Genomic DNA, 72,089 nt, shown 5'->3' on the forward strand with positions numbered 1-72,089 from the left:
ATACAAAAATCTGTATAATTTATGAGAAGATCACATATCTAATTGTGCAGAGAGATGCAAATATGTCACATCCTGAAATTCCTTATGTTGACAACACAAAATAAGAATATTTTTATAAAAAACGCATTTTATAGGTTCCATATATATGTGATTTTAGTAAGGTATTTGCAAAGTTACGATTATAAGGAGGTTCGCAAGACTTGTTTTTGCTCACTTCGTAAAGACCACAAAAGAATATGTGTGAGCATACATTTAAGTGAGGGTTAAAGAAAGGAGAAAGGAAGTTTACACAAATTTTTCTGACTTTGGTATAAAATATATGTTTTTTACTAAGATATTTGTTGTTTTATGATTAGCAGAGAAGACCACATAAATAACATAATTTTTTGTGTGCTTCTTAAGATCCGCAAAAAAAATATGCAGAGACCTCATTTTAAGTGAGAGTTTGTGATACCCGATGAGTTAAGCGATATGTCGTGTGAACTTCATGAGTTTTGCACATGCCAAGGGTAAAAGGGTTCTAACAAAATTGGCTATTTGCAGTTTTGGTCATCAGTCTGATTTAGCAAATTATGGAGTTTTGAGGAAAATGTATCATTTTTACTATACATTATGGTCATTTTCTGTAAAAACAATTAGCCCCTCGAGCTCGCCCAGTTGGTTGAGGAAAGCATTAAGATGTTTGAAGGCCCTTGACATCATAGGTTTGATTCCCTCTTGTTTTAAACCCATTACCTGTATGGAGTAGTAAGCTAGCCATCAAGACTTTTAAGGTTTACCATTATAGGGTGTAGATTCAATTAGGGCTCCATCCAGGTGGGCTCCTCATCATAAAAAACAAGAGAAAAAAAAAACTATGAACTAATAATTAGACTAGAATGAGGATTATAAGCGTTGATATATCCCATTACAGAAATTCAAAATGGCATAAGATATTTTTATAAGCTATAAACAATTGTGTGCAAAGTAGTTCCAAATCCAAAAACTTATGCCACATGGACTATATATTGTGGGTGTTTTGAATTTTGGACCTGCTCTGATCCATGACTTGATCCAAAATATTTTGATGATCATTCAATATAGATTTTTTGGGGTATGAGGTGATAAGAGAGGGATTGGACCGTTAGGCCCAAGAATGGAGTTCACCACAAGCCCCTTCGGGGTGTGGGGGTGGAGCCCCCACGGTATGGACCTGTCTAGTTTTTTAATTCTTTTCTTTTGTACTGGCTAGGGTTTTATACCCTTCGATGTATTTATGGTCGCCTTCTTAATTTTTAAAGTTGGGTATGAGAATTTTGGGTGTATTGGAGATTAGCCTCACATTTGGTAGTAGATTTCTTGCTCTTCTTTCACCCATAGACGTAGGCCGGAGTGCCGAACCACGTAATCGAGTGTCTTCTATCATTCTTTTATTCTCTTTTATCTTCTGGTTTGCTTCATTTTCATTGTGGTATCTATAACAAAGACTCTAAATTACTCTCATAATAGTGTCCTCTCGTATGTTATTCGTAATGAAAATTTACACAATAATAACATGTCCCAGATCTTTTTTGCCATGTCATTGTGACTTCTATAGCTGAACACTTTTTTTTTTTTTAAAGTAAGATATCATTCATAACATATCAGAATAAAACCATTACTATACAATAGCAAGTGATGAGATATCACTTGCTGTTACCGAAAGACAGAGAACAAAAATAGATACAGTCTTAATTATTTAAATCTAGGAGTTGCAAAACTCCAAAAGAAAACCTCAGCAGAAAACCAGAGGCACAAACATAACCCCACTAATAAAGGCAGATGCAAACAACATTATGGCTGCAAAGAGAGAAAGGAACCACCAAATGCTATTCAAAATAGAGAGAAACCACCTATACTCAGTCCTCCCTAAGAATAGATAAAACTGAATATTCTGTGACCCATTGGCACAACGAACACAAGTTTGCAAGAATTGCAAGACAAGTCTTGTGTCAGAAAGCCTAACTGCAGTAGCCATGAAAACCTGAAAAAGTGATCAAATTGATTTGGTATTTCCCCCTCATTTATACGAAGACCCACAATTTCAAAAAAAAGCATCTTAGAATAACCCATAAGATCCACATGTTAGCCTCCGAGGCTTCTCCAAAGAACAATAAATTATTTGCAAACAGAAAGTGTAAAGGTTGAGATCGAATCTGACACTTTGTAGCCAATATACTTACCCTCCCTTTTCGCACTATCAATCATTACCGAAAGTGTCTCCATGGCAACAATGAAGAGAAGAGGAGAAAGATTATCACCTTGTCGCAACCCCCGATTAGGATTGAAATATTCTCCCTTTTCTCTGTTAATGGACACTACGATTGAAGTAGCAGACATCCCTTCAATCCATTTTCTCCGTTTATCCCCCCACATCTCATGTGATGCAAACAGCCCAATAAGAACCTCCAGTCAAGATAATCAAAAGCTTTCTCTAAATCAATATTTAAAATGAAAGACCTTGTACCTGTAAGCTTCATCGAATGGATGGTCTCATGTGCAATGAGGCATACGTTATGAAGCCTTGTCAGAATAAATGTACTTTGGGACATCGATATAAGCCTCCCAATAGTAGTCTTCATCCTTGATGCCAAATTGGTGCATATTCCTCATGTATAATTTGCGTGTAGTTTGAATCGTCAAGCCCAAGATTAATGGAGTTGAAGTCTCCACCAATAAATTGGGATCCGTAGGGCCCCGTAGGCCGAGGTTAAAAGGAAGTTTAATTGGGATCCTCCACCCGAAAAGAAAACCGAAATAGAGAAAGTTCCAATATGCACTACACCATCCAAACCATCCCTCGAAGCCACCAAGAAGCTAGTTGAACTGTTAGAGTGTACCGAAGCTAGTTAAAATGCCTTGCTGTGAGGACATTATTTCTGAAGTTGATGCATTTAGGCAACAACAACATCTAGTTGAACTGTTACAACATCCCTAATATTCCCATGCATTCTGAATTGAGGCTATATATAATCAAGAGTGGAGCTTGCACCCCCACCATCAGAATATACTGAACCGTTAGAGTGTACCGAACCATGAGAAAAGTGGATCTGGTGTACCGGATCCACACATATTGGCCCAAGATTGACCCATACATAGATTCAAAATTCGAATCCTGGACTAAAATACCTGTCTTTTTGGATCTGTCGGATTTGATTCCAATATTGGGTCTGGGTCGGGCACGTTAATTAGCAATGGCACAGGACCCGATTTACCTTTTTGAAAAACATCTTGGCATAAGACGTCTTCCAAAGTGAGAGAGACGATTGCCATTCCAAATTAAAAAAATGTTCCCTCTCTTTCCAAAAACAGAATCCTATTTCCAAGGGATTCTTTTGAATATTATTGGTTGCCCCAAAATCTGTTCAATTAGAGTTACTCATGATATCATTGTGCCTCAATCCACACACTACAAGTTAAGGCAAATTTCTTCATCCACTCGAACCAGATCCGACATGATGACTCCCATCCCATGCCCGGCACTAGACTGATTCGAAGCTGGAGTTGTTTAGCAGGACTGATCCGTGCATGATCCCCCGCGAGCAGACCCTCTCAGCGAAGCAGCCCTGACTGAGGAGTCTCGCACAGTCACTCGAGGACGACCTAGCTCTCTCCTGTATAAGAAGAATATTGTTCCAACAAACCAGGGGGATGAGAAGGACCAACAATCGTTCTCCTACTACAGCGACGACACAACCTTCTTCGCCTAAAATTGTGGTACTTGCAGTAGGAGCAAATCCAATTGCCTCTATCAGCCTGCACTTTATAGAAATGACTCTTCCTCCTTTCCAATCTTTTCCTTTGTTTTGATTTAACCCTTCTCCACCCCCCTCGGCTTTCGTAGAATCATCCTCTCTTTATCTTTTGCTACCATCACCCTTCACCATCGTGAAAAGGTGAGGGAGGGTCACTAGTGGTGACTTTTCTCACAGATATTACCCTATTTATTGGACAAAAAACAACCACCAAATTTTGGCCTCAGTTGAGTAATAATGGCGACATTTATAGGTCATCATTAATGTGTGACCCAAGGCGAAGAATATAGTTGAAATTGAGAACACCAATAGCGGCGACCAACCTATAACAACAAAAATTTTGTGTCACCTTTATAGCCTGTAACAGAGAAAATTAACTCATTGTTATAGTCGATAACGACGAGAAGTAAGTCACCGTTATAGGCTATGAAGGTGACATTTAAGTCATCATTATAGGTTGTAACGATGATGCAGGAATGTCATCGTTGTAGGCCTTAAACCTGCAAAAGTAAAGGTTTTATATTGGTTTTATTTTTTTTTACATTACATTAAACAAAATGCAAATACAATTCAAATATACACTTTAAACATCCTCAAATATACATCCATTTAAATAAAAACATATACTTCAACCATTAATTTAAATATATATTTGAAGTATATGTTTATATTTGAATATATGTTTCAGTATGTATAAACACTATTGTATGTTTGTATATAAACATACACTAGTGTTTATACATCCTAAAACATACATTCAAATATAAACATACACTAAGGTTTTATATTGGTTTTATTTTTTTTTACATTACATTAAACAAAATGCAAATACAATTCAAATATACACTTTAAACATCCTCAAATATACATCCATTTAAATAAAAACATATACTTCAACCATTAATTTAAATATATATTTGAAGTATATGTTTATATTTGAATATATGTTTCAGTATGTATAAACACTATTGTATGTTTGTATATAAACATACACTAGTGTTTATACATCCTAAAACATACATTCAAATATAAACATACACTAATGTTTATACATCCTAAAACATGCATTCAAATATAAACGTATATTTCTCCAACTTCCTCAAACATTCATCATCTCCAACCCCCTCAAACATTCAACTTTAAACATATATTAAAATATAAATATGCATTTCAAAACATACATTCTCTCCAACCCCCCTCTCCTATATCATGTCAAAACATGCAAAAAACATACTTCAAAAAACATATTTCATCTACAATCTCCTCTCCTACATCATCTTCAAACCTACAACAAACACACTTTAAAAAATAAACATACATCCTCGCCAACCCCCTCCTCTACATCCTCTTCAAATCTACAACAAACACACTTCAAGAATTAGTACAATCTGACTATTCATAAAAAAATTTATAAAATGAAACAATTATGACAATGTTAATGATAATAGTATAAAATTCAGTCTGATAAGTTACAAATATTTTAATCACATTATTATTGAAGGCTCGATAATACTTTTGCATTTTTCTTCACTTCCATAAGAATCTGAAAAAGTATAAAGATAACATTAACAAAAGATCTTTTCACATTCAAGAGGATGTCAACTTTAATTCAATATATATATATATATATATATATATATATATATATATATATATATATATATATATATATATATATATATATATATATATATATATATATCAGTTTATACATATATTTAAAATCAGTTTATACATATATAATCAGTTTTACACTAATTACAACATCTCATTATGAAAAAATTAATACAGGCCAAACAGAAAAAGAAGATATAAACAGACACGTGTCCTTAGAACATATCATGACGTAACAAACTATGACATGTTCACCCAATAAATAGATATTTGGTGATTTTATTTACGAGAAAATAAGAGAGATCTAGGATGAAAGGTTCTATCTGAGAGAATCTATGAAGGTCTGCATATGCTCTCTAAGATTTCTAGTTTCTTCTCTCTCTCGCTCTTGGTCTTCTCTCTCTTGCTCCAGTTGTTGAAGGAGTCGCTCTTATTCTTCTCTCTCTTGCTCTCGTTGAACTTGGTCCATCATTTGTTCTTCTCTTGATTGTTGGAGCTCTGACTGTGTTGACTCCAACTAAGAAATAGTGTTTAAACACGGTCTTTGACTTTGGATAGAATGGCAAATGCACCCATCCTTCTCACATGACCAGACCGCTCTCCGAGGACTTTGGCAAATACGTCTCGCTGCGACATTGATGAGCCTTCTTGTGAAGAATATGTTTCATTACTTTCAATCTCCATAGAGTGCAACTTGTTTTGCACGATGTTAATATTTTGTTATCAGTAACTAATGATAATGTGCAACATAGAATGAATGAATATGGTTTTTACTTCGCTGCTACAAAGTGTGAGTTACTTACAAATGTGTCTTATACTTTGTTGTAGATGAATATCGTGTGATCTGAATGAGTGTGTCTCTTTATAGAACACACTAGTTGTTGGTTCGCGCCCTTCTATTTCAGTCTGCAAATAACAAATTTAGAATATATTAAATCAAACATATTTCACACTATATTACTATATAAAAATAAATAAACTTAGAAAATTAGAAACTTACCCTCATATGAAAACTCTGGATGTACGAAAATGATCCACATGTATGTTAGATCGTCTGTTTTGCTCTATTCATAAAATGTTTTGCTGATGTCCACTCTTAACCAAAGATAGATCAATTAGTTCATGAAAATCTAAAAATTTAAAAATTTATTTACTTATGAATATATATCCAATATTTATCGTCCAATAGTCTTTGGTGAAAAGTTGCAAATTCCTTTACACACTTTAGAGTCGACTCCCTCAGAAGGATGTTTTGTTGTTTCGGCATGGTTTTCAAACCTCTTGTAATGCTTATAAAAAACTTCTTACACCCTTGAGTATGATAGTTGAAGCTACTTATCCACGATATCATGATGCTCAGCAATATCCTTGTCTAAATCAAACTTGGCATGCACCAAATTATCAAAATACAATAATACTTTTTTTATGGATTAATCTATTTATCAAAATATAGATTTTGTCCAAACGACATCACCATAAATTCATAATGCCCATACCTCATCTGAAACATCATCTTCGAAATGTCTTCATCCTTGATTTTTAGCTAATGGTATCCAAATCTCAGGTCAATCTTTGAAAAGACCTTGGCCTTCTGCACCTGGTTGAACAAGTCTTCTTTGTGGGGCAAATGATACTTGTTCTTTATCGTAGCCTGGTTAAACATTATGTAGTTGATGCATAACCTCATGAATTCATCCTTTTTGATGAATAATACAGGTGCTTCTTAAGGTGATACACTTAGTCACGTGAATCCATGTTTCATTAACTCTTGCAACTGCTTATTTAGTCCCTTCATCTTTGTTGGTGTCATACGATAAGGTGCCCTGGAAATCAATGTTGTTTTCGGTACCAACTCAATCCTGAATTTCACCTCATGGTGTGAAGGGAGTCCTAGAAAATCCTCTGAGAATACATCTAGAAAATTGCAAACGACATCCAGATCCTCAATTAGTATTAGTTTGGTTTTCATTCCCGTTACACTGCCTAGGAATATAATGTCTCCTCTCTACAAATACTTCTAAACTTTGATGGCAGAGATTACCAGGTATTTGAGAACTGGTCTCGAAAGTTTGAATTTGACATCAAATATACCAGGTTGGGACAAAATAACCTTTTCTTCTCTATAAAGAACCCTGGCATAATGTTTGAATAGCTAGTCCTTGCCCAATATGACATTATACTCAGTCATATCAAGTAGGACCAGATTAGCAGGTAAACTTTGTTCTCCGAATTTTTCATTTGCAATCATCATATAGTTCACACAGATTTTGTTAAAACCAATCAGATTATACACTACTAATTTTTGTTTCAGTGACTCGATAGGTACTCTTAATTGTTTAGCAAAATTTAAAGTTATAAACGAGTGTGTTGCACTGCAATCAAATAATACTAGAGCCGCCTGACCAGAGACAAATATTGTACCTTGTACTAAGTCATCCTTTTTCGGCTGCTCCACAGAGGTAGCATAAACTCTGTCGGCTACCTTCTTCTATGCTGCTTGTGACTGTTGTTGTTGTGGTTGCTGATGCGGTCCTCCGGTCGCATGCTTTGCTTTATCAACTTACTTTTTGTGACACTCCTTGATGTAGTGTCTAATCTTTTCACAGTAGAGACAAGCACCAGTCTCTCGAGGAAACTGTTGTTCTGGGTGAAAGCAATTGCACCTCTTGCATCGTTGATTCTATACTTGTCGTGGCTTGTTTCTCCCATTATGTTATTGCTTCTTTGTCATTGGAGTAAACTTCTTCCCGCCAAACCTCTTTTTGAAGGTTGGTTTCTGGACTCCAGTTATGTTCTTCTGAGCTTTTTGTCCTTTATTTCTGTCATCATTTAGAGGGTACCAACATGCTTAAAACTGACAACAGCCTCTAGAGTTAACTCAATAATTCCTATCAATTTGGAAACTTTCAAACTTAAATATATATTTATTACCTATATGGCCTCCTCCAGTGATTTAGGCCCTCGAGTGTACAGACGGTTTCTCAGACCCGCCTTCAAACTCTGAGCAAATTTCATCACCCTATCCTTCTCGATCGTGTAGACGTTTGGATAGTATCATTCTAGGCTATGGAACTTAGTGATGTACTCTGATATGGTCGAGTCACCCTACTGCAGGTCTAAGAACTCACACGGCTATAGGTCTAAGAACTCCTGCATCTTCTTGGTTTGCTCATGTTTAGGGAAATATGTAGCGTTAAATACCTCAACAAATTGAGTCCAGGTCATTGGGCCATTTTGAAATTAGACCTCATGAGTGGTCTTCCACCACTTCTCTGCATGTTCATTCAGTCTGTAGGTCCCAAAGTTAACCTGACGGTCCTCCGAAACCATGAGAACCAGAAAGATCCATTCGATCTCTCGTAACCAATTCTCTATCGCTTCTGGATCCATTTTTCTCATAAAGGCAGATGGATCCATATTCATAAATTTCTTATAGGACACACACTCCCTGCAGTAAGTCTGTCCTATGCCACTTGCTGCAAATTTGCTCACATTTGTTGCATTGTAGTGGCACGTTGTCCTACAACCTTGGCTAGGTTGTTCAAAGTGTTTATAATGTCGTTACACCTATTTGCCCAAGCCATCTATTTAAACTAAAGAAAATAAAACAATTTTGAAGTTTGTCTAACCACAAAATTGATAAATGGTAACCCTATTAATGTTTTTGTTCTAATTTCTCATGTACACCCAAAAGTTTATTTGATTTCCTTCGAGTAATAGTATGAATCTAATTACTATATACTTACAGAGCTATTGCAGGGTCACTGGAAGGGTCATGAACTATAAATTCTTGTCATGCTCTAATACTAAAGTTGTATGCCCCAAAATATTTAACTAAAAAATTTATGAAAATATTATTTTAAATCACAGCGGAATTGATTACTAAAATTTGGTTAAATATATCGGGCGATTTATAGGTGATTAATACAACTTCCATATTATTAGGCAAAATAATTAAAACATTGTCTAAAGTTATTACATGTCATATAAAATCATAAATGATAAATTAACAAGTTTCATCAGAGTTCCACAGGACAACATTTGAATTATAGTCTCATGGGGCCAGTTGTTGTGATACCTGCAATTGTTCCTAATGTTCATTTACTACCTGAAAAAGAATATAATTTGAGAGGGTCAGACTACACCCTGTCTGAGTAAGAAACATAATATCAATATGTGTGTGCACAATGTCATGTGTATAAGTATACATGCAAACCATCAGAATATTAATGTACGAAATAATAGAATTCATTTAAGTCAAATGAAATTTCCCAATACAAAAAAATTATTGTCTAGCAAATGAAAATATCAATTAGAGATATGAATCATATAGTCAAACCATAATCATATTACCACAGTTGCAATATCAAACATGCATGTATCTCTAAAACATAAAAGAAAAAATTTAGGTTTCTCTTATTAACTTTCTCTATGGGTACACACAGGCTTCGACATCGTAGCGGAGCAAGACCACCCAGGGGTTTGTTATGATTCTATTAAATAACCTGAGTGACTAGCTATATAAAAACCTAGACAGGATGATCTGTGACCAAGAGAGTACTCCACAATGACAAAAACTAAAATAGGATGCATCCCAATACTTCTTTAGAAGACATAGATCTACCACCTAGGATACATTGGTAGTCCTGACCCCTTAACTCCGAGGATTGAAGACCGGGAGAGACGCCTAGCTCTCACAAGAACAAAAATATCCTACGGAGCTTGTACCTTCTACCCTCTCCAAGGTAGACCATGGGTCCGGTAATATACACTATCTTTCAGGTATACCTAAAACTTAGGGAAACTAGCAACATATACCGTCTTTCAGGTATACCCAGAATCTTGTAACTTATGTTATGTGTGCATGTATTAATTTGTTTATTTCTTGGTGCGAGTCACAGCACCTCAATGTATTATTGTAACCCCAAACCCGCACTCAGGTGATATAAGTATATGCACATAAGACTTAGTGCACATAAGGCACCATGACAGTTTTTCACAGAATCATGGGCTCATGTTTGAGCTGAACACCCTTGTATTTAATACTAAATCTTTCTATAAGTTTAGATGTACGTATCATAATATAATTGTGGAATGTCATATAGAACTTCACAAGTGCTCATATGACACCATAAAGGTTCTGCAAAACCACATGTTCATTTCTGAGCTCTCGCATGACCGTGAAATTTCCATCAGAGTGCAATTTATTTAAAATAAACATTTAGAAAAAATTGTGGTCCGTGAATGAGATATGGTCATATCCTCTTTATGCGAGACATGCATCATTTACATGCAAACTAACAAGTACAATTATCATTTCATGTTTTTCACATAGTTCAGTAAAGATACTGTATTCATTTAGCGCACACATGATAAAGTATGAAACTTTTTTGCGAAAATCTGTCGGTGTACATTTATTCCCATGACATGATAGCCAAACCAATGCAATTTTTGCATTTCACTGATTTGCTGAATAGAACAAAACATTTTGGATAATTGTATCACTAGGAAGTGCAAATTTAAAACCTTCAGCATATAATCAATATTCAGAGCATTCGTATTTCATGTGCATACTCTTAACTTGAGAAGCGAATAGAGAGTTTATTCGTATTATATATATATATATATATATATATATATATATATATATATATATATATATATATATATATATATATATATATATATATATATATATATATATATATATATATATGGATCGGGCTGTGATAGACCTCCTTCAGTTTGTCCCCGCACCCATCACGAATGGGGGGGGGGGGGGTAAGCTGTCCCACTTATATATTTTTTTTGAGCTACAGTTGGGCTACAACAAGCTTGTGACAGGCCTGCAGCCCGTTGCAGCTATAACAAAGTGCACCAGGAGGGAGGTGCACCTTGCCAATCACTCCACTACAAGGAAGGGAAGCCAATTGTGGCATCGACAAACCCAACAGGCTTGCCAAGATATATATATTTTAATAAATTAGTGCATCATCAATTTTTTTTAGTCACTTTGGGGTTAGGCAGACCCCTACCAGTTATATAACTATATGATTAGGTTTTTTAATCTGCAATACACTAGCTTCTCCTACCAGACAAGTGGAGCACCCGATAGTTGTTGGGGTATTAGATAGGGGAAAACTGGGGTCAGGTTGACCCCAACCCACTGCAACCATGCATGGTGCAGCAGCTGCTGCCCCTGTTTAACACAACAAAAAAGGTCTGTTGTGATCAACAGGGCATGAAAGTAGGCTGCGTGCCAATATGGGCACACTACAAGAAATCTACGGATTAGCGACATGCGTAATTCATCGCTAATCTGTCACAAATCCATCGCTAAAAAGTTTAACGATGGACTAGCGATGGATAACTTTCATCGCAATTTCCTAGTCGCTAATTAGCGATGGAACATATCTTTTGCTACTTTCGTCGCTAATTTGTGATAGATTAGCAAATTCCATGATCCGTCGCGAGGCCGTCGCTAATCCACAGAGATTTGGTTTTGCGACAAATACACATCTGTCGCTATTATAGCGACGAATTTGCGATGGATTACAATCCGTTGCAAAATATCAACCGATTTAGTTTTGCGATAGATAAATATCCATTCTTAATCTGACGCTAAATTGGAGGCCAATACTAATTAGCGACGGATATTATCCGTCACTAATCCATCACAAAAAATTTAAAAAATTTTAAAAAAATGTTTGAAATATAAATATCGAGAAAAATTTTCTCGTTATACAATTTATATATCTTGTGTATAAAAAACAAAGTACACATAAACAATACATATACAAAGCAGCTGAAACAATTTATCAATCCACTATAATCCTCACCAAGTTTTAATTATTTACAAGTGAACATTTACAAAGAGTTTTTTTTGAAACAACAAGAAGGTACAACAAATTCAACACATGAATCTAATCATCGCCAAGATTCTGAGCATCATCTTCTTCATTGTCCCGATCTGCCCCTTCATCCATGCCTCCATCAACTCCTCTACATTGATTATCTCCAGCATCCTACAAGAGAAAAAAATGTTAGTATTGATAAAGAAAATATAATGAAATAATTTATATATAATGCACCTAATCTAAGGCAATCAAAGTAACATGAATGAATTACACATAGACTAGCTAGCAATAAAGTGAAGGACATTAATAGAATTTAGATATATGTTCTAAGGCTGACAGAAAAAAAGTTCATAGTAATTCAATCACGCAGATATGTGTTCTAAGGTTGTCAAAAAAATATCATAGTGATTCAATCATGCATATATGTGTTATAAGGATGTCAAATAAATGTCTTATGTATCACAATCATGCTTATATGTGTTCTAATGTTGTAAAAAAACTCTCATAGTGATTCAATTATGCATATATGTGTTCTAAGGTTGTCAAAAAACTTTTATAGTGATTCAAGCATGCATATATGTGTTCTAAGGCAGTCAAACAATTTTATAATGATGAAATCATGCTTATATATGTGTTATAAGGCAGTCAAAAAACTTTCATAGTGATGGAATCATACTTATATGTATTCTAATATTGTCAAAAAACTTTCATAGTGATTCAATCATGCATATATGTATTATAAGGCAGTCAAAAACTTTCATAGTGATGAAATCATGCTTATATGTGTTCTAATGTTGTCAAAAAACTCTCATAGTGCTTCAAGCATGCATATTTGTGTTCTAAGGTTGTCAAAAACTTTCATAGTGATGAAATCAAGCTTATATGTATTCTAATATTGTGAAAAAACTCTCATAGTGCTTCAAGCATGCATATATGTGTTCAAAAATTATGAAAAAACTTTCATAGTGATTCAATCATTAATATATGTGTCCTAATGTTGTCAAAAAACTTTCATAGTGATTCAATCATGTATATATGTGTTATAAGGCAGTCAAAAACTTTCATAGTGATGAAATCATGCTTATATGTGTTCTAATGTTGTCAAAAAACTCTTATAGTGCTTCAAGCATGAATATTTATGTTCTATGGTTGTCAAAAACTTTCATAGTGACGAAATCATGCTTATATGTGTTCTAATATTGTCAAAAAACTTTTATAGTGATTCAATCATGCATATATGTGTTCTAAGGCAGTCAAACAATTTCATAATGATGAAATCATGCTTATATGTATTCTAATATTGTCAAAAAACTTTCATAGTGATCCAATCATGCATATATATGTTATAAGGCAGTCAAAAACTTTCATAGTGATGAAATGATGCTCATATGTAATGAAATCATGCATATACTAGCTTGAAATTTAACGACATAAAACAAATGACATGAAACTTTCATACCTGACAGGCAGCTACAAATGAAGTTCCTTTGTCCCGAAAAAAACTATACTTTATTACAGACAACGTCAGAAATTGCTTCATGTAAATAGTCACGCATTGTGTCATTAACAAGCTGGCGGACACCATCTCAAGAATTAGCTGGGTCAATCCGATGCTTGGAGTTGACGCTGGCGGTTGAACTCTGAGAGCCCTGACTGGAGGAGGCAAAGACTGGTGTGGTGTTCATATTACTCTCAAACCCGAACACATGACCATTTTTGGGTTCACCGTTTGCAGTCACCCATGCTGCAAGATCAAAAGGCGGATGCTGAGTGGAGTCATTGTCATATGGCTCTACCATCTGCTGCTCGTATGACTCCTACAAAATAATGATTACAGTATGGATTAATAATTAAGAATTACATTGTTCATAGTAACTTGTATATTACAATGTTTATTAATATAATAAATACATATTGTTGTCATTCTCGCCTTCTCTGATACGAACTCTCCCATGCTCTTACGTTTATGTGTTTCAACAAACACATCCTTGTAAAGCACAATGCCTTCTTTTTCTACTTTCTGCGAGGTTAAATGATAAAAAAATCATTTAAAAAGTATGCAACAATATTTATAAATTTGACAATATATATATATATATATATATATATATATATATATATATATATATATATATATATATATATATATATATATATATTGATGAGTTACCATTTTTTTCAGGTGGCTCCCAAAAGTCCTAGATCCACTTGTGTGTAGCTGAGCATCGGACATCTTCACTCGATTTTGTGCAGCCTTTGCTGAGTAGTTTTAAAATTCATGCCCCGCCCATTTGTCGCACATTGCATTCAAAAAATCTAACCTGATAGTAGGAGGATCATGGCCCTTCCACTACAGTGGATCATCTATCCCACCAGATGCTTTTATTGCTACAGTCTTCATATTGTGTAGTATGTCTACAAATCGACTGATAGCCACCTTCTACCATACCTGCCTCGTATCCTACTCCTCTATCGCAGTCGCGAAGCGATTCAAAGCCTACAAATAATTTCAGACAGTTAGTAGACATGACTATAACAAAAAAATAAATATGAAACATATTAGTTATGATAAATAATTATATATCATAAATGAGGACTACAATCTGTCCAACACCTCCTTCAGGTACTCTTTTCATTGAGCGATCGGTCCTAGTAGATGTTGAACTAGTGATTGTTTAATCTCTCGTATTACTTCTTGTAGCTTGAACCTCGCGCTGCACATGAATTTATACACATTAACTATCGATATACATTATTTATAAGATAAGTATTGGATAAGTGAAAATAAAATACTTACGGTCGATTGTCGATATACAATATTTGAAAGAGTCATCGTGTGTCAGACTGAGAAGACCTTACATTCAGTGTTGTCTCATGACATGTATGAATAGCTGGTGTAGGTGGGTCATGTGCAGGCAAAACATCATCTATAGAAAAATGAGTTAGAAATTCACACAATGCGCATTTAAACTAATCAAGTATACAATAAGTTAAATGATATACCTATCGAAGCAGTCCGTGAAGATGAAGGTTGAGACTGACTACCACTGGGTGCTCGACCACTGTGACCTCTACGGACCATATTCTAACAAATAAAAATTTTATTTGGATCAGTTTACACAACTCTATATCTTCATGAATACATAATCAAATCGAAAATAACTTCATGCAATACATTCAAATCATTGCAATATATTGCAATATATTCAAATCATTCACATTAAACATTGTAATACATTAAAATATAAGATATGACATCATTTGCTAATCATGGATAATTTATCCTTAACTTGCAATACAATTGGATCAGTTACACAACTCTAAAAGATTGCAATATATTCAAACATAAGGTATGTATTACAAGATGTATTTCACTAGCTTGAGTATGCTTCATCATCACTTGTTTGACTTTTATATTCTTCTTCTTCCTCCTCCTCTTCTTTGTCCTCTTCTTCTTCTTCATTGGGTGCCATCCACTTGGTATATCATTTGGATCATATTCTTCCATACGTGTACCATCGAACAATGAAAATATGACATGCATACCATGTGCGACATCGTGACCATAGGAGAAGTCATACATATCATCTGATTGATGGTAATCACCCTCTTCAACAATCTTGTCTTCCTGTAAACTTCTTCTTGCAAACTGCCCACCATTCATTTCTATTTGACTTCCTTGTATTCATATATGAAGTATAATAAACTTGTTGAGCTTGCGAGGCTAATATGAATGATTCATATGTTCCAAACCTTGATTTATGATTCACCTCTACAATGTCTGAGGCTTTGTCGACTCTTGTTGTTGTGGGATCAAACCAATGATACTTGAATAAAGTTACCCTACTTTTTATGCCTAAGTAAGTCAACTCCATTATTTCTTCTATAATATCGTAGTAGTCATGTTCATTTTCACCGTAGCTGCTACCCTTGACACACACGCCACTATTCATCATTGACTTATTTACATCGTAGTCTTTTGTATGAAATCGATGACCATTTACGATGTACCCGTTGTAACATTACATAACTTTGGTCCGACAATTTTGTAAATCGCATATTCCTTGGTCATTAAAATCACCATGGAGGACCTACAAGCATAAACAATGATGGTGATCACGACCAATTAAGTAACTTATTGTTGTTTACAAGAAAAGAATGTATGTCATCGTCCTTACCAACTCTTTCAACCATGCCACAAACTTATTTTCACGTTCTTTCTATACTTTTGAATCAGTGAGATATGAAAGTTCTCTTTGCAACTCCAGATCAAATTGTCTGCACATAACAAATATTTATATTACTGAACCATGTACGCACATATAGAACTTAGTGTTACATATTAAGTATACTTACTCGATGTAGGGGTCGATCGTTAAACAATTAAAAAGGATATAGATTTGTGATGTGTCTTGCTCTTGATCTTCCAAGAGTCTTGACTGACAACTACCAAAGGCATGCCCAAGTGGTTGAAATATTGACAGTTTGTCAGCTACAGTAAATTATTCTCCATCATCATTATGAGGTGGGTAAGTGTAACGTGTTTGAATGTGAGGTTCAAAGTACATAGATGAGAAATTTAAAATTTCTTCTAAAGTGTACGCCTCACAAATAGAACCCTCCACTCTTGCTTTATTCTGAAGTTTTTTTTTAGGTCAAACATGCATCTGGCAACAATATACATCTCGTAATACAATAATTTTCCAATAGCATTGAAGAGAAAATTATAAAAAAAAATATACCTTTTAAATGGTTACATCCACCGATAGTGCACAGGACCACTAACCCTAAGTTCATATGGCAAATGTATGATCACATGTTTCATAAGATCAAAAAATCCTGGCGAAAATATCTTCTCTAACTGACAAATAGTAGTGACAACAAAATCCTCGAGATTCTTTACCTCAGTTACTACAACTTTCGATGCGGACAATGTTCTAAAAAATCTACTCAACTCTGATAATACCCCCCATATAGGTTTGTCTAACATATCATAGAATGCTAGGGGAATCAATCGTTGCATAATAACATGACAATCATGGCTCTTCAACCTATATAATTGTCCCTCATCTATCTTCACAGCCCGAGCAATGTTAGAGACGTATCCATTTGGAAATCTCAATTGTCTCAACCATTGACATACCTGTTTTACTTGATCTGGTCCAAGCACGTACCTTGCCTTTGGTTTCAGTATTTTGCCATTGTTCTCTTTGAGTTCCAATTCTGGTCTTTTACATATTACTTTTAAATCCATATGGGCCTTCGGATTATCTTTCATTTTCCCTTTGATATTCATTATCGTAGCAAACACATTTTTCTCTACATGCATCACATCCAAATTATGTCGTATCAATAAAGTTAGCCAATATGGTAGTTCTCAAAATATAGATTTCTTTATCCAATTATGATCCTTCCCAAATCCAAGGAAGAGCATTGGACTACGGGCATCTATCAGTCCATATGAAAAGTATCACAATCTGCTTAAAATCTCTATGTTGGACAACCTTGTAGGTGGACCTTCCATTTCAGTTGTATCTGCTCAGAACACATTCCTTTGTCCTCGGAACGAATGGTCGCTGGGTAGAAATCGACGGTGACAATCAAACCAGCATGGCTTCCTTTCATGCATCAATCTAAAAGATTTTGTATCCTCTATGCAGTACAGACATGCCAACCTCCCATGTGTGCTCCAACCAGATAACATACCATATGCAGAGAAGTCACTGATTGTCCATAGAACAACAACCTTCATATTGAAGTTTTATTTTTTGTGGGCATCGTACGTGAGAACACCATCATTCCACAGTATTTTTAGTTAATCAATCAATGGCCTTAAATATATATCAAGATTTTGGCCCGGAGATGTCGGACCAGGGATCAATAGAGACAAAAAAAGAATTTAACGCTTCATACACAAGCTTGGAGGAATGTTGTAAGGGATGAAAAATACTGGCCAATACAAGTATGGAGTTAATCTACCCCCAAATTGATTAAATTCATTTGTACATAAACGTAGCCTAACATTTCTCACTTCCATTGCGAAGGTCTGATGAGTACGATCAAAGTGCTTCCAAGCTTTCGCGTCAACAGGATGGGTGATCTTGTTTTCATTATGTCAAACTTTATTTGCATGCCATCTCATGTGTTTAGCTGTCCTCGAAGACATATACAATCATTGTAATCTAGGGGTGAGAGAAAAGTAGCAGAGTGACTTATATGACACTTCTTTTGACCTTGTGCTACCATTGCCTCTAATCTTTGGCTTGAACCGAGGATGCTCACAAGACGCACATGATCTGCTATTTTCTTGATCTTTGAAATACAACATGCAGTGATTTGGACAAGCATCTATCTTTTGATACCCTATACCTAAAGCGTTGACCATAACATTCGCACGATAGAAATTTTGTGGCAATTTCTCATCTTTGAGCAACATAGTCTTCACAATAAAGCACAGACGGTCAAAACATGATTGACTCAAATTATACTCGGACTTTAAATTCATTAGTTGAAGAATTGCATACAAGATAGTGTGACTCTCACAATCATTCTAAAGTGGTTCATCAACATCTCTAAGGAATTCATAAAATCTACTAGCTGCATCGTTTGTTGCTTCTTCCTCTACCCTAGTTGGTACATCTATAGGACCCATAGCAGAACCCAGTTCTGGTCCTACGACATCAAATATCAAATCCACATATAGATTATCGTGCACCACATCCACCCGTGCATCAAAATTATTCTGAAATTCTCCATCATAAAGCATCCAATTCTGATAATCACTCACAAAACCCTTCATGTATAGGTGATGTTTAATGCCATGAGGTTCTACAAATCGATTGTTCTTACACATCATGCAGAGACACCTGATTCGACATATGGGATCCAGTGTACTGACACTTGCCATTGCGAATTCAATAAAACTGTCAACACCATCCATATATTCAAGCGATACTTCATTGTCAATTATCCTACGGTACATCCATTCACGGTTTGCAGTCATTTTGGGTGATGAATGTTTCGGATCATATCCTAACCAGTTAAAAGAGAATCATAAAAATGCTATGATGAAAGAAATATTTAATTTATCATGCATTCATGATGAATGTAATGATTTGATATATCTCACACACACACACACACATACATATATATATATATATAATGTCATTCAATCACAAGAACTATGATGCATGCATTGATAACTTAATATTTTCATGTGCAAAACCATTCATTTGAAGTATGTTTGAAGCATTGATAACTTATCATTCATTTTCATGTGCAAACTCATTCATAACACGATACAGTCATTTGAAGCATGTTTTCATGATACAATTTCGCATGGAAGGCATAATCAAATTAAAAATAACTTCATACAAGTATGGATACCGTCATATCAAACATTGCAATACATTCAAATCATTCATATCAAAACAATGTCAAACATGTACCTGCATCAAACACACTCCAATATCCCGCTAACTACTACCATGACTAGTATGGAATCCGAACTCCGAAAATAAGAGCACTTCTATTTTCATACATTAAAATTGTGCTCAACATGATCTTCAAACTCTATCAAAGCAGTCCTAGATATCCACAACTAAGTGAGTGTGAACAAAAAAGTGTTGCATCCAAGAAAATAAATAACCTGTGATGTGCTTGCATCACTTACTCACCACGGGTATTTACCCGATTTGCATGTTATTGCCTTTGCATTTTTTTCTTATTTCTTTTTGCATTGCATTTTTAGCCACATGTGATGCTTAGAACTAAGCATCACACAATTAGCTCAGCTACACACCTGCAAAGACCATTTATATATGATCGTGGGTCAACTGCAGAGCGAGGCTACTAGAATAGGAGACGACAAGGTCACCGACGTGGGTCAAATGCCAGGCTGAGCCCAGCCCCAACCTCGACCAAGAGGGAGGTGGGCTCGACTACCTGGTTGAGCCTGACCCCATCAGAACAGAGAGAGAGAGCGGGGAGCAGGGAGGGCCCAAAGGAGAGGGGGAGGGCAGGACGGGGCCACCTGCCAGACCCTTCCCGCACAGAGAGAGGGAGAGAGGAAGGCGCGACAGGGGGATTGTCGACCTCCCATCGGCTCTCTGATAACCAACATAAGGGGAGGGTGTCGCAGGGGCCACCGGCCCCCTGTCGGCTACCCGACAAACCACAATAAAGAGAGGGAGACGATAGGGGGGGGGGGGGCGTTGGCCACCTGCCGACCCTACGATGGGCACAAAGGGCACGGCAGGGGCTGTCAGCCTCCTGTCGTCCTCTCAAAAACATAACAAAGGGAGCGAGAGGGCACGACAGGGGGCTGTCGGCCTTCTGCCGACCTCCCAGTGACATAACAGAGGGAGAGGCAGGGCACAACAGAGGGTCGTCGACCTTCTGCCAACCTCTTGATGAGCCCAAAGAGATAGGAGAGTGAGGGAGGGTGCAGCAAGGGTCGTGGGCCTTCTGTCGACCTCCCAACGAGCCAACAGAAAAAAAAAAAGAGGGGAAGAGGGAGGGCACGGTAGGGGCCATCGACTTCCTGCTGACCTCCCGTCGAGACAACAGAGAGAGGGAAGAGGGGGAGAAGAACCAGAAGACAGGGGAGAGGAGGAGAAGGGAGAGGCGCGGTAGGGGGCCAACGGCATCCTGTCGGCCTTCCGACAATAGAAGAAAAAGAAGAGAAGAGGGGAAAGAGTATATCTGGGAGGGGATGGGCGTTGGTCGATGTGGCCGAAGAGAGAGGCGGTCTCTTTAAGGGGGAGAAGGGAATGGAGGAGGTCGTCGAAGAGGGAGGTGGTGGCCGGAAGGGGGAGAAGGGAGGGCGAGCAACGGGGCGAGAGAAAAAGATGAATGAAACATAAAGGGAAAAGAAAGGAGGATTAGGGTTTTACGATAAATTTAGCGACGAATTAGTGACGGCCAAATTTCATTGCAAACGCTATCACAAATTTGCGACAGAGTAGCGACAAAAAAGCGATGTCGCTCATTCATCATGAAATAGCGACGGAGTGTGAGACGGAATTCTTCCATCGCAAATTCCGCAACTAATTCCAATTTTAGGGATGGATAGTTTTCTCTCGCTAATCCATCGCAACTTTGCGATGAAATATTTCTGTCATAAATTTTCGTCGCTAAATAATGTTTTTCTTGTAGTGGCAGTCGGCTGGGTGTTGACAAGTTCAGCCAGACTGCAATATATATTTAACTATTTTATTTTTATTTTTTTTAAATTACCTTTTGAAAGGCAAGCTCGGGTTGCAGCAGACCCAAAATCAAATAAACAAGGTAGTGTTGGTCGGGCCTATAACGCCCAGCCAGGGTGCCTTGCACTGGCCATGCATCAGCTGCTTGCAGCGCCCAACAAGGATGACTAGCAGTGGCGGTGCATTAGCTGTTTGCAGCACCCAACCCGTATAAGGGTCGACAGACCCTGGTCGGGTCGGGCCTGGCTGACTAGACAGGTCTCGCTTGACATACCACACTCCAAACACAATTAAAAGTGGGCTGGGGTCAAACAGTCCCATGTGCATTTCCATACACACCCACGCATATCATAGGCACAACCCTTTTTTTTTTACTCATTACAGGAAAATAAAACTAAAAGTGGATCACATGGCAGTCACTATATATATATATATATATATAAAATCTAACACAAACTGACTATGTTACCGAAATACATAGATCCACAACTATGTTCAACTTATTTTATTTTTTAATATGTAAATGAACACAGCAACAAAGTAGGGTCAAATGCATGAACATGGAATGAGAGAATTTAATTCGAATTTGACTTTATTGCTACCTAAGTTTTTTTCCAGAACTTAAATGGGAGCAACAAAAACACGGTAGTGCAAGTTGTGAAAAAATGTTTCTATTATCAAACATGTATACTACATAAAACTGGAATCATATATGCTTTTTTGTTTTTTTTAATCTGATACAATGAATGAATCATGTAAGATGCATATATATATATATATATATATATATATATATATATATATATATATATATATATATATATATATATATATATATATATATATATATATATGTATATATATATATTCTTTCTAACTCATAATCAAAATACCCTATATCCAAATAATACTATATATAAGATATATACTTTCTTTTCTTTAGAAAATCTAATTTAATCAAGCATACATGAATCATTCCTGAACAAAAATCATGTGCATCAACGTATTTATGACAAGCTAATATCTATATGCATCTATTTCTTTCTTTTTATTCTTTTTTGTAATACATGCATATTTGCATGAATCAGCTACATAATTTATGCTATCGATCGATCCCACCATTTAGGGTGGATCGATACACATAATAAACTCCATTCCAGCATAGTCCTATATGCTGCACATTCTTCACATACTAAGGATCAGTTTGATCCTTTATCCGCCATGGCTGAATATATGTATTTTCATACATATATTCAGATGGTATGCCGGATATGTGTGCTCCATGGCATTATCCATACCCATAAAGATATAATGTTCTTACCTCTATTGATGAACCAAACTACCAAATAAGACAGGGTATGGCTGGATCGATATTGATCGTCATCCTCTTTCTAGCTTGTCCGTCGTCCAGCACCTCCAAGGTCTGTAGATGAAAAGGGAGGAATGATGGAAAAGAGAAGAGAGCAAGAGGAAGATGAAAGAGATGAGAGCTTGAGAGAGATGAAAGGGCATGTAATGGGTATTCTCCAAGAATGGATGTATAAGGTGGGAATCAATTGTTTCTTGAAAAAATTTAGAAACTTCTATCTTTCCTTATTGCCTAAATTGTTAAGAATCCCATATAGGTGTGTGAGAGGGTTGGGCTCTCTTTTATTATTTTTAAAACTTACCTTATTTTTTTTTCAACTTACCTTATTTTCTTCTGCTTACATGGCATCCATTATACTAGCCGTGCTTCACAAAAAACGTGTGAGTGTGGAGAGGGAAAGAAAGGAAAATCAACTTACCTTAGCTCATTACGACCCCATACCATACTTAGTTGATTAAATTTTCTTTTTCTTTTTTTAATATGAGTCATCATCCAAAAATGTGTGGTTTACTTCCCACGTACCAACTGGAAGAACACGTCTCTCTCTCTCTCTCTCTCTCTCTCTCTCTCTCTCTCTCTCTCTCTATATATATATATATATATATATATATATATATATATATATATATATATATATATATATATATATATATATATATGTTGGACTGTTGTTATCTCACAGGGTGCACCTTGGACGTTGGGAGTGGTGGAGGGACAAACCGCCAGATTGGAATATTTTGTCCGTATAGCTGAACACTTTAACACAGCATTTTTGGATAGGTCGCGCTCATTTAGAGTATGTTTCAGAGTTCTCTGATTCTTTACACATAACATTCATTGCGTTCAATCTGTAGTATCAAAAGTTTATGTCCTCTAGGATCTTTAATGCATTAAGATAAGTATTAGGGGCTTATATATTCCAAGAAGTGGTTTCTTCATGATCTGTGAAGTAGCAAATCCCTGTACTTATAACTGATTCAAGGTTGGAAGACAGAAAGCAGTATGAATTAAGAGCTTATTCAAATTTGAGAGTTTATTCAAAGTTGAGATCTTCTCTTATGAAGCACCATAAACTTAAATCTATCAACAATCTATCAAAGTTCTAGATATTAGGAATGTAGATTTGTTTTCTCCAAGCTAACTCATTGGAGTAAATCTGCAGTCCTCTATTATCTAGAGATTGACCAAGTGACCAGCTTTTTGCACTTCAAAGTTAAGCTTCTTACGCATTGCCACGTGCAAAACCACCAAGTTGGGTACTGAGGTATCACTTGGTTCATGGCCCAAACAGTGTGGAACTTCATTTGAGCCACCAGTCATTTTAGTCTCTCACTTTGAGACTTTGCCAATTTGTTGGACTTCATCATTCATAAAAGGACCAATTTAACCTTTTGATTGTTGTGATATCCTTTGATTTCCCCAGTTGATTGTTGTAATATCATTTGCTTCAGGTCTCTTAGAACTTTTTTTATATTTACACGGATAAACTGCCCCTAGGATTAGAGACCTAGCTGTTCTGGTTCTGGTTCTGGTTCTGCCTGCCTTACGGTTACTGTCCTGACAGCGTAAAACTCGGTGAGCTACCCATTAGTCCCAAGGAGCCGCTACGCTTTGACTTGCGCAAGGGGTAACGCTCATGAGATTTGGACCTAGACTACCTGCCTAGCAGCCTAGGTCTCATCCCACTAAGCCAAACCCCTTTGGGACTGAGAACGTGAAATTTAACCTTTAGAGTTTCGCATTCACCAGTCCATGAGGAACACTTTTTCATGCCAAATCGATGCTAGCTATATTTTTAGTTGCTAATTTGCCTTTCAGCTTACACAAGCCAAATCTTGCAAATAGGGCTGGTAAATGAGCTGAATGAACCAAACAAAGGGTATTCAAGCTGAGAACGTTCTTATGGCCAACTGAGTTGAGCTCGAGCTCATGGTAAGCCTAAGAAAAATGAGCAGAGCTCAGACTGACTTGTTTGTAAAAAACATGCATTTTTAAAATTAAAAATAACAGAATTTGGACCTGAACCTACTCAGCCAAGCTCCATTGACTCGTTTACAAAATAAAATGCATTGCTTTAAAGCTGTAAGCAATAGGATTTGAACTTTAGACTTATTGCTTGGAGGCCAAACACTATAACCATATATACTAATATAAAATATATTTATAATGAGCCTGTATAAACAGAGTGTAGCCGGATACTTATTATTTTTACATAAAATGACCGTATTGTATGACAAAAATGATGTGTTTTAAAAAATGTCTTACAATTTACTAAATCCGCAAAATAGACAATTATGCAGGATCCCACCTTTTTGGATGCTTTTATCCCTCGCAACTGTGCATTTTCAATTTTTGCGGGTCACGACACTGAAAGTGGATTAACCCAAGAAACTCGTCAACAAAATCGCATATGAAGTTGTGATATTCCAAAAAAAGATTGTGAAATTCTACAACACTTGCGAAAATCGTGACGAGTATCACAAGGCACATTGCAAAAATCCTTTAAGTATTACGGAAGTCATTACCTTGCAAAATTTCAAACGAGTATAACAGGGGTATTGTAAATTTTTTTTTTTTTTTTTGCAAAATTTTGTTCTATATAAATGATGCTTCATTTCTCAACCCCGGATTTGCATTTGGATGCCTTATTTTTGCAACCCTAGGATTCTTTTGGTCCCCAACCGGTGGTCTCTAATCCTTTCGCCAATCTTTCAATGACATTTCGATGACATTCAAGCTTTTTGAAAATCCCTCATCGCCAGTGATTCATCACCAGCGGTTCACCAGTGGTGGTAAACCCCAAAAAGCATGGGCAACACTTCATCGATAGTGAGTTTTTTTAGTAAAAGCATGAGCGACACTTCATCGATGGTGAGTTATTTCAATAAAAGCATGACAAACACTTTATCGATGATGTTTTTGGTAAAAACATCGATGGTGAGAAGATCAATGACACTTCATCGATGGTGAGTTTTTTTGATAAAAGCATCAGTGGTGAAAAGATCTACAACACTTCATCGGCAATGAATTTTTTTGATAAAAACATCGGCAATAAGATCTTATGGTGTGGGTGAGATAGAAAAGTAAAAGTTTGTGACTTGTTCATGAGTGTTGCATTCTCATCGTAAAAAACATGAAGAATGATTATGCAGAAAGAATTCACTTTAACAAATTGTGATATTCGAAAAGATGTGTTGGACAATGATGATATAGAGTCAACGTATCTCACAGTCAGTATTTGTTCGATCACATGATATGGGTAGGATAAAAAAAAGTAGGAGAACAACATAGAATGTAGAATCAACGATGGCATATTATATTCTTTCTATAAAAATTATACAAGCAATATTCTTGTGAAAGAATGAAATGAATGCAACGTATGAGCGACTTTATTTTGTGAGAGAATGAAATGAATGCAAAGTATATGAGCAACTTCATTTTGTGAAAGAATGGAAGAAATGCATATGAGCGACTTTATTTTGAGAAATAATGGAATAAATGAAATATATAAGTAACTTAATTTTATGAAAAATGAAATAAATGCAATGCATCAACAACTTTATTTTAATGGAATGAATGCAAAATGTACGAGCGGCTTCATTTTATAAAATAATAGAATGAATGCAATGTATAAGTGACTTCATTTTATAAAAGAACATGTCTCATGTATACATACGGATTCTCTATACAAATTCACATGCATACATGCAAATTTCTTTCAAAATATGTGAATTTTCTACTTATGCCATATTTTGCTTTAAATTTTATTGTTACAGATCTATTTATTTAACAGTTTAATAATACATACAAACATAACTAAAATTCATCGACAAACGTAACAGAACAATTATAAATTCTATTAATCTTACATGCAATATTACAACCAAGTTTTTATTAATTCTGTTAAAATTACATCCACATAGGGCATCTAGATGAAAATACAGGGTTGAGAAACAAATCATTATGTATATAGAACAAAATTTCTTAAGAAAAAGGAATTTTGCAATACCTCTGCAATACTCGTTTAAAATTTTGCAAGGTGTGAACTTTCACAATACCTTATGCAAGACACTTTTGGAATTTCGCAAGGTACTAACTTTCACAACACTTAAAAGATTTTTGCAACATGCCTTGCGATACTCGTCATGAATTTCGCAAGTGTTTTAAAATTTCACATTCTTTTTTAAAATATTGCAACCTCATATGTGATTTTGTTGATGAGTTTTGTAGGTCCATCCACTTTTAACGTTGTGACTTACAAAAATAAAAATTTTGCAGCTGCGGGGGGCAAGGCATAAAAAAAATACAAACTTATGGAATTATCCATTTGATGGATTTGGTAAATTGTGGGGTATTTTTGGAAACACATCATTTTTGTTGTAAGATCATTTTTCATTATTTTTATTCAGTTTGTTGAGCCTATTTTATGAGCTCAAATGAACTCTTTACATGCCCATCACGAGCCGAGCCACTATCCCATTGTCTCATTTCCCAGCCCTACTTGCAGAGCATATCCTTATCACTGGCTCTTGTTGAAACACTGATTCTAGGTTCTAACATACCTAGTCTTATTGAATCCTTGTAAGAATGGATATCCTAGGCAAGAGAACTTAATAATTCTCATGGGGCATGGTTTGCTTACATAGGAAACTGCAGAATGGTATTAGAGTTCCAATAGATTCTTAGAATTAGATAAACGCAGGCACTTTGGTGTTCACAGTCATCACCTATAGAGACAGGAGTTTGGTTTCTAGGAAATTGCAGGCCTGTGTACCTGACAATTTTTATGACCCAGATTTCTGGGAGCCATAATTCATGAAATTCCCTTTTTGCTAACAACCTCAAAATCAAATTCCAGAAAGACATTCCAATTTGGAGAACTATACATGCCAATTCTGCATACATTAACCAAACAGCTAAGTAGACGCCATATGTGAAAATAATAAACGAATTTAGAAATTTTTATTTTATTTTATGGACCTTAGAACTAAGGCTTCATCGCCTATTCGACAAGTTTCTTATACATCATGCTTATGACTTGAATAAAAATAAAAAATGCAAAGAATATGGTCCAAGAGAAGTTTGGAACAAACATAAGATCACAATAAAAATAACATAAAATACCAATAATCGTGTCATTAGATAAAGGAAAATGTGAAATGTTACAACGACGGATTGTAATACACTCTCCATCTTTTTTCCTCTCTTGTAGTAACAGGGATAACATCCAAGAGAGCACAAATATACCACACGTCAAATTGTTTTCTTCGTCAAGATATGACTTATGTACATGGATTAACAAGCTAACAACTCCATTAAGGAATTATTAGAATATTAAACAGTTTCCCATTTGCCTTTTCTGTAGTCAATCCATTCATTTGTCTCCATTGATTCCAAATAGCCGGACCTTGTGCATATTTGGGAATTTAGCGATGACAAGAATAGCCACAGCGATCGTGTTGAGGAAAAGCCAGGGATTCCGATAATCAGTTGTGTGTGAGGCAATCAGGTACCTATCAGCGAATCAATGGTCAGAAGCAACTAAACAATAATAAACATGTACATTTTTCTTGGATATAAGATTGCCAATCATAGGATTAATAAAAATCAAATGGACAGATCAGCAGAGGACAGAGCATACATTGATTCACCTATACTGGCATTTGGTTTCAAACAACATTCTTTCACTTCCATCCATTCTTCAGAAAATGCTTGGTGAAAATTAATATAAGCAGGAATAAGATTATGACAAAGAAAGGCATTCTGGTATTCTAAAATTCAGGTCTATCATTTTGGTATACTTAAACCACTATCAAATGTTCCAACAATTCGTTATCCTATCGTTCATTTGTGCACACTTGAGATAAATGATAGGCTAATTAAAGAAATCTAATGATAAACACCTAGGTTGGTAGAGAGGAAACAAGTCACAGAGAAGGGACCGCATAAAACAAAGCAAACACTCAAATCAGTAACAAGTGCCTGCAAAAGTATATGCATCTCTCTCTCTCTCCCTCTCTGCCATCACTTCAGCCACTTACGATTAAGTATCCAAAAGATCTTCATAGATATTGAATGCTGCATAGGGTGCTTAGTAGTAATTGATCATGCATAATTTTTATGCATAATATCATACATATTCATGCATGATTGTGCGATAAATGCTTAAAAATGTTTGTTTACTAAGGGTTTCATCAACTCGTAATTTAAGCAAATTGAACCTTTTTGGAGTATTTTGGGGAATCTAATCAAGTTTCTAGAAAATATGTTTAAAAACAGAAGTTGCTTAAAATATTGAAAATTTTACGGACTCTTTTTGAAAGATTTTCTAATAACCTAATTAGAGACTATAAATACTAGTTTTAGAGAAGAGAGGGATGTTTTTTCCCTCTTGAGATCTGTGCCCCCTCCTCTCTCCTTCCTCTTCTTTTTTCATTTTCTCTTCTCAAGCCGGTTTTCTTTCCCGTTCTTTTTTCTCTTCCTTTCTTCTAAACCTCGTCATCGCTGGTTCTTCTTGCCCCCATCATCGGAGAGATTGGAGGTGCATGTGATTGCAATAGAAAAGTCGTTTTTTTTTTCTCAACCCTTCCGTCGAAAGCGACCGTGAGGTACGTTTCTTCTCCCCCATCTCTTTATTTGATTTGCATTTAGGTTAGATTTATTTCAGTTTGTTAAAAGCATAAATAGTAATTTTAGTATAGCATGTAGCGTAAATCGTTTCCTACATGATCGTTCCATCTAGCGTAGAATACAACTTAAGTTGCTGCAATATTTAGTTAGTTGATTTGTAGTTTTCTTTTGCTTTAGTTGTTAGTGGGTTATTGTTTTGTTTAGAACACGCATAGCGTGAAACCATCACTCAGCCATCTAATGGACCTGCGTGTGTTCACATGATTTTTGATCAGGCTGCAGCATGAGACGTTGATCTGTGTGATCTTCTAATCACGCAGTTCTTTCTGATTGATGTGAACATCAAACCACACATCTTTGCATGATTTGTCGATCCCGTATTCAAATCTGCAATCGATTCAATCAAAGTTGATTTGTTGATCCGTGCATAAAAGAAAATCAATATACTTTTGGTTGATCTGCCATCGAATCAATCTGATCAGATTGTCATGATAACACTGATTTATGTGACTTTTAAATCACGCAGATCAGTGTAAATTTCAGATTATGCATTGTTTCATATCCACGAAGATTTGCAGATTTCTGATCAGTTCGGCAAATCACGGTCTGCTGGAACCAGTGTATACCTTCTGTTAAACTAAATTAATTTTTTTGTTGATTCACTGGATTTTCAGCAGGCTGCGTGGTTCACGCAGGTCACACACAAACAGGAACAGCGTACGCTGTTAACGTTTCAGATTGACGCTGATCTCATTTTTTTAGCAAGCGTGTTTTAGTTAGTTAGTTTACTTTAGATTTTGTTAATTAGTTTAGGCAGTCATCGTAGTTAGGTTAGATCTTTATATTCCCTTATGTAATTAGTTAGTCAAGTTGATTTAACATTTTCATTAGATAATATTTTTTTTGTTAGTTAGTTAAAGTTGTTTTATTTTTTTAGTTAGTTTAGATCAGAATTTTGTATATTGCTTCATGTCATTAGTTAGGTAGATCGTTCTAACGTCTTCTTGCAATTAGTTTGTTAAAATAATATTTTTTGTGCTTTTTGTTAGTTAGTTAAGTTTGTTTTGATTTCTTGCAAGTAGTTAGTTAGAATTTTTAGTTTGTTAGATAGTTTCATTAGTTCTCATAGTTTAATTAATTTTTAATTTTAGAAATAACCTTTGTATTTAGAAATCGTGTTCAGCGTTTTTTTTCTTTTGTTCCGTGTTTTTTGTTTTTTGTTTTTTGTTTTGCAAGAAAGTGGTTAAACGTGCGGTGAGCCCTTAAAAGTATCCTTGGAGAGCCCTTTGAGGTCCCCAAACGGTCTCTTCAAAAGGCCCTTCAGAGAGTCCCTCAAGAGGACCCTTCGCAATAAGCAATTGAAGAAACAAGAACTATCAAATAAGGGACTAAAAGCTCGAGCACCAAAGACTTTTTCTTTTATTTTTAGTTTAGGATTTATTTTATTTAATTTATTGGGTCTATAATAAAACCATTAATTATTCTTTGTAAGTCCTCCGCAGATGGCAGCACTCATTCTTTTATTTAGTTAATTAATTTTTATTTTCAAGGCAACAAAAGTAGTTTTGTGTGGGGTACAAAAGTACTTATCCCGTTCCCTTAGTTTGACCCGGACTCCACCACTCATGTGAGCCGGTTTTTATTATTTGATGCACGGTTTGCACAAACATTTTTATTAAAAATATTGTTAAATTGTATCTCTCTTATATATATTTACATATATATATATAAAGAGAGATACATATACATATATACATGATGTATATATGTATGTATATATGTATATGTATATATATATATATATGTAAATATATATGTTTCTCTCTCTTCTTGTAAAACCCGCAAGGGTATTATAGTCATTTCTCTTCTTTTGCGCATATTCATAATTATGAATATGCTGTAATGTTTTTGTACTTTTACTTTTTCTTCTTTTCTTTTTTCTTTTCATTTTATTTTTTCTTTTTCTTGTTTGATTGACTCAAGTCAACTTGGAGGGGGCTCAACACTAGCTGTTGGGCCTCTCCAACGGTTAGAATTCTAACCGTTGGAGGGGCTCCAACAGCTAGTGGAGCCCCTCCAAGGCTCCTTGCTTGCTTATAAATAGGGGAGTTCCCCCTTTGTAAAAACTACTTCTTTGAGCTTTTGTTCTTCATTCTTCTCAATAAAATTCTTTATATTTTGTATGCCTTTGTGCATTTGAGTTTCTTTATTATACCTTCGTGTACATTTGTTCTAAGTGTTCTTGTGCATTTGTGCACATTGGTGGTGTTGTGCTTATCGCACACTTTATCTCCTTTTTTGAGATATTTTCACATGGTATCAAAGCAAGGCTTAAAGGAAAAGAAGATTGTGCATTTTTTTCTCTTCGTTGGAGTACCTCGTAAAGTGTGCCATTAAGTTGTGGTTGTTGGAGTGAAGACTCGGTCCTTCATTCTATATTTTAGAAGCTTTCTACATCAAGAAGGAACTCATTTCGCATTGTGGTACGCATTTATTTCTCTTTGTATCTTCTCTAATGGGCGAAAAGGATTCACACTTCTCTCTTGGCTTCAAATTAAATGGAATGAACTATCATGTATGGGCCGGGAATATGGAGGCCCATATAAAAGGAAAGGGTCTTTGGGGATATGTTTAAGGAACTATTCCCGAACCCGAACCTAAATTTACTATCCTTGAGAGAGGGGAGATCAAGGTTCTTGAGGGAGAAGAAAGAGAAAAGGCTTTTGAAGATTACAATAAAAAGCATGGAGAGTGGGAAATGAAAAAATACAAAATACTCTCATGGTTCTTCTTTTCGATTGAGACCAAAATAAATGCCAGCATTCTAAAGTTCAAAAAGGCATATCAAGTATGGGAATATCTTGAAAGAATGTATACTTCAAGAGATTTGTCCCATAAATACTATCTCCAAAAGAAGACTTTAACTCTTCAATAAGGAGAAATGTCCGTTAGAGAGTATTTTGCCGAGTTATCCACTATTTGGGATGAACTTGCTCTCCAAGAACCTAAATGGAGTGGTGAGGCTATTGAATTGAGGGCCAAACAATTAGAAGATGATCATTTCTTTAACTTTTTAAATGGGCTTAGACCCGAGTTTGAACAAACTAGATCCTCTCTCTTATCTTCTTTTTCTTCTCCTCCATTGGAAGATGTGCTTACCAAATTAAGTGGAGAAGAAACTAGATTGGGAATGAATAAAACCAATCTAAGTGTGTTGGTCGTTCCCCCTAAAGATGAGGATGAGGGTGCTTATGCCGTCTCAAGACCGGGGAATAATGTTAAAACCTATAAACCCCCTCATTTTAACAAAAATCAAGGAGGAAGAGAAAATGGTGGGCATTATGGAAGAAGAGATTATAGTAAGATCATATGCCATTTTTGCAAAGAACCGGGTCACATTAAACCGGTATGCCCTAAATGGAAGAAGATGATGGCTATGTTTACTACTTTCCAATCAACCAAGGAGGAAGGTTCATCAACTTCCAACCATGCTACTTTGTCTCTCAATCAAATCATGGAAGCTCTTCAACCACTCCTCAAGGGATCCGTTTCCGGAGCCGCCATGACCACCTTCTCTCCTCCCGGTAAGTTTCTTTGGCTCTTAGACTCGGGTGCATCCTTTCATATGACTCCAAATGTTTTTGCACTTTCTAAATACTCAAAAAAATTGTCACCCTCTTTTGTCTCTACCGCGGATGGGGCTTCTCTTGAAATAAAAAAAATTGGTGATTTTGAAAGACAAGGTTTTTCTATTCCTAAAGTTAAATGTATACCAAAACTAAATTTAAATTTGTTTTCCGTCTCTCAACTATCGGATCATGGGTGTGATATCAAATTCTCATCAAATAAATGTTGGATACAGGATCGCCGGTCCGGGAAGTTGATTGGGGAAGGCTCTAGGAAGGGAGATCTTTATCTTATAGAATTTCTTCAAATTTCAAAACTCTCTTTTTGTAATATTGCCCAACATAAAGATATAAATGTTTGGCATAAACGCCTTGGGCATCCAAATATTGTCAAGCTTTCTTATTTACATTTTGCTAAAACTTTATGTAAAGACAATTTCAATTGTAATGATTGTATTCTTGGTAAAATGAGAAGCTTACCTTTTGGACAAAGAACTATGTTTTCAACTAAGCCTTTTGAAATTGTGCATTCGGATGTTTGGGGACCGGCACCCGTTGTGTCTAAGGGAGGTTTTTCGTATTATGTTATTTATGTGGATGATTTCTCAAGGTATAGTTGGATATACTTCCTCAAGCATAAACATGAGGTTTTCTCTACTTTTAAGGTTTTTCACATGATAATACAAAATCAATTCAATAGTAAATTACAAATTCTTAGAACCGATTCCGGGGGAGAATATCTCTCAAATTATTTCAAAAGTTATATTGAAAATAATGGGATTGTTCATCAAAGGTCTTGCCCCAAAACTCCTCAACAAAATGGGTCGGCCGAACGAAAACATAGACACATAATTGAAACTACAAGAACTTTGCTCATTTCTCAAAAAATTCCAAAAAGATTTTGGGCCGAAGCGGCTCTTGCATCGGTTTATCTCATAAACCGACTTTCATCCAAAAACTTGAATCAAATATCTCCATATGAAATCTTGTATAAAAAAGAACCCGATTACAATAGGTTAAGAATTTTTTGTTGTAAATGTTTTGTTCTCACCGATAATAATGATAAATTATCTCCCAAAGCTATTCCTTGTGCGTTTTTGGGATATTCGGAAACACAAAAAGGTTTTAGGTGTTATGATATTAAAAATGATAAAACTATATGTTTCAAGAAATGTAACCTTTTTAGAAAACATGAGTGGTTTTGAAGAACACAAAACTCATGAAGATAATGCCGATTACTCTTTTTTGTTTGAACTATTATCTAGAAATGAAGATTTTTTTAGCGATGATGAATTGAATGTGAATGAGGATATAAGTAAAAGTATTCATCAAACCATTCATAATGAAGAAGAAATAATAAATGAACCAATTACCTATACACATAGAGATAAAAGCACTTTTAGAAGTGAAATAGAGAAATATAGTGACCTTAGTGAATCTTCCAACCACTCTCGAAGAACTGAAAGATCTAGGAAAAATCCTTCTAGATTTATATCATATGAGTCTTTTTCTCCAAAGCATAGGGCATATCTTAGTGCCATTCACTCATATCAAGAACCTAGAAATTTTAAGGAAGCTAAGAAAATGATAGAGTGGAGGGATGCCATGGACAACGAACTTCGAGCTCTCAACAAAGTCAAAACTTGGGTTTTTCAATGTCTTCCAAAAGGAAAGAAAACAATAGGATGTAGATGGGTTTTTAAAGTCAAAACCAAGAGTGATGACACTCTCGAAAGATATAAAGCACGTCTTGTCGCAAAAGGATATAGTCAAGAATACGGCATCGATTACGAAGAAACCTTTGCCCCCGTTGCACGAATGGTTACTGTAAGATGTTTGATCACCATTGCATCTATTAAAATATGGAATATTTACCAAATGAATGTTAAAAATGCCTTTCTAAATGGGGACCTTAATGAAGAAGTCTACATGGATGCTCCTCCTGGTATGAACGTACCAAAGGGGAAAGTCCTTCGTTTGCAAAAAGCGCTTTATGGTTTAAAACAAGCCCCTAAGGCTTGGTATGATCGATTTAATGATGTGATGGTTCAAGATGGTTTTACCTCATGCTACACTGACACTGCTCTGTTCGTCAAAAAGTCTAATGCAGGAATTATGATTTTACTGTTGTATGTTGATGATATGTTGATAACAGGTAGTGACATAAAGGGCATCAGAAACATTAAAACCACTTTAAAAGAAAGGTTTGAAATGTCAGACTTGGGGTATCTGACTTACTTTCTTGGTATCGAGGTAGCCTACTCTCATAGAGGCTATTTTTTGTCTCAAACTAAACTTGCTTGTGAGATTCTTGACAGATCAGGTATTTTTGATGATAAAATCTGTGAGACCCCTGAAATTGTGGGATAAAAAATGAAGATCGATGATGGAAAACCTTTGGAGGATCCTACCCCCTACCGGCAACTTGTGGGATCTCTAATGTATCTTAGCATCACAAGGCCGGACATCTCTCATGCCGTGCATACTGCAAGTCAATTTCAGCATGCTCCTACATCCGTTCATATGAGTGTCGTTCTCTGAGTTGTCAGATACATAAAGGGAACTTTAAACAAGGGAGTTTACATTTCCTCATCTTCTGAATTAAATTTAATTGCATATACTGACTCTGATTGGGGAGGTGACCCAAATAATCGTCACTCCACTACAGGCTTTTGCATTTTTTTAGGTGAATCTTTGATCTCATGGAGATGTAAGAAACAACAAAAGGTGTCTCTATCGTCCACCGAAGCAGAATATCGAGTAATGGCTTCTACAACTATGGAGATTGTTTTGATTCATTAGTTGTTGCAAGACATGGGAATTCCAATTCAAGAACCCACAAAGTTGTGTTGTGATAATAAGAGTGCAATCTATATTGCTAAGAATCACACTTTTCATGAGCGGACAAAGCATATTGAGATGGACTGCCATTATGTCAGAGAGGCATATCTACAAAAAGTCATCGACCTTCCTTATGTGACTTCAGAATATCAGTTGGCAGATTTCTTCACCAAAGCGCTTTGCTCTTCAAGATTCAACTTTCTCCTAAGCAAACTTTCGGTCATTGTGCCCTAAGTTTGAGGGAAGGTGTTAAATTGTATCTCTCTTATATATATTTACATATATATATAAAGATAGATACATATACATATATACATCATGTATATATGTATATGTATCTCTCTTTATATATATATGTAAATATATATGTTTCTCTCTCTTCTTGTAAAACCCACAAGGGTATTATAGTCATTTCCCTTCTTTTGCGCATATTCATAATTATGAATATGCTGTAATGTTTTTGTACTTTTACTTTTTCTTCTTTTCTTTTTTCTTTTCATTTTATTTTTTCTTTTTCTTGTTTGATTGACTCAAGTCAACTTGGAGGGGGCTCAACACTAGCTGTTGGGCCTCTCCAACGGCTAGAATTTTAACCGTTGGAGGGGCTCCAACAGGTAGTGGAGCCCCTCCAAGGCTCCTTGCTTGCTTATAAATAGGGGAGTTCCCCCTTTGTAAAAACTACTTCTTTGAGCTTTTGTTCTCCATTCTTCTCAATAAAATTCTTTATATTTTGTATGCCTTTGTGCATTTGAGTTTCTTTATTGTACCTTCGTGTACATTTGTTCTAAGTGTTCTTGTGCATTTGTGCACATTGGTGGTGTTGTGCTTATCGCACACTTTGTCTCCTTTTTTGAGATATTTTCACAAATATATCTCAAAAATATGCTATTAAAAAAGTTGCATAAGTAATTACTAGATTATGGAGTGAATAGGAGAGAGATGCAAAGGGGTAGATACACCCCAAGCACATAGAAAGACCAACATGAATGAATCATCTATATTATCCTTCAGGAATATTTCACAGTGAAGCATCTCAAGCTGCTGCACACAGATTTAGTAGACATGTTACTAAATTCACAAGTCTGCAGTTCAATATTATGAAGATTCCAAAAAAGGAAAATCCCTTTCTAGCTCATGTTATGGATAAAGGAATCCAGAGTTCCAGTTAGAGCATATAGGTGCCTAATGCTTGGTAAATTACCAACATGATGGGAATGCTATAAGACCCAACCTGTGGTGCTCCACAGATAGTGAAAAGCACAAAGGAAAGCCATAGAAATGCCAAGACCTCTGGGAAAGACTGCTAGAATCCATAGGGATCTGCTGAAAACTATTCCAAAGATGATACAGTTTTTTTCTCTTCATATAGTGAAGTTAGGAACAGAAAGTGTATTCACAGGATCAGCATGTTAAGGTAAACGCATGGAGCAACAAAAGAAGATAACATAGAAGACAGCTAAAATTTGTTCCAATAAAAAGAAAAAATATCTAATTCACAGCAGTGACAAGGAAGACTGATGAAATGCAAATAAAATAAATTTAAAAAATAAGAGACCCCTCAAATTTTAAAGGAGACTGGGAAGAATGATCTGAAAGATTGTGAAGTGACCCGGATTGTAGCATTAGATAGGAAGGAATGGAGAAATAAGATTTGTTAGTGCTTGAATCTATGTTACTAAAAAAGCCTTGATGATGATGAACGAATGACAAGTGATCTGAAGGGCAAGGCTTGGAAGAAAACCAAATAGTACACAATAAGTTTGAGGATGTAAAGCCTCCTAGATTGCCAGCAAACAGGAAGAAAGCTGGAGTTGATGCCAGAACACAGGAGCCACATTCAGGGTGGGGACGAGCCAAGCTAAGTATCCTGAACACCTGTTCCAGATCAGCTCAACATTGTTGCTATTAGGGCAAAGATCAATATTCCTTTCTTATTATAGGTGAAGGGGGTAGCAAATATGACATGCTCAAAAAGATGGAGCATATGCTTGCTAAAGAACATTTCATTGATTAATACTTAAGCTTGGTTAATGGCCCTTGTTTTCAGTTTTATAGATTTATACTTGTAAAATGAGAACCAATGCAAATCTAAGGTAAAATCTCATGGGAAATGGGATTCATATCGCTGAGAATCAGGCCCATGTTTGGGAATCGGGTTTCCAACCACTTTGCTTCCCAATTCCTATGAATCGGGATTCCCATTTACTCGTAACACTTCTGGTAACTGTGCTGCCAGTTATATCAACTTGATCATGTGTTACAATGCTGCCAGAACAAATCCATGACATGTGCAACATAAAATACACTAATTTTTATTTTTGACCATGCACTCTGGCTTAACAAATGATAAGAGCGCATTTACCTACATATGGAATTAATCAATACTTGCATAAACTTGTGGCAACAAGACAGTAAATTTGAGTCCTTGAAAGACCATATCACCTATTACTATTACTTGATAGTGTAAAGATGAGTAAGTACTTTCTGCATCTAAGGAGATAATGTTGTTGATCAATGTCAAAATGGATTTGTCCACAAAGAAACTGACAAAATATGGACCACCAGTGTATGCAAGGAAGCAGCCAAAGTGAACAGAAGGCATTACTAGCATTGGTGTAGTGCCAATTCATCATCCAGGTACTCTCTCTCTCTCTCAACAATAATCAGCTCGATACTGGTGGCTTTGTGTGCTTGAGCTCATAGGTAATGGGTTGGCCAGCACACAGGTCAAATGGGTAAATAACTTGAAAAGATTCCCAAGCCCAAGAAAAATCAAGCCTAGGCCTGGGAAACTAGTGGATTTCCAAATGGCCATTAAACCCGAGTAGTGTGGCTGCTGGCTGGCCCAATAAATATTGACAACATAAAATGGCATAAAAAACAAAGAGTAACAGAGATCGCTAAATACTTGCATGTCATAAAGTTATAAATAGCTTCCTTGGTTTACTAGGCTAGTAGGCTTTGTCACATGAGTGATGGCCCTCATAGCATAAGCAAGGTTATTGAAAAAAATATCTATCTATGGGAAAGCATTTCAAAATTTGAACCACAACCTTTTGAAAACGTTTGGAAAATGAGATAAAAAATAGAAGCACATGCGCATGCACAAACATATATTAACATGAACCTAAAAAGGCCCCTCTGTTTTCCTTCACACCAACCTGAGTGTAGAGAAATATAAGTAAGCAAGCTAGCTAAAGCAACCTAGTATTGGAAATATTAAAGCAACTCAAAACATATATTCAAGCTCCTTGAGATTAACACAAGGCAAACTTAAACTTATCCGGAGTGGATCTACACAAGTTTGAGCTACACTTGGCCTTTTTCATCAATAAATCCAAAGGACAGAATTAACACTATATGAGGGAATTAGGGAAAAAAGATATGAACTTCTACACTTGATAGAGAGCAACTTCTTTTCATATGTGGCTACCTGCTAGGATACACTCATACAAGACATACAGCCACACTGTGACATTGGTGGAATTGCACAATGCAGACAAAGACATCCCAGCTACATCACACCGATACTTCACTTGGCATGTGTATCCTGTATCGACACAATACGATACTTGGACACTTCATAGGCACGACGCGACACTTCATGGGCACAGTCAAACCAATTTCACACAGTCAAGATTGTGTCATTAACTTCATTTATTTTCTTTTATGATCATATTTACTTATTTCATATTCACTTGATTTCTTTTTCTTTTAAAATTTGTCGTCAATTACAATACATTTTCATTCAATTTCAATTTACTTTCATTATTTGTTGTACCCAGTTATAGTGATTTAGAATTGTTGTTTTATACACACACATACATACATCTATGTGTGTATACAGCCATATTCCCATGTCCTAATTATTGAAAATTATCAAATCGTACCAAGCAAATCTGCATTGTGTCCCGCTCCTACATCCGTATCCATGTGACAGCATCCCATCCTAGGCAGATCCAACAATATTTTATATATATATATGTATATGGAATAAGATTTGGAGCGGGTTGTGTTGACCCAATAGGACCTCATAGACGGATTCAGCATGTTGCAAATGCTAGAGATCAGCTGTTGGATTGTGTTTTTTCGATGGAAAAACACAATTTTATGAGCCAAGAAAATATCGCACATTGTAGGCTGTTGATTTTTCAAGGCTCAGAAAATTGTGACTACACGTAATCAGACAAACTAAGAGCCCGTTCTCACTAACCTAAATATGTAGCTCACATCTATAAGGTTAGTTGCATGAAAAAATAAAAATGAAAAAAAAACATTTGTAGGTAATGGTGAGTCGGTGACATGACCAAATGTTAACCCTGAGCGAGAGAGAGAGAGAGAGAGAAGGGGTCACTATATGCTTGAGTGCATAGAACTCCATAATGCAGGAAATCAAGATGCACTGTCTTGAAAGGTGTCATTCGACCAATATCTGGCCTTGCTACAACCAAAAACTAGTGGTAGCATGTTATTTCATGTAGATACCATTGGTATGAACGGATGAGTTGTTTGACCCAATTTGTCCAAAATGTGTTATCAGATTCACCAAACCAATAGGATGGGACAGGCAACATCAGCCAGCATCACAAGCAAGGTATGTGAACATATAGAGACACATGTTCATCTATACCATTCCCGTAATATTATCAACAAGGCCTTCTCTTGTAAGAATTTAAAATAAAATATTTTTTCTAAAGAAACACTTGGTAACTTTTAAAAAAATTTATTAAATGTTTTAAATATTTCTGATATATAAAATTATTTTTAAATGAATTTTGTGAAAAAATATAACAATCTTGCAACAACGTCAATGTAAATATATACTAGTGCCCTGATACCATCATAGACTCAATATATCACCATATTTTCCTCTGTTATTGTTTAATAAAACCTTGAAAACATGATAAAATACTGCAACATTTGATAGCTATAAAAATGCACATACATGTTTTACAAAAATATTGCAATATTACATAACAATTAACATTTGATTCTATTTTTGTTTTTGTTTCTTTGATATAATTTTGATTCTTTTATTATTCTATATAAAAGCCCACATATTTAGAATTCCACTAAAAACCATTGACACTAAAGGGCTACATCTGTTGGACACAAACATAGCACTTCAACTTCAATAGGGCTCCCTAACAATGACTCAAAGAGTGAGAGTCTAAAACTCCAAATGGTAGGAACTTAAAAAGCTAACAGATCCCTAGGAACGTTGTCTATTGACTTGAACCTTTAGAAGCACAATTATTGGAAGCAGCTTTGTTAGTATGTCATTCTCTATAATTTATACATTTAATAATTCCTCAATGAGATGCCCTTTCCTGCTAGCCATACCCATGCAATGGAAAGAAAATAAAATGGTGGCTTAGTTATTTAGTTACCAAGGTTAGATATAGGGAACAGGTACCAGTGATTGTCATGGCATATTCTTGTGAAAATGATATACAGGATCCATAAGTGGAGATTCCGGTGAAATAAAAGTTATCCAAAAACAATGGCACAATTGAATTTCTTCTATAAGTTTTGGCTCTTGGCTTAGGGCATAAAAGCCTTAATTGAGATTAGTGTGTTAAACATCACTAATTAAAAATTTACTCAAATATGTGTCAGTATTCATCCCTATGCATTAATAAACTGCAATATATATATATATATATATATATATATATATATATATATATTTATTTAATATTATTATATTTTCTTTTATTATTTTCTTTTTCTATTTTTTTATTTTCTTTTTTAGCATCTAGTTCAATAGAAACTAGATATTTTGATCCAGTCAAGTTCCTGTTGGAACTTGACTGTGCAAGTAGCTGTTGGACTGTAGTCCAACAGCTATAATAAATGCTGTTGGACTATAGTCCAACAGCTATAATAATAAATGCTGTTGGACCAACAGCTATAATAATAAATGCTGTTGGACTGTAGTCCAACAGCTATATTAAGAGACGTTGGAATCCAACGTCTCTTTTTGGAGAGCTCAAAATGAGCTCTCCTCTCTCTCCCATTTTTTTGTATATATAGGGGTGAACCCCTTCAATGTAAATAACCATGCTTCTTAAGCATTTTGTTCATGAATAAAGTATTATTTATTTTTCAAGTGTTCTTTCCTTTATACCCTTTCAAGGGTCATGCTTGTAGTGTCTCCAATAGACACTTGTTTGTGAGTTATTTGTGCATTTGTTGAAGACCACCATTTCATTACATGGTATCAGAGCTACGAAATCCTTAGATCTTGAAGTGCTTCCGCCTCGATTTCCGTGCCACATTTACAAAAGGTGTTTCATCACCTTGTTCTTGGCTCAAGAAGATTTGTTTGAAGAAAGGCGAACTTGTGCTACAAAAAAAAAAATTGGTTTTGTATCCTCTCTTATTCCTTTGTCTACTCTTTTTCTTTTCTTTTTATTTTTCTCTCTCTCTCCTCCTATTTATTCCTCTCTTACCCTTGTAAAAGATGGATGACAATGATAAGATCACCATCATTCCTATGAAGCTAAATGATACTAACTATGTAATGTGGGCTTCGATTATGAAGCACCACATTTGGGGAAAAGGTTTATGGGGTATAGTGGATGGTTCCGATTTGGAACCTAAACTATCTCTTACCAAGAAAGAGGGTGATAAAGAGGTTCCTCTAATGGAAGAAGAGAAGAGTAAGGCGTTAGCCACTTATGAAAAGAAATGGAAAGAATGGAGGATAGGGCATGCAAAAATTATGTCATGGCTCATCAATAGCATAGACATTAAAAAATGCTCTAGTCTAGCTAAGTTTGAGCATGCCGATAAGGCTTGGGAATACCTCAAAAACATGTATTCCCTTAAAGATATTGCACATGTATGCAATTTACAAGATAAAGTTCGGACAATGACTCAAAAAGATAAAACTATTCGAGAATATTATAATGAGTTGTCCGAACTTTGGGAAGAGTTGGCTCTTCTTGAGCCCAAATGGCATTGTGCCGAAGACATCGAGCTTCGCCAAAAGCAACTCGATATGGAACATTTCTATCAATTTGTGAATGGTCTAAGGCCGGAGTTTGAATCCACCAAATCGGCCCTTTTACATCGTGGAAAAATCCCTTCTATTGTTGATACTATAGAAGAGCTCACTATGGAGGAAAATAGACTTAGAAAAAGTACTCCAAAAGTTGATGATGACTCCGTTTTAGCTGTATCTAGACCGGGGAATCATACTCGTACTTACAAGCCGCCTCATTTTGGAGGGCAAAACAACGACTTTGATAAAAGAAAAGTTATTTGTCATCATTGTCATGAACCGGGGCACTATAGGCCTCAATGTCCAAAGTTAAAAAGAAGAGAAGAAAAAAGAGTTGCATCTGTTGAATCTGAGTCAAAAGATCAAGATGTACCTGTGTCTATGGCTCAACTGATGGAAATCCTTCAACCTCTTCTCAAAGGGGTATCCTCCTCAACCGAAGCCTCAACTGGAGCGGCAGTTGCATCTTTCTCCGGTCCAGGTAACTTTCCTTGGCTTTTAGATTCTGGTGCTTCTTTTCATATGACCCCAAATGTTAATAGTCTATTCGAATGTCTTAAAAATGACTCAAGTGTGTCAAAGGTTTTTACAGCCGATGGCACATCTCTCGAAGTAAAAGGAATAGGATGTTTTGAAAATCTTCAAAAATCCAAAAGATTTTTTATCCCAGAAGTTAGATATATCCCTAAACTTAATTTGAATCTCTTATCTGTCTCGCAAATATCTTATTATGGATGTAATATCTCCTTCTCTTCTCATGGTTGTTGGGTACAGGATCGCCAGTCAGGGAAGCTGATTGGGGAAGGCCATAGAGAAGGAGGACTTTATTACATGGACTTTTTGGAATTACCCAAGAATGCATTTTGTTATAATATTCAGAAATTAGAATTGGATTTATGGCACAAAAGGCTTGGTCATCCTCATATGTCTAAAATTCAATATTTTCCAAGTTTGGAAAAATTTTGTAATTCTGAAAATTTTTCTTGTAAAGACTGCATTCTTGGCAAAATGAAAAGGTTACCATTTCTTAGTAGAACTTTTGTTTCCTCACGACCACTTGAGTTAATACATTCGGATGTTTGGGGCCCCGCACCAGTTATTTCCAAAGGTGGTTATACATATTATGTCATTTTTGTTGATGACTTTTCTAGACATACTTGGATTTATTTTCTTAAACATAAATCTGATGTCTTTGCTAACTTTCAAATATTTCATAAAATGGTTAAAAATAAGTTTCAAAATGATATTTCTGTTTTTCGCACTGATTCAGGGGGAGAATTTATGTCCAACGAATTCAAAGACTATCTCAATTTACATGGTATTACACATCAAAGATCATGTCCACACACTCCACAACAGAATGGCCTAGCCGAACGCAAACATCGGCACATTATGGAAACTACTAGGACATTGCTAATTGCAAATCAAGTTCCAAAAAGTTTTTGGGCTGAAGCGGTCCTAACTGCCACCTACCTCATTAATAGGATGCCATCTTCCTCATTAAAGAATACAACTCCAATAGAAAAGCTTGTTAATTTAACTCCAGATTATTCTAGATTAAGAGTCTTTGGATGCAAATGTTTTGTTTTCACCAACAGAAATGATAAACTCTCTCCTCGTGCAATCCCATGTGCCTTTTTAGGATATGCTGATAATCAAAAAGACTACAGGTGTTTCGATTTTCAAAATGACAAATTATATGTGTCAAGAAATGTATCTTTTTTGGAAAAAGAAAGCTTCTTTGAATTTGAAAAATCCAAGGATGTCACTGAATACTCGTTTTTAATTGATCCAACTTCAAAATCCAATGAATGTGATGTTGGATGTGACCTTGACAATGATCAAAGTCCTATTGTTGTTGAAAATGATGATAATGAAGAGCAAATCCATAGGGATGTTAGTCTACAATATTCAAGACGTAGAGAGCAAAATCTTCCATGTGCATTACAAAAATACTCTGAAGTCTCACCTAGAAGAACGTCTAGAATCTCTAAACCTCCAGAAAAATTTGTGTCTTATGAATCTTTTTCACCCACGTATAGGGCCGCCATTACATTAATACAATCATATGTTGAACCATCATTCTATTCTCAAGCAAAAAATCATATAGAATGGATAAAAGCCATGAAAATAGAATTGGATGCACTAGAAAAGGCCAATACTTGGACGATACAAGATATTCCTCCGGGTAAGAAACCTATAGGTTGTAGGTGGGTATACAAAGTCAAAACCAAAAGTGATGGGACCCTGGAAAGATATAAGGCCCGTTTAGTAGCAAAAGGATATGCCCAAGAGTATGGCATCGATTATGAAGAAACATTTGCTCCTGTGGCCCGTATGACCACTGTTAGAACTTTAATAGCCTTGGCCTCCATTAGAACATGGCCTATCTTTCAATTAGATGTCAAAAATGCTTTCCTGAATGGGAATCTCGTTGAAGAAGTATACATGGAAGCCCCACCTGGTATTAGTATCCCTAAGGGTAAAGCTCTTCGTCTAGAAAAAGCTCTTTATGGTCTTAAACATGCTCCAAAAGCCTGGTATGACCGATTTAGTCATGTTATGCTTGATATTGGTTTTCAACCTTGTTTAACTGACACTGCTTTGTTTGTTAAGAAATCTGATGCAGGCATCATTATTCTTCTTCTCTATGTGGACGATATGATCATCACCGGAGGCGACAAACAGGGAGTTGCGAATATCAAATCTCTTCTTAAAACTCACTTTGAAATGACTGACTTAGGTTTATTAAGATATTTTTTAGGCATTGAAGTTGCTTATTCCCCTCGGGGGTATTTGATATCTCAATCTAAATTTGCTCTTGATATCGTTTCCAGGTCTGGAATTACAAATGATAAGAAAGTAGACACTCCAGAAGTTGTCAATGTTAAAATGAAAATTGATGATGGAGAACTTCTTGATGATCCTACTCCTTATAGACAACTTGTTGGAGCTCTTTCTTATCTTTCCATTACTAGGCCAGATATAACTCATGCGGTTCATACAGTCAGTCAGTTTCAGCATGCTCCCACCTCCGTGCACATGGGAGCGATTTTGCGTATTATTAGATACTTAAAATCCTCTCTTTCACGAGGACTCTTCTTGTCTGCTTCATCTTCATTAAATTTAATTGCATATACTGATGCTGACTGGGGAGGTGATCCCAATAATAGACACTCAACTACTGGTTTTTGTGTGTTCCTAGGTGAAACCTTAATTTCGTGGAGATGCAAGAAGCAGCAGAAAGTCTCTCTTTCCTCCACCGAAGCTGAATACAGAGCCATGGCAACCACCACTATGGAGGTTGTTTGGCTCAGACGATTGCTAGCGGATATGGGAGCTAAAGCAACGCAAGCTTCAAAGATGTGTTGTGACAACAAAAGTGCGATCTACATTGCAAGCAACCGGACATTCCATGAGCGCACTAAACACATTGAGATGGACTGTCACTATGTCAGAGAGGAATACTTACATGGAACCATTGATCTGCCATATGTTACATCAGAATATCAATTAGCAGACTTCTTCACCAAGCCTCTCGCTGCTCCCAGATTTCACTTTCTCTTAGACAAACTTTCGCTCATTGTACCGTAAGTTTGAAGGGGAGTGTTAAAATGTAAAGTGCAATATATATATATATATATATATATATTATTTAATATTATTATATTTTCTTTTATTATTTTCTTTTTCTATTTTTTTATTTTCTTTTTTAGCATCTAGTTCAATAGAAACTAGATATTTTGATCCAGTCAAGTTCCTGTTGGAACTTGACTGTGCAAGTAGCTGTTGGACTGTAGTCCAACAGCTATAATAATAAATGTTGTTGGACTATAGTCCAACAGCTATAATAATAAATGTTGTTGGACTGTAGTCCAACAGCTATATTAAGAGACGTTGGAATCCAACGTCTCTTTTTGGAGAGCTCAAAATGAGCTCTCCTCTCTCTCCCATTTTTTTGTATATATAGGGGTGAACCCCTTCAATGTAAATAACCATGCTTCTTAAGCATTTTGTTCATGAATAAAGTATTATTTATTTTTCAAGTGTTCTTCCCTTTATACCCTTTCAAGGGTCATGCTTGTAGTGTCTCCAATAGACACTTGTTTGTGAGTTATTTGTGCATTTGTTGAAGACCACCATTTCATTACAATTCTTGTCATAAAAAAATCAGTACCCCACACAACGTGTTTAAAATATTTGTCCATGCATGACCACAAATTATAGATTTTTTTTATTTCTAAGAAGCATTAAAGTTGATTGCAAGGTTGTAAATACTGTATTGTTACCTGTATCGGTCGGGCCCATAGTAACACCGTATCATATCATAAATTTTTAATAAAATTTTCCAAAAAATACAAAAAAATCAATAAAATCAGAAAGAAATAGCAAAAATTCTAAAAAAAATTATATCACATGAAACAATGATGAATTGCACAAAATACAACCATAAGATCACATATGAAGTATTTATGTCTCTATGAGCCGCATAAGACATCATCAAACACCAACTAATATAAAATTATAGATAATATTGCATGCATATCTCACAAGAACAATGCAAAATATTAAATATCTTACAATTAAGAATGTCACAAAACTCATACTTTCATATTACATAAACAAAAAAAAAACCAAGTTTATGAACAATTAAGTGTTAAATAATCATTTTTTTTAAACATATTACATAAAACCTCAATAATCATAATCATCTTCTTCATCATCATTATCTTCTTCTTATCCTCTTCCTTCGACAGCCACATTGTCTCCAAGATACGTGGGGTCTTCATCATCTACCTCTTGTGCTCATTCCACGTTAATACATTGAATGTCCTCTTCATTCAAAAGAGTCTATGCTTCTTCAACCCATGCATCCAATTCATCAAAATGTTCCAAACTGATAGGATCAAACTACTCTTTGTGCCTCTTTCATGATAACTTTTTGATTTACCTAAAAAGACATTAAAAAATTAAACTTAGTTGGGTTTTGAATGATATAAAAAAACTTTAAATAAACACATAAAAATGACAAATAAACTTTGGAATTTTATATACCTCTGCCTCAGTAGTAATTTGTAGCGAATGTAGACGAGGCCATTGAGCCTTTTGTGCTTCAATCTATTTCTTCTTTTGGGGATTTGCTCAAAGATACTCTAGTTTCTCTTGCAACCACTTGCAGTACATGTTTGGCTAAGAATGTGAATGAAAAAAGCTCTCAAATTTAAAACATCACTTCTAAACCTGCCCCACCACATGTCTACAAAAAATAAGAAAATGAGAAATCAATAAGATAATAATAGATATACAATTATACAAAATATCATAACTAAATAATAATATGAAATAAAAAAAATAAATTATCGAGGCGCATCGTGACACTATTTTGCACTGCTGCAGGTCTCCCCATATCATACAATGCATTATCATAAGTTTTCATTTCCTTATGAATTTGATCTTGAATGCTATAATCAAGGTTTAACCTTTCAATGCAAACCAAAAGTCCATTGTTGACTTCCCTGCTCATTTTAAACGTAGCGAAGTATCTAAATGCAGGATTTAAATAATAAGTTGCAGCATAAAAAGGTTGATGAAGTTGCTTAGTTCACCTATAATCAATGATGTTTCATATAGTATGTATATTTTTTTCCCTTCAAATTATCTTTAATGGTCTCTTTTGCCTTACCTATGGCCTCATAGAGATAACCCATATCTAGTATGTCAATCGAAGCGCCTTCACTAAAGGTATAGTTATTCTCAACAACCTCATGCATGAATCCAATAATTTACTTTTGAATACAATATCTACAATTTCTTTAGGCTTTCTTTTTTGTGAATGGAGATGCATTTCACTCATACGATGAAAACATTTTTTTAGTGTAACTTTATTCTTTACTAGACTTTACACTCTGAAAAAAATTATAGCAAATTTAGTAATTTTACTATGAATCAACTCAACACCGCTAATGTACTTTCTCATTAGGCTCAAAACTCATCCATGATTGTAAATAAATTTAGTAATTTTTTGGAAGCATTCAACTGTCTATTGTACCTCATCCATGCTATCGATATTCTCAAGCATGAGGTCTATGCAGTGGGCAGCACACTAGGCTCAAAAGAATGACCCAAAATTTTCTGCCAATTCTTTACCTGATGCCCTATAATTTGTTGCATTATTAGTAATAAATTGCATAATATTTTGAAGTTCAACCCCTTGCACAACCTGATCAAAAACTCTGAGCAATATATCTGGTGTCTTGGGCGCATCTGACAGATTAATTGACTTCAAAAACATAGTTCCTTTAGGACAATAGACAAGAAAATTTATCAAATTCTTGACTTTTTGTCTGTCCACTCATCTGCCATTATGCTACACCCAATTTCTCTTCATGATTGTTTCATCTCATCATAATATACCTTCACTTCTTTCATATTAGCATCTAAAACTTTTTCTCTCAAAGCATGACATGAAGGCATTTTATATCCAGACTTGATACTGGTTATAACATCTGTCATGACCTGAAAATGAAAGAAATTTGCCGCATTGAAAAAAATGCAGGCATCATAAAACCATCTCCCAACTGTGACATCCACCTGCTCGACAAAATGTTGAGGAGTCATAGCATTACGAATATCAAGCTATGCGTTAGGGGCAATTCTAGGAAGAAAAAACCTTCTAATAGAGCCTCTAGTTCTACCTCCCCTCGAAGAACTCCCTTCTCCTCCTCATCTTCTTTTTGTGCACGCAACAGTACTACTACTGACACCGGTCACACCTTTTCCCTTCGATGTTGAACTTCTTACTTTTGATCCTATGCTATGGGTTGTAGGATCAGAACTAGGATCTCATCTTCGTAATACACATCCTCATATGGCTCAACATACCTCATTTTTGCCTCATTCATCTCTCTTTCTTATCTTTTTCCTCTTAGATCATCAAGTAATTGTTAGCATTGTCATTTCACAGCATCCGCAATTTTCTCGACATGCATGCTTGCACATTATGATGTGTCCCAACTAAATGATGCTTCAACGGAGAGATACCACTCGAAAAAGAAATTTGGCAATAGTTGCACTTAATTTTTAATCAGTTTTAACTCATTACTTGAGGTACCCATTGCCATGTCGGATCCTCTGATATCATCTTCCCCCAAAAAAACTTGATAAGAAGCAAAAAATAGGGATTTTTTACCTTAACCCACTTCCTTGAGTGAAAAAATGGTGAAAATGCACTCTTACTTGAGAAAATCGCAAAAGCCCTCTCCCTTGCGTACCAATTGGCCCCCAAATCGATCCAACGACTCCTAGGGTGTGTGGGTTCCCTTCTAACAACCTCTAGAGAAATGTAGAAGTCAGCCCTCAAGAGGACTTTAAAACCCAAAACATAAAAATCGAGTTTCGGGTCATTTTTAAGTGCGCCAGACCTATATTGTACGATATGCCATGTATCGTACGATATGACCCGATATAGGGTTGTATCATACGATACACATGATATGGGTACATACACACTCGTAACGCAATACGAGTGTATCATATTGCAAAACCCAAAAGTAACGATACGTATTGTATCATATTGTATGATACAGTACGATACTTACAACACATGTTGATTGTATTCCAGAGTTATTTCAGTGATAAATAATTTACTTGACTTAACATTTGTGCATATTTTCAAACTAAAAGTTATTTAACTTAGGCTCTGTTTGGGAGCTGGAGATGTGAAGGGAGATGTGGAGTTAATAAATACTACCTACTCCATTTACCATCATTGATGTTGGGAAGCCAGGTTTTGGAAGATGAAAAGGGTGATGGGAGTGGAGATGGGCCTTTTTTAACTACATCCTTGTGAGGATGTAGTTGACAACAACAATCACATCATTCATTTTCTTCTCCATTCCCATCACCTCTCTCGTCTCCTCTCCAACACCAGCAGCCAAAGAGAGCCTTAGTTAATTGGTCATTAGATGCTTGATTAAAAAGAGTATTTGGTAGTTATATATGTAAATTCTTAGTTTACACAATTAGATTTCGCATGCTGACAAAGAATAATTTATATAGTAAAATAATGGTGGCTCACCATCTTGGTCTACAGTCCATCAAGAACTGTGCGCTACAAATAAGAAAATATTACAGGCGATGGATGCAGCAACCTCCTTAAATACCAAGTGGCCTAATACCTATCAACAATCTGATTTTGGTCACACCTGTACCTATAGGGAGAGAGTAATATCCTATAGAGAGCCCTCTCGTAGATCATATTTTGAACAAACTGAATCTGTGGGTTGGGAATGAAAGTTCAGCACATCCAAAAACTAATGAGCTGAGTGATTTCTAGTGGGTGGAAGAAACAAACTCCAGAACAAAGGAGCGGTTAAAGGGGGGGGAATGAATCACCTTATTTTCTGATTTATGTAATTGGTAGATCCTACAGTTAATTTCATCACTACGCAAGGAAAATTTTCAGTGGAAAGGTAGCAAAGTCATAGGTTTTGACAGCAAACATTCATGAATGAGGTTATAACCATAGATTGGTAGAAAGCCATTAAATTTCTATACTACTTGCACATCCAAAAATGATCAAAGGAACAATCATTGACAGCAATAATGATGACTGATCATTTCTTAGCTGACATGTATACATCACATAAAGTTGATAATAAAGCTCTATTACCTCAGTAGATACATAAAACACATGTTTTGCATGGAAGCCAGGTGAAAAATGCAAGTTGCAGAGCTGCATGTTTACTGGTTAAGAAATATGTTAATGATACACATAATGATGTTAAGTTAGATTAGAAAAGAATGAAAAATTTAGACATTTGAAGTCAAACTTCTTTTTTTTCTTTTGAAAGGCAAGCTGGGGTTAGGCAGACCCCTACCAGTTATACAACTATACCATTGGGTTTTGAACCTGCAACGTCCCAACACAAGGTGATGTGCACTAGCTGCTTCTACCAGACAAGTGGAGCCCCCATTGGTAGAAGTCAAACTTCCTTGATATATTATTATTTCACTGATTGTTAAAAAGGAAAACAATGGTTGTCTATCATAATTGACATTAGTATTTCTAATTTTATACACAACGACCATGATGGCAGCAACATAACTCCCAGTTCTATGCATATGCTTATTTCCCTACTCATTATGATAGCATATAGCATACTTTGAGTACTTTCAGACATTGGGGTTCCTGGTGAAGATTGAGATTCATGATAAATTAGTTTCCTCTGAACTAGCAGTCATGGACTGAGATAAACATATTGCTTACCAAGAAAAAGGTCGGTGCATGAGTTACACTTTTAGAGGGTGACCATTTGTCCATTTATATATTACCAACAACATATGCAAAAGAAATCAGAAACAAAGAAATTGCACTAATATCTCTATCTAATTCGGGAATGTACTTGGCACAGTACGCAAAAATCCTAGAATCCACTGTATAAATCAATGGCAGAAGAACCTCGAAAGGAAGTGCAGCAATTTCTGCATCAAGCACGCATAGCATGAGAGAAGAAAACTTACAGCACAACCGGCACAACAGTCAGAAACTTCCTGTTGCGAGTGAGCTGTTTCCCGTTATCAATCTGCTCCCACCATGTCAAGGTGTTATACATGCCCTGGTCTTCAGCAAACGGCGTGCCCTTCTTCCAATGGAAGAATTGATAAGTGACCTAATGGAAGAGCCAGAGATCTCATCAAGCCATGGAAAAGAAACCACATGTTCCGAAACCAAGAACTGATCCACTGAATATACTTGATAAATACATATGAGATACACGGATGAATTTCATCTATGCGAATGCAGGAACTCAAACCAACCAGGAAATTATCACATCAGACAGAAAAAAATCCACATCAAAGGATTAACACCTCCGAGAATATATGTAGAGCATGTAAACATAAACATCAAACTACCAGATTCCATGCAACAAGATGCGCCACAGCACTAATTCAATAAAACAACGGATCGCACCAAAGCCTCGAGAATTCATTAAGAAAAAAACTTCTCGATTTGTTTGAATCTCATGACGGCAATTGCTAAGGCAATCTCCTAACGACAATTTCTCCGAAAACTAGAGATTAGAGAACGCAAATGCATTAAAAAAATGTTGTTTCATATTCAATAATTAACTACAACAGCTGTTCATGACGCAAAACAAGTGTGCTTTTCGCCCCGAGAAAAGTAAAACGAGCAATTGGACAAAAATTCGAGAAAAATTCAAAACCAGAAACCCGTACACTCAGAGAGATCTGCGATCATAACCTGAAATCTCGAAATCAACAATAAAAAATCAATACAAGATTCCCAACCTAACCGAGCCGGTCTCGTTCCATGGTCAAAATCCCACAAATCCTCGAGAGAAAAGAAACGATTGCACGATCAACTGACAGTTGCATCTAAAAAAGAAACCCTAGGGCGAAAGCCGAGAACCGGAAACGAAAATCCCTAAAATGAAAGACGAAGAAGAAGCGTCGAATTGTGAAGAAGGAGAGGGGGATCGATCGGGGGCGCTTACGAGGAAATGGGAGAGGTTGACGATGGTCCAGGCCATGCCGGGGGAGCAGCCGAAGATGGAGAGGACGATGAGCCAAGAGAAGAAGAGGATGAGGATGTAGATGGTCCAGACGCCCGGGTACATGAACCACTCGGTATTCTTGTTCAGATCGGTAGGCTGCACCGCTTGCACGTACAGATTCCCCATTGTCATCGATCAATCAATCCAACCCCTCTCTCCCTTCCTCTTCTTCTTCTTCTTCTTCTTTGCACACACACAGAGGTTCTTGCTGTTTGTATGGGGTCATGGGAAATTACCGGAAGGTCCCTCCTAGACTTTGGAGTTCGGATCGTAGTCACAGACTCACAAATCTCGTTATGGGGATTTTCTCGGCAGAGGGAAAATATCGCAATGAATTAACTTTTTTTTCTCTAGGGAATATCGGTGTGTTTAAATTCTAAAAAATATATCAAACTGTAAGAAAAACATTAAAAATATAACAAGTTACTAATGCGATAATATAGTGATAAAAACAAGATAATTTCAAAATAGAAAACATTTTGAAATATCACATTTTTTCAGGTATATATAAGTTTTTGAAAATATCGCTGTTTTTCTAATTTTTTTTTAAATGGGTGATATCTGACTATGCTTTGGATTTTACGTGCTTGCTCTTGGTTCCAAGCTGTCTTTGGGACCAGACCATGTGGGCACATCGGTCCAAGTCAGCTCAGTTAGTTGGATTTAGTTTCTGTTTTTATGTTTTCTGCTTTATGAACCGAACGGCATTTTTCCGATTAGTGGCTGGCCGGAAAATAGCCGGCCAATATTTTTTCCTCTTTTTTCACTTTTTTGGGCATTTTGGCCATTTTCCCGCCAGCCACCAGCCGAAAAATGGTTGGACTGGTGCTTTCTGACACAGTCGGTAATAGCTAACCATTTTGCAACTGGTGGTGGATTTGAAAATGGCCATCCATTAATTTTTCTTTTATTTGGTTACTTTTTAAAATTTTAAAAAATCTATAACTTTCTTTTTAAGTTTTTGGGTCATCCAAACACAAAGAATCTGGGTTTTGGCAAACTATGTTTGCTAATACCCCCATGTTTACAAGGAAACCAGTTATTTGAAAAACCTGGTTTTGCCTCTTGTCATTAGGGATGGCAGTGGGGCGGGGCGGGGCCGGGGACAAGGTCTCCACCCCCGCCCCGCCTCAAGATTTCATCCTCCACCCCCGCCTCCATCCCCAGCGGGGATGGATTTTATCCTCCACCCTTCATCCCTGTTTCATGTCCTCCATCCCCGGTTCAAACGGGGATGAGGCGGGGCGGGGATATTGCGGGGAAAAGTGGTTGGGGCGGGGATGAGGCGGGGTGGGGAAAAGTGCACGTCCATCCTCGCCTCCACCCCCGAACGGGGATGGATTTTAACCTTCATCCCCGCTTCCATCCCCGTTTCATACCCTTCATCCCCGGTCCAAACGGGGCGAGGCAGGGTGGGGCCCCGCTTTCCCCCGGTCCACTGCCATCCCTACTTGTCATCTAAACCGGACCTTATTGAACCAAATCCAAGTTGACTTGTTTTTGCAAAGATATACGGTTTCAATGAAGGAAGCAACTCTTTTTTTTTATGATGAAGAGGAACCCTTGCCTAAGCGAGGAAAACCTTGGGTGGGGCTAAATCTATTTCTCATAAGCCAAACAATTTGACTATTTATTTTACACTATATACTATATTATGTGATATAAAATATATTTAGAATATATTGATTAATAGTTAATGAGCTTGCATGAGCCGAGCCGAATATTTATTATTCATGTTCGGCTTACCAAGCCTACTTTATGAGTTTGAACAAACACTTTCCAAGCCGAACCACAAGCAGTTGGTTTCATTTCTCAGACTTATCTAGTGGCCTTGGCTTCAAATCTCATGAGGTTTATCACAAAGCTTTGCCCATAAAAAAAAATCAAAACAAAAAAAAAGTTAGAAAACTTTTTATATATTCTAGAAAAAAAATCATCCTTTTTTTTCTAATTAGATAATCAAGCTGGGGTTAGTCAGACCCCTACCAGTACAAAAAGAGCAATAGTAGATTACATATCTAGTGAGGAGTGGTTTATCTTTCTAAACCGGTGTAGATCTAAACAAACCAAGCTTAGCCAGATTATAAGTTGTCAAATCATTGCACCTGGCAGATCACAAACACCTTATTGATCTATCAAAGTCTAGCAGACGACTAATGACCTTAATGTTGAGAAACTGAGATCTTCCTTCCAGTGTTGCCTTTGTGATAACTATTATATATGTCATACCTAGAAAATTCAAGAATACATAAAATTTATATTTCCTGTAAATAAAAAACAAAGTACATATAAAATTTCATATAAAAGGAAACTAAAACAATTAATTATTCCACTTTAAAATTAACAAGTTTAATTATTTACAATTCAACAATTACATTTTTGAAACAAAAAAAATAGAACAAATTCAACACATTAATCTAATCATCGCCAAGATTTTGTGTGTCTTCTTGTTCATTGCCTTGATCTGTCTCTTCAGCTCCGCGACGCTGATTATCGTTAGCAACCTACACAAGAAAAGAACAGTCAGTATTGATAAACAAAATATATTGAAATAAATTATACATTATATGTGATTCTATCATGTGCTCATATGTGTTCTAAGGCAGTAAAAAAACTCTATATGTGATTCTATCATGCTCATATGTGCTCTAAGGCAGGCAAAAAACTCTATATGTGATTCTATCATGAATGATATGTGTTTTAAGGCAGTAAAAAAACTCTATATGTGATTATATCATGCTCATATGTGTTCTAAGACAGCCAGAAAAACTCTATATGTGATTATACCATGCTCATATGTGCTCTAAGGCAGGCAAAAAACTATGTATGTGATTCGATCATGCTCATATGTGTTCTAAGGCAGTCAAAAAATTAAATATGTGATTATAGCATGTTCATATGTGTTCTAAGGCAGTCAGAAAAACTCTATATGTGATTCTATCATGTTCACATGTGCTCTAAGGTCGGCAAAGCAAAAAACTTTATATGTGATTCTATCATGAATGATATGTGTTCTAAGGCAGTAAAAAAACTCTATATGTGATTCTAGCATACTCATATGTGTTTTAAGGCAGTCAAAAAACTGAATATGTGATTATAGCATGCTCATATGTGTTCTAAGGCAGTTAAAAAACTGAATATGTGATTATAGCATGCTATATGTGTTCTAAGGCAGTCAAAAAAACTTTATATGTGATTCTATCATGCTCATATGTGCTCTAAGGCAGGCAAAAAACTTTATATGTGATTATAGCATGCTCATATGTCCTCTAAGGCAGGCAAAAAACTCTATATGTGATTCTACTATGCTCATATGTGCTCTAAGGCAGGCAAAAAGTTATATATGTGATTCGATCATGCTCATATGTATTCTAAGGCAGTCAAAAAACTGAATATGTGATTATAACATGCTCATATGTGTTTTAAGACAGTCAGAAAAATTCTATATGTGATTCTACCATGCTCATATGTGCTCTAAGGCAGTTAAAAAGTTGTATATGTGATTCTAGCATGCTCATATGTATTCTACGACAGTCAAAAAACTGAATATGTGATTATAGTATGCTCATATGTGTTCTAAGGCAGTCAAAAAAAATTGAATATGTTAAGGCAATCAAAGTTACATGAAATCTAACGACATGCAATATATTGCATGAAACTTTCATACCTGAGAGGGACCTGCAATCGAAGTTCTCATGTTCAGCAAAAAACTGTTGAACTCAGCTCGGAGAACATCGACGACGGTTTCATGGAAGTAGTCACGCATTGTGTCCTTAACGATCTGGCGTACATCATCACCGGAAAGAATAGGTTGCTGCTTGAAGCTTATGTCGACGGAAGAAGTCTGTGAGTCGTAACTGAAAGAAGCAATAACAGGTGAAGTGTTCATATTACTCCCAAACCCGAACACACGACCCTTTTTGGGTTCACTTGCTGCAGTCACCCATACTACAAGATCAATTGATGAATGCTGAACAGCGTCATCGTCATATAGCTCTACCATTTGTTGCTCATATGCCTTCTACAAAATAATGTTTAAAGTATGCATTAATAATTAATGATAACTTGCATATTGCAATGATTATTAATAAAATAAATACATAATGTTGTCGTTCTCGCCTTCTCTGATACGAAGTCTCCCGTGGTCTTCCGTTTATGTGTTTCAACAAACACATCCTTATATGGTACAATGTGTCTTTTTTCTGTTTCCTGCGAAGTTAAATGATAAAAGATTTAGTAAACAAGTTTGCAACAATACTTATAAAATTAATATTATATATTGATGAGTTACCATTTTCTTCAGGTGGCTCCCAAAAGTCTTATATCCTCCTGTGTGTAGATGAGCTTCGAGCATTTTCGCTCGATTTTATGCAGCCTTCGCAGAGCGATTTCGAAATGCATCCCCCACCCACTTGTTGCACATTCCATTCCATTAATCTCTCCTGATAGTAATAAGGTCATGGCCCTTCCACTGTAGTGGATCATCTATTCTGCCAGATGCTTTTTTTGTTGCAGTCTTCATATTGTGTAACATGTCTGCAAATCGATTGGCAGTCACCCTCTGCCACACCTTCCTTGCATCATGTTCCTCCACCGTAGTCGCGAAGCGATTCGAAGCCTATATATATTTTCAAAAAGTTAGTAGACATGATTATAAAAAAAATTAAATATGAAACACATTAACTATGACAAACAACTGTATACCGTGAATGAGGACCACAATTTGTCTATCACCTCTTTTGGATACTCTTTTCATTGAGCGACTGGTCCTGGTAGATGTTGAAGAAGTGAATTCCTAATCTCGCGTACTACTTCTTGTGACTTAAACCTCGTGTTGTATATGAATTGGTACACAATAAATATCAATATAAAATATTTATAAGATATGCAATAATTGAAAACGAAATACTTACGGTCGATTATCGATATACACGATTCGAATGAGTCTTCTTATGTCAGACTGAGAAGACCCTGCATCCTGTGTTGGCTCTTGACTTGTGTGATCAACTACTGTAGGTGGGTCGTGTACAGGTGAAACATCATCTGTAAAAAAATACGTTAGAAATTCTCAGAATGTGTATTTCAACTAATCAAGCATCCAATTAATTGGTTAAATGATATACCTATCACAGAAGCCCGTGAAGATGAAAGTTGAGCCTGGCTACTACTGGATAAACGACCACTGTAACCTCCACGAACCATATTCTAACAAATAACAAATGTCATACAATACATTCAAATAATTCGCATCAAGTATTACAATACATTCAAATCATTCGCATCAAGTATTGCAATACATTTAAATGATTCGCAACAAGTATTACAATATATTCAAATAATTCAAATCATTCACATCAAGTATCCTTCATGCATTTGAGGAGCAAATCACTGAATGCTATTTTCAAAAAGTCAAGAAAACCAACTCCTCTTGACGTGCCTACATTAGAGGAGTCAGTAATTCAGGGATCAACCTGTATTAATATCATCCTGAGTTGCCGGTTTTGAGGGACTTATCTTATGAGATATCCATGAGAATCTAACTTTGACCGCCCCACTAGCAGCCAATGCCCTACCCCATTGTTTTTCAAAAATGATAATAGACTGCATAGACAAGGTTTTCAACCATGGATATGTTTGAAAAATGGCAACACACTATCAATAATGCATAAACATGATATTTAACTATGAATGTGTTTAAAAAATAACAATATACCATACGTTTGACACGAACAAGGAATGTGTTTTAAAAATGACAATACATCATACATTTTTCATAAACAAGGTTTTCCACTATAAATATATTTTAAAAATGACACCACACCACACATTTTGCATGAAAAAGATTTTTAATCATAAATATCTTTAAAAAATAACAACACACCATACGTTTAGCATAAACAAGCTTTTCCCCCATAACATATTTAAAAGATGACACACTGTACTTTTACATAAACAATATTTTCAATATGATAAAGCAACATAAAACTATGTTTCTAACATGAATCATGAGTCAAAATGATGAAATACCATTAGTATTGGTGTACATCTTCATCGACCATGTATTTCTATAAAAAAAATAAGAAAAACAACGCTTTTGAGGTGTGACTCTAATGACCCAATATATATATATATATATATATATATATATATATATATATATATATATATAGTAGGGTGTAGCGGATGCGCACCCGCCACTGATGACGCACACAATCAGTAATGGGTTCACATTTTACACATAAAAACCTTTAGTGGCAGTCCAGGACCACCACTAAATGTCAAAAATGCAAGGAAAAAACATTACTGAGCATGGCCAATGTGAATTCAGAGAATGGGCATCTATCAATATGCCCATTTCAGGTGCCTCAAGATCTGATCCAAATAATGGCCTAGTTAGATCGACCCCAAGTCTGACGTGTTACAACTACAGGTCCATCAACCTTATATAAAGGAGAAAGGAAGTGTCATCCTCCCCTTCCTTATAATGATGCAGGACTGTGTGGGAGAGTGAGATTAGGGGTGCACAATGAGCCAAGCAAAGCTGAGGCTCAGCCCATTTAAGCTCAGCTTGAGCATGTCTATGTGGAAATGCAGGGGGTCGACCCCCTGTCGGAAACGCAGGGGGTTAACCCCCTGCGGTTTCCGGCAGGGGGGGGGGGGGTCGCCCCCTGTCGGAACAGCAGGGGGTCGACCCCCTACCGAAAAACGCAGAGGGTCGACCCCCTGTCGGAAAATGCAGGGGGGCGACGCCCTTAAGGTATTTTAGAAATTACCTGTCTCTTGGCGGCGCGGCGGAAGGCTGACGGGGATCGGCAACCGACGAACGGTGGAGCCGGAGAGAGGCTGACGGGACGGATAAGGCGGCGGGAGGGAGAGGACGACGGGAGGGAGAGGGCTGCGGGCGGGAGCAGCAAAAGAAGAAAAGAAAAAGACGACTGGGATTAGGGTTATGCGACAATTCGCGACGGCTTAGCGACAAATTAATTCCGTCGCTAAGCCGTCGTAAATCAAAACACGTAAATGACGATAGAATATATTTCGTCGTCAATTCCGTCGCTAATTAGCGATGAAAGATTTTTCGTCGCAACCGCCGTCGCTAAATGCTGCATTCGTTACGATAAAATATTTTATCGCAAAATCCGTCGCTAATTAGCGACGGATTTTGCGACAAGATATATTCCGTCGCTATTTTCGTAAATTTCATTGATTATAGCGATGGATGTGTTTGGCTTGTTAATCCATCACTAAATTTCATCGCCAATAACCTATTTTTTTTAGTATAAAGGCATTTTTTATTCCAACTTTTCACCTTATTTCATTTTCTCACCATAGCAAGCTAGCCTGGGACAACCCCCTTTGGGAGTTGAACCATAGAATAAGGCTATACATGAGTCGAGCCTGGGCTTGTCGAGCTTAGCCCCTTTACTAAAATGCATCGTCAAGCTCTGCTGCATAGTCAAGGTAGAGTCACACTTTGCTCTTTTCGAGCTAAACTAATTTTATTGAAAACATTTGAAATAAGTTGTGGGTGGGGACAGGAATGGACCCAAGGTTGTTAAAGGCGTTGAGGCGAGGCGAGACGAAGCGTTACAGCCTCGATGAAGCGAGGCGTAAGCATCAAGGCATTGAAGCGCAAGTATCAAAAAATCAGTATTGCAAGATAAAAAAACATGCAACTATATAATAAACTAAAAAATAAGTAATTATGTATTTTACCAACAATGACCTATGAGAACATATAAAATTTTTTTATGTAAAAAAGGATCGCATTCACACACAAACACGAAGTACATTCAAACACAATGCATTATCAGAGTAACAGATTAACATTTAAAAAAATACAAGGCAATGACAGATAGCTTACATGAATAACAATCAAAGAGATTGTAGCATGCAATAGGCTGGGCTTAAGGCCTTGATGCATAATACTAGGGTTCTAGGGTATCTCAGAGCTGATTGCTGAAGGTATGCAATGGTGGCTGTCACCACATGAAAGACAGCAGCAGATTTACAAAAAGTTACTAAGAAAGGTACTAGCATAGACTCATGCCGCTTTGCATTCAACTAGGACCATGAGAGTAACAACAACAATCTCTTTTTTAGAGTTAAACACTGAAACTTGATAATCAACGAGAAAAGTATGAGTTCACATGCATACACATACTTCATACCTCCGTAGCTTGCTAAACTTGACAGCACTAAATATATGATATACACAAAAATTATGCAAAATAAAAAGAAACAAATTTTTAATAATATAAAGAACTTCAAACATGACAGCATCAACAAAACCTCTTTCCCACCTCTCTCTCTCTCTCTATATATATATATATATAGAGAGAGAGAGAGACTTGATAGCAGCAAATCTCTTGCAGCAGATTAAGGCTCCAACGTTTCTTGGATGACTGACCCTCCACGAAAACCTAAACCTAACAAGAGGAAGACGAAAAAGCAAAGGCAAACACAATCATTTCTAAGCATCTTTTTTAAGCCTTCTAATTTTATAATAATATTTTTATCGACTCAAATAGGTAACTATACATTTAATATAACCTGTCATGTATTGAATAACTTATAACCTGTTAAGTAATATATTATAACCTGCAATTTTTTAGCCGGCATAGAAGCTCACGCTTCTCGCCCTAAGGCGCATCTTGGAGCGAGGCGTGCGCCTCACCATTTAAAGCGTGGGTATCAACTACACTTGCACCCCCATCACTGCGCCTTGAGGCATGAAGGCCAGACTTGTGCACGAGGCGTGCACCTCACGCCTCGAAGCGTAGGTACTTAACAACATTGAATTCAAGCCTTCTTCGGTTCCATGAAAAAACACCCTCAAAGAATCATCAAGTTGATGCAGTTTATGCCCCCAAGACGTTTGACACAGTGGGATGGGGCCTAGGCCCTAAGATGGCTGGTCTAGGTTCAAATCCCATGGGGTCACCCCTCTGACACAAGCCAAAGCTGCTGGCTCCCTGAGGGAGAGGGGTGCACCACGGTTTAAGCCGCTGAAAAGTGACTATAGGTATGACAGACATGGTCCAGCATGATGAGGTCTCTTACTCCAGGGGCGGTTTCTTCGTTCTTTCATGAAAAAAAAAGCAATGTCATCAAAATCGATCTTAATCGACCAATTCAGATCAAATCGACCCAAAGGCAATTCAATCCATTTTTTAATATTTTTTTAATGACACTTATCATTTGATGGTAAAAAAAGGGCATATTCAAGATTGATTCGATTCGATTCGTTCTTAAGAAACGGATTTTAACAACATTGGCAAAAAGTTGTTCCAGTTTATATCTTTCAAAGTTGGTGCTTGAGTTGTATCTTTCAAAGTTCTAAAAAGGAAGTTCTGTTGGCTCTGCCTCACTTCCTCTGTTTATCTTTTAGCTTATGACACGGATCATTAGACTTTACCAACTTATTGTTTTTGGTGAGGGTGCTGAGATGAAGGCACCTGATCAAACCCCACTGGCGCATGGGTGTGTCCGTAGCTTTCAGGGGTGGGTCAGGTAAAGCAGGGTGGTCGTCGGGTTACAACTAGAGTTTTCCTCGCTCTGGTGAGATTTTCTTGTCATCAAAAGAAAAAAAAAACTTATTATGGTTGGTGATCCTGCATCTAAAGTCGATGGGTTCTTGTGAGGCTGCAGTAGACTTTGGTCCCTTCATTGAATAGACAACTCGAGTTTGTGCTGGATCAGCTGCCATTGTATATGTTTTGGGAGATTGTGATGCCAACATCATTCAAGAGGGAGGATCAGTTGCAATGTGATTGCACACTTTTACTGTGCTGCTGCACCTGATCACCCACCTCTATGAGATACCACCGGTTGGTTGTGGGGTCCAACGGCAGATGGTGGGTGATCAGGTACAGCTGCACACAAAGTGTCCAATCACATTGCACCTGATCTCAATTCATTATTCGGTAGATATGAACAAGTTTACTAGGTCTTCTTTGCTATCAACAGTAGTAGCAGTCGAAGATCATGGTTGTAAGTTCTAGAGTCAGTAAATTGGACAATATAGGTGGGTTTATCAATCCACAGTAGTAGCACTCATACTCTCTGCTGTTTGGCAGCAGTGATATTGCTAAAACAGTGCATTGTGAATGAAGTTGGCAGCCACAACACCATACATTTTAACACAGAACTTACAATCTTACAAGCGGTGAATTTAGGTAAAAAACTATCAAAAGCAGAAAAAAGGTTACTACATTGTTACCAAAATAAGGATTCCACATTGTTACTCTGTTAAGATCTGGAATACCATTACTCATCAAGTAATAAATGAGATGTGCCTAATGGGGACATTTTTTCTCAGCATAACAAAACTTTGAACAAACTTATTTCAAAAAGTTTGATGACTTTGGATTCTGTCCAAAGCAAGGCAAGTACAAGAGCGGAAAGGCATATTTGATGGCATCTGTTTGCCATGATACACGAGTCCTTTTCTTTTAATCCACAGTAATTGATAACCAGAATTAAGCTGACATTACCTCTTTCTAAAGCTGTAAAACTTTCCTTTTAGTATCACTAATTAATTCAATCCAAGTTAGTTGTGTTATGAAGAGTTTGGTTGCATAATATGTGCCTTCTAACGAACATACGCACTCCTATTAGTATGACTAATTCAATCCGGTAATTTCTTTTTCAGGGGTATATCTATCTGGTTGCTCATGTTCATGATTTAAATAGTTCATTTTTTATGAACACACGATGAACCTGTATCCCGTTCTCTACTTAATAATTTTTTGTGATATTATTATTTCTCCAACTATAGAGTTGCATTTTTACTGGATAATGAATAGGATGCCATTTTTCTTGTAATTGGCTTCTTATTTGATTAGCATTTGAAATTTAAATTAGTGTGATTCAGTGTAGTAGAATGATTTTAACCTACAACATCTGCATTCTAACAAATGAATTAAGTTTAGTAATAATCGGCAGATTGAAAGTGATAAAAGAGATTTTTCCTAATACTAACAAAAACTATTCCTTTGGCAGGAATTTTTTCTTTAAAATTTTTCTTGCAAATTTTAAACCATTCTTTATGATTATTAGGCACAAAAGTTTAGGACATTGAGATTTTGGAATGAGGGTATTTTTTTTTTCGAAGGGAGAATAAGGGCCTCTATAAGATCATTTAAAAGATGCTGGATCAGAATTATCGGAGGCTTCATAGATAGGTGGGAAGTGTACTTCTCGAAAACTCACTTGGAAAGTCAAAACTCCTTATTTCTAAAACTTGATAAGAATCTCAATTCTCTTATGCTTATGTTTCCTGCATATTTTTTTCCTACTTCTCTAATGCTTTCTTTTCACATTTTTCACTCACTTCTCATGTACTTTCTTTAAATTGACAACCATCATTTTTAGATTTTGAGAAGAATTTAATCCTTACATTACACAATCACAAAATTTAAGAATAGTTTTTTTTATTTTAGTTTTTATTATCATCTATTTTGATTACTATCTTGCTTCTCATTTGATCACATATCATTTCATTTTTTATTTTCATTTCTCTTTTAAATTGATTCTTCGCTTCTCGCTTCTTATAAATTTTGAAATATCTCGCATCTTGCTTTCGTTCCTCCTTCCATTTCTCACTTCCCCTTCCTAGTAACCTTGAGCTTCTGATGTGCCGCTGCACTTGAGCACCCTCCATCTTTTCCATACATCCTGTCTAGCTGTGAGCCCCAACAGCAGATTGTGGATGCTCAACTGTAGCAGCTCATTATTTGAAATGTATAATGTGATTGCACTTTATATTTTTTTCCCATTTAAAACCATTGCTTTCAGAATGGTCGGTTTGATCTCTGATTAAAACAAAAAGTTGCTTCACTTGCATGTGACAAAAGGCACCCGTAGTACTGCATCTTGTCACATGGATGTGCATGGCAACTTAGTATACTCTGTTCATGAGCCGAACGTACATGGCCAGCCTTTTGAATCATCATCTTTTGAGAAGGGTACACTCCAGACAAATATCTAACCGGACTGGAAGCATTTATTTATTTATTTTAATTTCTTAGTGTGATATATAGGACCTTTTGAATTTTTATTTTTTATGGTATAATAGGATTTAACCTAACATTGGCTTAAAGCTTTAAATCCTGAAGTCTCACCATATAGCTTTCCTCAATTAATTTTTCATGACAACTCTCGAAATTTTGACATTTTTTATAAGGTTATTTACAAAATCATACCCAGTTTCTCTCTATAACGCAAAATTATACCCCAAAAAATTTGCTAATTCAAATGCATATCTAATTTCTTTCATGGTTAATGAAAACCATACTTGTGGTTAGTTCCAATGTTATCACTATTAGCCGATACGCATCGTATGGACAAAAAATCAATATGCTGCAAGCCTGAAACTATTTTTTAATAGATGTAAAAAAATAGCAAAAAAACAAAATTTTAATATTATTTTAATAGTTTTAACATGTATCACGTTATAATTGACAGGTAATAATTTATTATTATTTTTGAGCCCATACATAATGATGCACTTGAGTATCGGTATCGGCCAATACAACTGAATCGGTGGCCAAACGATTCAGGGTCGATACCTATACTGACAACATTGGTTAGTTTCTAAGCAGGCAGTTCTTTTTTACTCAAATTCTTGTGATTTTACCCTTGTGATTGTTGAAAAAGTCAATAATAAAAATGGGCCTACCAATGGGGGCTCCGCTTGTCTGGTAGGAGCAGCTAGTGCACGTTACCTAATCCCAATGGTATAGTTGTATAACTGGTAGGGGTCTGCCTAGCCACAGCTTGCCTTTAAAAAATAAATGTGCCTCTTTTCCTTTTTTTCTCACTGAATTTCTTCTTTTCTTTCTCACCTTCAAAATCACACGTCACCCTCTTCTACGACCATTAGATAACCCTCCATCTTCCATCACCCATGCACAGAATGTACTCTCTCTCTCTTTAGATTTGGCTGACCCAACTTGAAAAACATTCACTGGTACCGTGTCCCAATCTTCCTTATATTTAGATAAGTCATGACCAATGTTCCAACTAGTACTACTATATGTAGGATCCAATAGGGTCCCTTGACATAGACTTGGTGGACGCCAGAGAATCATAGGGCATATATGCTAAAATACAACTATATAAATGATATGATTGAAAATAATGAAATATCTTCCTACATTGGATATGGCAGCTGATCCCTTAACAAAGGGCATTGCAGAAGACTTGTTTACCAAACATGTTGCCTGTATGGAATTAAGATATGTATGATTACGAAGGAAATTTTTAACGAAAAATCCATAATCAGTTTAAGGAAGCCCACAATAGTGGGAGCAAATTAAGCAGTCTCATATCCAAGTGAGAGATGTTGGTGCGTGTGGTCATGCACTGCACGTTGTGCTTATCCATGAGTAGGCCTGCCCATGGATAAGCAGACTCAATTTTTAAAAAGTTTTTTATTCAAAATTCATATTTTGGTTTTATCAAAATCGTCGGACTCACCGTGATTCTCTCAACTGACTGTTTAGCCGAGAGAGGGAAACCGAAGGCTATAAATACAAGAGACTTGGCCCCTAAAATACACACAAAGAAAAACAAACTCTGTAACAGAAAGAAGCCTTCGAAGCAAACCTCAAAGTCTCTATTGACTTCTCCTTCTCCCCTTCTCTTCTCTCTATTGTAACTTAACAACCCCCATCTGTTGTTGTCTTTACTAGAGGTGCTTCTGTTGTGCCAGCCTCTATAGTGGTGTCAGAGTTGAGGTTCGAAGATGCTCCCCAAGCTATGTTGCCTTCAACCTGCGGGAAAACAAAAAGCGTTGAACATGTAAGTCTGCTCTTTTATATATATACCAAAAAGGCAAACAGAGCCTCAGCTTCTTTAAGAAAGAAGTTTTTTCTTGTTCCTCCCTGTCTGTCTCTCAAAACCCAAAAGGGCAAGCAGAGGCTAAGCTTCTTCACGAAAGAAGCATTTTTTTCCCTCCCTATCTGTCTTTGAAAACCCAAAAGGGCAAACAGAGGCTCGGCTTTTTCATGAAAGAGGCGATCTTTTTTCCCTGTTTGTCTCTGCAAACCAAAAAAAAAAGGAAAACAGAAAGACAGATCGAGAGAAAAAAAAAAGACAGTTTCTGTCGTAAGATAAAATCGGTCGACTGCCATTTTTTCTGGCAGCACCCACCAAGCAGGGTCAGAAGCCCTGCGGCATTTTTTCTGTTGCTCCCTTTTTGAAAAAAAAAACTCATTCACCAGAATATAGAACCATAAAATAGAAAGTCAGGAAAGGGCAAAATCCTAAGTTACCAAGCAAACCAGTTTTGAGCCACTGTTTAGCCTCGGGTTTGCGTGCACTACAAGAAAAATGTTAATTAGCGACGAAAGTTTGTGACAGAAATAATCCATCACAAATTTGCGATGGATTAGCTAGAGAAAATGAGTTGTCCCTAAAATTGGAATTAGTCGTAGAATTAGCGATAAAAATTTTTTGTCTCACAATCGGTCGCTAATTAGCGATGAAAACATTCCATCCCAAACTCCATCGCAACTTCGCGATGGATGAGCGATAGAATATTTCTGTAGCTACTTTGTTGCTAATTAGCGGCATATTTTGAGATAAAAATTTGCCATCGTTAATTTCTCCCGTAAAACTTTAATGCGAGCCCCTTTCTTTCCCTTTCTATTTCATCCCTCGCATGTCGCCCGTCACCCAATTTCTCTCCATCACCTCATCCTTCTTCCCTCACTCCTTCTCTCTAGTTGCCGTGTGCCACCGCCTACCACCGCCATGTGCCATCATCGCCCATCGCCCGTCGCCCATCGCCCGATTTCTCTCTATCACCTCCTCCTTCTTCCCTCACTCTATCTCTCTCGCCACTGTGTGCCACCGCCATGTGTTGACCTCCTCTTCTTCCTCTCCCTCCTCGAGTCCTCTCCTCACTTCCTTCCTTTCCCATTCGCAGGCCGCCAAAATGACACCATCGCCGACCTCCTCTTCTTCTTCCCCCTCCCTGAGTCCTCTCCTTATCTCCTTCCTTCCCCATTTGCAGGTCGCTGGAGCGGTGCCATCGTCGACCTCCTCTTCTTCCTCCCCCTCTCTGAGTCCCACCCAATCCATCGCAGGCCAACCATCATCGTCGCCATCGCCGACCTCAAATCCCCTCTTTTCTTCCCCCATTTTCTTTTGTCTGCCCTGCATCACCGTTGTCGTCGGGATGCACTTCGTCTCCCTAACAAGTGCCAACCTGGAGGCCCTCCATTGTCTCGGTTCTCATCGGTCGGTACTGAATTCCCCATTGGCCCTTCTTTTTGTTTTTTCCTTCTTTTTCTTTTCTGCCCTTGTTCGTGCGGGAATACCGATGAGCGATCGTGTACCAATCGAGCTCCATCCATCTTGTTGGGCCTTTGAACTGTATCCATCAATCATAAAGGTCTGTTCGGGTGATGATAAGCTGGTCGTTATGTGTGTGTGCAGTTGTAGCGTTCTCTCCTTGTGAGAGGGACGGGTAGATCATTTGGTATTGTATTGTTTTGTATATTTATGCTTTGCAGGTACGTAGCTGAGTTAATTATGCGATGCATAGTGCTAAGCATCACATGCAACTAAAAATGCAATAAAAAAAGAAATAAGAAAAAACTGCAAAGGCAAAAGTAATGCAAATCAAGTAAATACTCGTTGCGAGTAAGTGATGCAAGCACATCACATGTTATTTACTTTCTCGGATGCAACACTTTCTTGTTCACACACTCACTTAGTTGTAGATATCTAAGACCATGGGCGTAGCTAGGATTCATGTGAGGGGGGGGGGGGCAAAGAGGGGTGTAGCAAAAAAAAAATTATTTCTGCGATAGTCAGGGGTTCGGGGGCAGCGCCCCAGATTTTTTTTTTTAGATAAAATAAAAAATGGCTACAATTATTAATAAAAATCTATTTCATATGGACAAATCAAACTATTTACTGCAGTCAAGGCTGGGCTAGGACTGGGATGGGCTACAAAAATGGATAAAAATCTATTTCATATGGAATCAGGGCTGGGCTAGGACTGGGCTTTTAAAAAAAAAAAAGTTAACTGTTTCGGGAGGCAGGACTAGGCTACAACCCAGTCTTGCCCCCCCTAGCTACGCCCCTGTCTAAGACTGCTTTGCTGAAGTTCGGAGATCATGCTGAGCATGATTTGAATGTATGGAAATAGAAGTGCTCTTATTTTTTTAGTTCGAGGTCCGTGCTAGTCATGGTAGTAGTTAGCGGGATATTGGAGTGTGTTTGCTGCAGATACATGTTTGACATTATTATGATATGAGTGATTGAATGTATCGCAATGTTTGACGTGACTGTATTCATGTTTGCATAAAGTTATTTTTTAATTAATTATGCCCTCTATGTGAAATTGTATTATTAAAACATGCTTAAATTGAATGTATCATGTTTATGAATGTGATTTTATCTTTCTAAATATCTTTGTGATATATTTATATATATATCAAATCATTATATCCATAAAAAATGCATGATAAATTTGATATTTTTTTATCGATGCATTATTATGATTCTCTTTTAACTGGTGAAGATAATATTCGTAACATTATAGGATAAAATGATAACTTATGTCTGTAGTTCTTCAACTACTGAATTTAAAGTCAGAGTATAATTTGAGTCAATCATGTTTTGACCATCTGTGCTCTATTGTGAAGACTATGTTGCCCAAAGATAAAAAAATTGTCACAAAATTTTTATCGTGTGAAGGTTATGGTCAATACTCTAGGTATGAGGTATCAAAAGATAGATGTTTGTCCAAATTACTGCATATTGTATTTCAAAGATCAAGAAAATAGCAGATGATGTCCATCATGTAGGCATCCTCGGTTCAAGCTAAAGACAAGGGGCAATGTTAGCACGAGGTCAAAAGAAGTGTCATACAAGTCACTCTGCTACTTCTCTCTCACCTCTAGATTGCAATAATTGTATATGTCGTCGATGACTGTTAAACACATGAGATGACATGCAAATAAAGTTTGACATGATGAAGACAAGATCATGCATCCTGTTGACGCGGAAGCTTGGAAGCACTTTGATCGTACTCATCAGACCTTCGCAATGAAAGTGAAAAATGTTAGGCTAGGTTTATGTATAGATCGATTTAATCCATTTGGGGGTAGATCAACCTCATACTCATGTTGGCCAGTTTTTTTCACCCCATACAACCTTTTTTCAAGCTTGTGTATGGAGTGTTAAAATCTTTTCTTGTCTCTATTGATCTCTGGTCCAACCTCTTCGGACTAAAATCTTGATGTATATTTAAGGCCATTGATTAATGAACTAAAAATACTGTGAGATGATGGTGTTCTCACGTACGATACCCACAAAAAATAAAACTTTAATATGAAGGCTATTGTTCTATGGACAATTAGTGACTTTCCTGCATATGGTATGTTATCTGGTTGGAGCACACATAGGAGGTTAACATGTTTGTACTGTATAAGGAATACAAAATCTTTTAAATTGATGCATGAAATGAAGTTGTGCTGGTTTGATTGTCATCGTCAATTTCTACCTACTGACCATCCATTTCGATGACAAAGAAATGTGTTTTGAGTAGACACAACTGAAATAGAAGGTTCACCTGCACGGTTGTCTGACATAGAGATTTTAAGATGATTGTGATACTTTCTATATGGACTGACAAATGCCCTTCATTGGATTTGGAAAGGACCATAATTGGACAAAGAAATCTATATTTTGGAAACTACCATATTGGCCGACCTTATTGATACGACATAATTTGGATATGATGCATGTGAGAAAAAATGTGTTTGATAATGTATTCAATACGGCATGAATGTCAAAGGGAAAATGAAGGATAATCTGAAGGCCCGTATGAATTTAAAAGTAATATATAAAAGACCAAAATTGGAACTCCAAGAGTATAATGGCAAAGTACCAAAACCAAAGGCAATATACGTGCTTAGACCAGATCAAGTAAAGCAGGTATGTTAATGGTTGAGATAGTTAAGATTTTCAGATGGACACGTCTCTAACATTGCTCAGGCTGTGAAGATAGATGAGGGACAATTATATAGGTTGAAGAGTTATGATTGTCATGTCATTATGCAACAGTAGTTGATTCCTCTAGCATTCCATGATATGTTAGACAAACCTATATGGGGGGGTATTATCCGAGTTGAGTAGATTTTTTAGAACACTGTGTGCATCAGAAGTTGTAGTAACTGAGGTATAAAATCTCAAGGATTTTGTCGTCACTACTATTTGTCAGCTTATAAAAAGGATATTTCTATCAGCATTTTTTGATGTTATAAAACATATAATCATACATTTGCCATATGAACTTAAGGTTGGTGGTCCTGTGCAATATCGGTGGATGTACCAATTTGAAAGGTATATTTTTATTTATACTTTTCTCTCTAATGCTATTGAGAATTTATTGTATTACGAGATGTATATTATTGAAAGATGCATGTTTGACTTAAAAAAAGGTTCAGAATAAAGCAAGAGTAGAGGGTTCAATTTATGAGGCGTAAACTTTAGAAAAGATTTCAAATTTCTCATCTATTTACTTTAAACCTCACATTCCAACACGTTACACTTGCCCATCT

General features: G+C 36.4%; 1 protein-coding gene across 1 annotated transcript; it reads right to left on the reverse strand.

Moving 5' to 3' along the window:
- Positions 1–27,940: 27,940 nt before the first annotated feature.
- Positions 27,941–53,690, reverse strand: LOC149845938 (uncharacterized). Its single transcript, XM_089997801.1, has 3 exons — positions 53,446–53,690; positions 52,451–52,599; positions 27,941–28,335 (listed from the first exon to the last, which is right to left on the reverse strand). Exons 1-3 carry the CDS (start codon positions 53,635–53,637, stop codon positions 28,197–28,199), a joined length of 480 nt encoding a protein of 159 aa, XP_089853927.1. The 5' UTR covers positions 53,638–53,690; the 3' UTR covers positions 27,941–28,196.
- Between the last annotated feature and the right edge of the window lie 18,399 nt (positions 53,691–72,089).

This window comes from Nuphar pumila, chromosome 2 (assembly GCF_984573655.1).
Source record: "Nuphar pumila chromosome 2, dmNupPumi1.hap1.1, whole genome shotgun sequence".
NCBI classification, from domain to species: domain Eukaryota; kingdom Viridiplantae; phylum Streptophyta; class Magnoliopsida; order Nymphaeales; family Nymphaeaceae; genus Nuphar; species Nuphar pumila.

Coding starts and splice junctions, on each gene's coding strand:
- LOC149845938 (XM_089997801.1), bottom strand. CDS start 53,637: ATGACAATGGGGAATCTGTACGTGCAAGCGGTGCAGCCTACCGATCTG. Junction 52,600..53,445: donor TCAACCTCTCCCATTTCCTC/GTAAGCGCCCCC, acceptor CTCTTCCATTAG/GTCACTTATCAATTCTTCCA. Junction 28,336..52,450: donor ACTGTTGTGCCGGTTGTGCT/GTAAGTTTTCTT, acceptor ATTCGCTGATAG/GTACCTGATTGCCTCACACA.